Consider the following 72,089-nt stretch of genomic DNA (forward strand, 5'->3'; position numbering starts at 1 on the left):
TGCCCAGGGTTATCTGGCTGAAAAGTGTCTGAGACCACATTTGAACCTAGAACCTACCATCTCTAGGCCTGGCTCTCAATCCACTGAGTCATCCATCTGCCCCTTCTTGCTTTTTTGCAACATGGCTAAATATGGAAATGAGTTTTAGGTGATTGCACATGTATAATTGATATCACATTTTTTGTCTTCATAATGGATCACGGAGGGTGGAAGGGAAAGAGAGAATTTGAAACTCTAAGGTTTATTTTAATATATCAAAATTTTATTATGTAAAGTGATCACTCTATCTATCCATTTAAAAAAAGCTACTTCAGCGAGAGGGGTGAAAATATAGAAATTAATTGGCCCCAAAAGGGCTGGATGCTATGTTAATTGATGGATTTCATTTCACTATGTCAATGTAACAAAGACCAGGAAGTCAATTATTCTGTTGGCATCCCTATGATATTAGCTCTAATAACTGTACTTTTGCCTTCTACCTTGTGATCAATCAATCCCTTTCCTTACAATCTAATTCCAAATTCTTATCTAATTCACTGTGCCCAAGTCCCAACATTGCACTATGCCTGATAGCGAGCATCCTTTGAGATAGGACCCTGCCTAGTCCTTTGAGGATAGAGAGCCTGTTCCTGAATCTGGAACCCTCTAATGGATCATAATATGATAGGGTTTAGAATGAGAAGCAATCTTAATCTAACTATTATGTATTAAAGTGAGAGAATTAAATAGCAGAGAAGATTTTTGTCTTGCCCAAGATCTTTGTTATTAAGTAGCAAAGTCAAAACCTAAATCCAGGTTCTATGACTCCAAATAATATACCATTTACTATATACCATACTGGGTTCTAACCTAAGGTACTTCATCTCTATTGATGTTCATAACCATCCAATGAAACTGAAATGTTGTCTGACTGCCCTACAAAAGGAGATGGATAGCTGGCTGTAGGAAGAAAAGGTCTTTGCTGTTCCTGGATCAGTTGTCAGAGAACTAAACCCCACCACAGTGATCCCATTGAACCCAGAATATAAGCCTCATGATCACAGTTATGGATACATACATAGAGTCAGGGTCTAAATTATATCTTGACAGTTCTAAACAACACAAGAACAGCATCGGCAATAATCACTTTCATGTAGTACTTTTAGTGTGGGATACTCAAGTTTTCTTGACTCTCAGTCTAGTACTTTATTATGCTATATCTCCTTCTGACCTATAATTTCAAAATCCTCCAACCTACCTCCTGGTTCTTTTCTAAACATTCCCACTATCTTCTGGAGGCAGAGTCCTCCAAATTTACACTGCTGGTCCAAACTGACACTGACCTGATCCAATTAAACAATCTCCATGTCTCAATAGCCCCCCAATACTATATGTTCAGTCCCCTTCTGGTGATATAAACAAATGAGTGATGGCTAGCATCCTAAATCCTTGTGCCCACTGTACTGCTAATCTCTTCTTTATGGTCTAAACTGTTCTCCCAAGAAATTCTTTGTAGAGTTTTTCAGCTTTTCTAGGTTTGTTCCTAATTTTTGTCAAAGTAAATTCTGGCCCTGGGTCTCTTCTAGTCTAAGGCTTGTCCCTATGTAATAACCAGAATGGAAGAGAATAATCAAGGATGCATATGAAAGAACAAGTCATGAGACAATAGCAAGCCAGCACTGACATACGAAAGGTCCTAGGAATATAGAATATGTTTGGGGACATGCTGTGAGGTCCTGAGAGAATAATACAGTCCCTTTAAGAAAGAAAAAAGAGGAGATCTGAGGTTAGAAGGCTATGGATATAGAACCAGAAAAAATGCAGAGACAATTGGATATATACCCCCTTTATATTACAGATGATGAAATTCATTCCACAAAAGATGAAAGTGGCTTGCCCAAGGTTATGGAAAGAATAAATGGCAAAATCAGGATTTGAACCAAGGTCCTATGAGTCCAAATATATCATTGTTTTTCAATATATCACACTGTAGGCTCCAACAAGAAAAATCCTTGAGAAAGAAAGAGCTATGACAGAGAAGGATGGTCTCTAGTGAAGAGAATTAATTCTAAGTAGACCAGCACATATACCACACTATTAAGCTAGCCCAGAGCTTGATTTTCTGTTGCCTTAGAGGGGATCTATAGATTGGAAACACTGGAGGTGGTTGCCTGGCAGGTCAATGACTCAGACCCTTAGGAGAAAGGTTAAATCCATGAGATCTGAAATCCAAGAAAGAGAAAGATCCAGAGTTACAGTCTAGGAGAACCAGGATGAGTAATAGTCAAAACAGGGCCTAAGAACAGCAGAACTAATGCTGAACTGTGAGGTAATCCCAGAGCTTCAGCATAGGGCCCAATCAAAGTCTGCATTTACCTACAACCCTCTGACCTCTTTATGATGACAATGAAGCCCTGTGGGCTCTGGAACACCCACACCCAGCAGGCATCATAAGCCATAACAGAGCAATCAGCCTCTGCCCTACAATAAGAAATTTGCCAGCCATTCTCTCTAATGTTGTTCTTGCTGACTCTAACCTTCCAGTCTCTGAAGTTGCCTCCCTGCTTCTTTAGACCTGTGAAATCCATCAGATTCTTCCAGTGTAACTGGACTCCCTGTCATCCTCTCTGGTCCCAAGACTCTAGCTTGGTGCAAGGACAGCCAGGAGCAGAAGGAAGACTTTTATGTTTCTAATCTGTAGCTATTCTGCTATTGAGGTGGAGGGAAGGAGGGAGAGAGGAAGGGCTTTGCCTTAGGGTATACACATTTAGTGGGTGTTGATAGAACTGTATTCCTCTTGGAGAGTACAAACAACTGAGCTTCATGCCTAGTTAGCAAGAATAATTAGTCAAAATACACAGAACCCAAGGGCAGTGTGTAGCAGTAGCTCAACCTCCTTCCTGGCTAGACCCCACCCTTCATTCCTTCCTTTGTTCAAGCTCTGGTCACCCCAACAATGGTTTCCTGATGCCCAGGGTTTCTGAGCACTGGAGCCAGTGTACCAAAATCTACTCAAGAAAATTTTGCTTTTAAAAGATTAATTTGCTGTTGTGCTTTATGCTGCTTACCAGAGACAACATTTATATAATATAGTAAATAAACAGAAAATGCTCAGAGAAAAGGATCAATTCCACAGAGAATAGACACCAATAAGAACATGTCCTCTGGCCACAGTAAACTAGAAGAGGCACTAAATAAGAAGAGAAGAATACAGGTTATCCTTCCACATCATAAAAGTTGGGTGATCACCACCCCTGCCTCCCCATGCCATCTGGAAAATTCTCATAAAATGTTTGGCTCTCTTTTTACCAAAGAAGTCTGATCCCCTCCCCCACTTTTATACAGTGTTTTAAGTGCCTTATTGTAAAATTTGGGACAAGGGTTTGGTCTATAGGCTATGTAGGTTAATGTTAACATTTCTAATCTTTGTGTGTCATCATCTGGCTTCCCTGTTCTTTTCACAAACTTTAACTTGCTACTTATTTTAACTTTAAAAATAAATTATATAGGGGGCAGCTGGGTGGCTCAGTGGATTGAGAGGGCCTAGAGATGGGAGGACCTAGGTTCAAATGTGGCCTCAGACATACTTCCTAGCAAATCACTTAACCCCCATTGCCTAGCCTTTACCACTCTTCTGCCTTGGAACCAATACAAATTAATTTATTAATTAAACTTAAAAAATAAATTATATATATGGCATTAAGAGATAAAATATGTCAATATTATATGATACTGTTATGGGCATGAAGGATACCCTTGGGGTTCCGGAAGGATACCTTTTGCAAGCATGCAAGACTCCAAAACTTAGCTTAAAAACAAAAAAGAGATTTATTAATTTAGAAAGTAATGTTGAGAGGCCAGGAGGATAGCAAGGAGGAACAGCAAGATGGGGAGCAGTTCCTTGGGAGGACAGCATGGATGGAGAGGCTGTCCCCAGATGTCATCAGTTCTGGGGTTTATATACTGTTTAGATGCTATGGTGTGGACATGACCTTGAGTATTAGACCCTCAGGCATTTGGTGGGGTGAGGTGGTCATCTGACTGGGGTCTGCCTGGAGGCATAAAGATTCATTTCTTTGTCCACCTTAAATCTAGAGGACAAAAGAGGGTAAACATCTCAGGACCCTGGGTGGGGTCATTGGGTGTTTCTAGGTTAAGAGTCACAAGGATGCAAGGGCAAAGGAGTTTCCCTGATAATAGTTGGCCTGGGTTTCTGGGGGTACAGTGCCCATGTCAATACTATACATTATTTAATGCATTTCTGGGTTTCTAAACGTTTTTTCTATATCATCTGCTGGTCTTTACATGTCTTTGCAGCTTCCACAAAACTCTACAAAAATTCCCATTTAATTTCATAGTCTGACCCACGATATAGCAAAACTGTACTGAGGTCCAAAATTGTACTCATTATCTTCCCCCTTCCAAAAAAACTCACCTTTCTTCTAAACTTCTTTATTTCTGTTGAAGCCACTGCCATTCTTTCAGTTTTTAGATTCCTAGCTGTTATCCTCATAAAATATATTTTTAACCTTTTTTTCCAGATTAGATGTTGATATGATTTTTAATACTTGTTTTCTGACATTTTGCAATCTATGTTCTTTTCTTCCCTCCCCTCTCACCAAGAAGGCAGGTAATATGACATAGGTTGTCAACATGGAAATATAGAGATCCTCAGTTTATTTAGTTTGAGTGCAAAACCCCTAGGTTTTGACCTTGTCACAGGAGAGGTTTCCCCCTGAGGGAAGGTCCCTCTTCAACAGACAATGGACTTCCTGATGGAACAGCTAATCCCATCCAATATTAAGCATCCTTTTTGCCCCAATCTTTTCTCCCCCTAGGCTAAGGTCCATTACCAAGGTGACCCAGCCCTGGGCTGAGTCTTTCCCTTTTGTGTCCATTGTAGGGCATCAGCCCCTCACTGTTATTCCTGTCTGGAACTCCTCATTTTTCTTTCTTACCATTGTAAAGTCAGTCAACTGTCCCTCTCACTCCAAGCCCCCAGATCATCTAGAGTGGTATATAGGTTCCCCAAATTCTTTTGTTCCTCGGAGCCCATCCTGAGTCGGTGGCACTCCCAGGGGCTAGTGACCAGGGCGTCTTGACCCTGTGTAGTCTTGGGAAACAGCTCTGTTGTCATATTAGTAGCGCTAACCCCTTTTCCCTTGATTAAAGAGTGATTTTGACTATTTAATAGTTCTGTGTTTTTTATAGTTGACAGGCTGTATATATGTTATCATAAAATTGTTTCTATGTTTATGATGTTGTGAAATAAGCCATATTGATTACCCTACAGTTTTCTCTATTCATGGAAGAAATCAAGTGAAGAATGGGATGCATCAATCTGTATTGAGATTCTGTTCCCTTCTATGGCAGTGGATAGTCATTTTCATTTTGTTTCCTTTGGAGTTGTCTTGGATCCTTGCCTTATTGATAAGTTAACACATTCACAGCTGATAGTTAGATATTATCATAAACGCTGTGTAAAATGTTCTGGTTCTGCTCACTTCACTTTGTATCACTTCATATATGCCTTTCCAGGTTTTGGGGGGATTATCTTGTTCATCATTTAATAGTATTCCATAATAAGTACATATCATAATTATTTTAGACCTTCCCGAACTGATAGGCATGTTTTCAGTTTCTGATTCTTTACCACCACAAAAAGAGCTGCTATAAATAATTTTGTACAAGTAGGTCCTTTCTCCTATCTTTGATTTCTCTGAGATATAGACCCTAGCAGTGGTATTACTGGATCACTCATCATATATATCTGAACAGTTCCCAAATCTATCCTTTTCAACTTCAATATATCTCATATCCAGCCCCTTCTCTGAATAACATGGGTATTACCTTAGTTTAGACCCTTATTACTTCATCTGTAGATTGTAAAAAGCCTCCTAATTGGTCTTCCTGCCTTACAACTCAAGGACTCTATCCATCCTCCACACTGATGCTAATTCCCTTTAACACCAATCTGATCAATTTACTATCCTACTCAATCAATTCTAATGGCTTCTCGTTGCTTCCAAAATCAATATCAAGTCTTCTGTTTGACTTTTGAAGCCTTCTACAACCTTGCCAACATCTATCTCTTGGGCTTCATTGTATAATACTCTTCCTCCTGCACTCTGTGCTCTAACCAACTGGTATTTTCTCTATTATTCATTACTATCTCTGTGATTTTTCAATGGTTGTCCTCTATGACCAGTGAACTCTTTCTTCACCTAACCCTCATATAATCCCTCATTTCCTTCAAGACTGGCTCAAGTACCTCCTTCTCGATGAAGCCTTTCATGATCCCCCCAATAGTTAATGTCCTTCCTCTCAAACTACCTTGTATTTAACTACTTTGCATTTTGTGCATTTTAAAATGCCTCTGAACCCTGGGAGAACCCTACATCTCCCAGAACTCTCTACCCCAACTTCCTCAGACACCTCCTACTTCCTTTGTGGGATGTATCTGAGAAGATATATAAGAAGAGAAAAGCAGGGTTTTCCATCCTTTTCCAGAGAATGAGAGGAGAGTCCTTTTCCCCAGAGGCACCTTTTCAAGAGAAGAGCCTTTTGCCCCAAGACCCTTTTACCTGGGGTAGAGATCATTTTTTTTTCCTTCCTTGCCCAAATAAAGCTATCCAACTATCAAAAAAAAAAAAAAAAGGACTTGAATCTAGTGTGAGACTCACGGTTGTAGTGCTTAACATACGTTGAGACACAGGACTCCTTGTGTCACACTCTTTGTGAAATATATATCAAGTACCTAACAATTCGCTATTCTGGTTCAATATTCTATCCCTGAGAAGAAATTGCAAAAGAAGAAACAACAAAAGAAGAAATATATCAGACAAAGGAATAAAAATCTAACTTTTTTACTGTGGTGGTTGACTGTGGTCCTGGCTACTGAGTGTGTGGGTAAATGCATGGTGTTGGACATGGATTACTTTAATTTGGCATTATTCAAAGACCTATTATAATTTTTTGTTTTTTCTTATTTAGAATTTTTTCTTATAAAATTTAGGATTTGATGTTTACAAATTTCATCCAATAGTTATTTGGCTTTTTTGTGCTATATTTTTCTGATGATTTTAATTGGCAGTGATTCATATGCCTCATTACTCAGACATGTTTTCCTGTGTGATTTCAATGTTTCTTGATATCCTTTTCAGGAGGGAATGTGTTTTTTATTTCATATAGAAAAAAAAAAGTTTAAGTTAATTTAGGGAAAGAAATTTGTTGCCTCCTGGAATCCAGATGGAGATGCCCATGGAGACCACATGTTGCTCCAGGAGATCCTGAGAGAAAACCCAGATGCACAAAATTGAACTTTAGGGGAGTTAGAAAATCACTTATTTGGTTAAAAAATTCATTTGTTTTGCTTAAATTGATTTGTTATATATATATATATATATATATATATATATATATATAATATATATATATAATATATATACATTGTTGTGAAGAAGGGGACTGCCCCTGATATTTTTTTTAAATGCCAAGTATTTGGTTTTCTTTTGTTGTAAAAAAAATCGCCATTTCCCCCTTGCATTGATGTATATACCCTTTATTTTGATTGTGATTGTAAGCTTATTTGTGTTTGTTTTGATCCACTGGGGAGATTGGTCTCCCACAGGATCCCTGGGGAAATTGTGTGTTTTAAAATGGCTCTGAACCCTGGGTGACTACATTTTCCAGGACTCTCTACCCCAACTTCCTCAGATACCTACCTGTGGGAAGGTATCTGAGAAGATATAAAAGAAGAGATAAGTACAGGGTTTTGCACCTTTTCTGGAGAACAAGAGGATAGCCCTTTTCCCCAGAGGCATCTTTTCTGAAGAAGAGCCTTTTGCCTCAAGACGCTTTTACCCCCAGGCTGGAGATCAAATTTTCTCTAGCTTTCCCAATCCTTTATTTTCCTGGCCAAATAAACCTATCTAACTATACATAGAGTCTGGCTTGATTTAATTAATTCCCTAGCATAATTATACTAGAAAAAGAAAAGCCTGGTCAATTTCCCTATCGGGCTGGGAGAGATCCAGCTACTTTCCTTCCCTTCCTTTCCCTTCCTTTTCCTTACCTTTCCCCTCCTTTTTCTCTATCAACAATTTAAATATATATTTTTTCTTAATATGCTTATGTAATAGGGACCCTGACCTTAGGATATGTGTAGGTTCACCCTTCCCAGAGAGTTTCACAACAGATTCACAATGTTCCCTGACTAGCTTCTTTCCATTCTTTAAGGCTTGTCCATCCATGAATGACAAGAACTGGCCTTTTGGCAATGGAATCTTCCAGTTGGCTAAGGAGCCAGAACTGAAGTTGCATACAAAATATTCGAGAGATATATTCTCCCTCTGTTCCCTAATAGCTTTTAAGGAAAAAACTTTCTTGATCTTAGTTGAATAAGCATTCAGGGAAGATTTTGAGCAGTCACCTTTTTGAGCTTCAAAAGGTTGGAAGAGTCATCAGAGAACCTTTCAGTAACCAGAGCTTGTAGCAAAAATCCCCCCCCCCCCCCAAAAAAAACCCATAGCAACAGTAACTGAATCCAATGAGGTGCCAGCCCAGAGGAGCAACCTGTTTGACCCAGCTCATCAGTGAATTGGCCTGTAAGCAGACACTATCTGTTGCAAAAAGCTAGCCCTGCTGAGCCAGAGAGAAACTCATCCATCTTGAATGTTATACCTCAAAGTAAAATTGGTAGGGATTCCTGAATGGAAGAAAAGGTCCTCTAGGCCCAGGAGTCATTGGATACACAAGTGTCAAACATGTGGCCCAGGGTGGCCTGTAATGCTTTTGAATATAGCAGAACCAGATTAAATTGTAATTGGAAGTATTTAACAAATGACATTTTAAAATTCAATAAAACATAATGTTAATGTCTATTTTTCTAAATCACTAGGTGAGCAGGGAGGTTACATACAATTTTGTTGTTGTTTGGTCCTATTCAACTTTTTGTGGGAGACACTGGAAGGATTTGCCATTTTCTTCTCCAGCTCATTTTACAGATAAGGGAACCACGGCAAACAGAGTTAAGTGACTTACGAAGAGTCACATGGCTAGCAAGTGTCTGAGGTCACACTTGAACTCGGAAGATTAGTCTTCCTGGCTCCAGGCTGGGCATTTTTGTCCACTGCATCACCTAGCTGCCCCTGACATATTCATAGGAATAACATTTAAAAGGTTGAACTTCAGGTACAGATGACCAATGAATCAACAAACAACCTATTTATCCAAGACACTGCACAGGCTGTGCATTGGTAGCCATCCTCGTACTAGTTGCACTTTAACCTAAGCAGCCATCTAGTTTCTTTCCAGATGCTGTTGTTGTCTTACTTTGTCTCCTGCCCTCCCAGTCAGGGTCAGAGATCTCTGGAGTCATATAGGCTCTTTCCATATATTCAAGGCTTAAAGTTCAGTCATGTGCCACCTCTGTTAACAAAAGCAGCCATTGGCTACTGCCAAACTGAAACTAAATTAGTCACTTGACTCACTTGTTATGGTGGCAGAGTACAGAACAGGATGTTTTTAAGGTTTTTTTTTTCTCATATTATGGACAATTTGGGTAGTCTAGCAAAGCCTATGGAGCCCTTTTTTTTTTCAACATCACGTGTTTTAAATGCATTCAATAAAATGTACAGGGTTACAATTGAAACCAATTATATTTAAATATTTATTGAACTACTGAAAAAAAATACATGTGCCCTAGGTTAAGAATCTGGGAAAGAACATGAGTTTTAGAATTAGAAGATATGGTTTAAGTCCTGTCTCTACACCCAAATTAGAAAGATCACATAAAGTCTTGAAGAGAGGTAAACTAAGTCATTGACCAGAAAAATCTGTTTTTCTCTGGAAAAGTAGAAATCAGAACTGAGCTTTCCCGTGAAGATCAGTCAGCTCAGAATAGTTAGAATCCATGAGAAAATAACTCCCTTAGTGCCGGATAAGCTATACAATGGAATGCCCTGTACCCCCACACCACTGACCAATAAACTTCTAGACAATAAGGTTTGCTTGCTCCATAGACGTTATATCTCATAATGATCATTGTTGGCTTTGTATTTTGCACCCTATAAAAACTGCATTGTAACCAGTCTGGTGCAGCTTTCATTATGAAGGTTCCATAAATATTTGTTCCATGAATTTGAACTTCTGGGTGTCCAGACTCACTTTATAAAGTGCACCACTTCAGCTGGAGCTCCTCAGCAAGATCTCAAGGCCCAGGACCAGGAGGTAAGGACTTCAGAGAGGGCTGCTGTGAGAGAGCATGTATGTGTGTGTGAGCTTGAATGGGGGAGAGATCTCTAGGCTCACAGTATACAGCTGCACCAGAGCCCATGAAGGAGACTTGAACCCTTAAGAGAGATTGGTTAAGAATCTGAGGAGGCGAGTGGTACCTTCTCTGGAGCCCGCCCCTGGTTCTGGTTTTTGAGATCCTGAATAAATTTTGATAAGTATTGGAACCATCTGTTCTAGTAATCTGTTGTGCTCTAGAGCATGGTCTGGTTTTGCCTTAAGGTTATGTCACCCTGGAGTTCTGGTTCTGTTCGAAGAGTATTCTGAGAGTTCCGTTTCACTTCATGGGTTTTATTACTCAGGAGTCCTGGTTTTACTCTCAAGATGATTTTGCTCCAGGGTCCTGTTCTGTTCTGGAAATCTGAATCCAGTAAAGGCTGGTGGGTCACTGGATGCATCATTAAGACCATGGTTCAGTTCCAAGTTGAGACGACAGCTGGAACTTCAGGTCGCCATAAGGCTCAAGTGTATGGGTGCGAAATTAAATGTGTGTCTTGTGTATTTCTGTTGGATCTTTGCCTTTGTGTGGTTTGTTATAATGGGTCAGTCCTCATCATCGGACTCTCAGACCCTGCTAACATGCATACTTAAGAACTTTCAGCTGTTTAAGAAAGCAGTAACTGATTATGGAATTTGAGTTTCCCCTGGTATACTCCGCATCTTGTGTGAGTTGGAGTGGCCCACATTCAGGGTTAAATGGCCTCCAGAGGGAACTTCAAATCTCTCTGTGGCCTAAGTGGTCTGGAGAAAGGTGAATGGATCACCAGGGCATCAGATCCCCTACATAGATATTTGGATTGATTTTGCTTACTGACACCCCAAAGAAATTGAAAAGTTGCCTTTTGGGGCCAAATTACTCTGTTAAAACAGAGGCTTCTCTGCTAGCCACATCACTCTCCAAGGAGAAATGAGCAGACCTCTCTGAGGAGAAAGAGCAAGCCTTCTTCTCCTGAGCTCCAAGAAGACCCTGAGGAGCCATTTCCATTTGTCAATAGGAAACCCATACCCCTGCATCATCTCCACCTTTCCCTGCACATTTCCCACCCTCCTCATCCCCTTCTCTAGACCCTCTGTCTTCACCATCTGTGCCCCTATCAAGCCCTCTATGTCCCTCCTCTCCCAACAGGAGCCCCTCCCATAACTAGACCATCTCATACCTGGCAGGGCACCCCTTATCATTATTCTCAGGATTTAAGTAAGACTAAAGGAAAAACAGCCGTGACCTCCCAACTGCCCTTATGTCAGGCAAGACCTAGATAGGTGAGGATTTACAGCCATTCTTGGTCTATGCCCCTTTTTTCTTCCACAGACCTTTACAACTGGAAATATCAGACTCCCTTGTTTTTGTGTGGCTAGCTGTAAGATTACAAGGAAGGGGGAAAAAGTGTTTAAGGTGCAGTTTCACAAAGGGGAATTTCTTCATAGTGGCTGTTCCCCACTCCCTCCACCTACATTCCAAACCTTCCAAACTCCAGCATGTCAGGCTACATGAGAGAAACTTTGCCTGCTCCAGCAGCAAACATCCAAGCAAATACCTGTTCAGTGATCTTTTCCTCTTTCTTCCTTGGATGGGCCCCAAAGGGAGAGAAAGGGAGAAAAATTCAGAGCAGAAAAGGGAGATTTTACTCCACAATTTGAAGTAATTTTTCAATTAATTTTTTTAAGTTAAGGGTTGATGTATGCAACTTTCAAATGATTTTGATATGGTACAATGTCATTTCATTTATTGTGGTCACTGTCAGTTAAATGTGAAATGTTAGCCAAATTTTATTGAACACAAAAACTCATGGTTAGAGGTTTGTTTTGTTAGATCTTGCAATGCATAATGGTTTCAGTGAATTTGAGAATTGTCTAAAGGTGATTAATAGCCAGCCTGATAAAGAGAAGGAATGTATTGGCTACCTTGTAGATGTAAAAGTCATTCAGAAAAAGTTGTAATATTGTTGAGAAGAACTTACTCCAGAATTGAACTTGGGATTTTTCAAATGAGATGCTATTTTAATGTATGTACTGTCAGAACCAGCAACAAGTGATCATATGACACACAAGAAGTTTTTAAAGTGGTTAATCTGTGCATAGGATTTTATACAGGAATGAAGAATTTGGTCTATTGCAAAAGAAGGGAATTTTTAAAACACCATTATATTTGACTATGAATATCTGAAGGAATTCATGATCTAGAGATCAACATATATTCAGAGTCAGTTTGCTAAAAAGCTATGATGAGTGAATAAAAATATGCATGCATTTGTACTATAAAGTGAATTGTTTTCCACCTGAATAGATTAAGGATATATGATATGCAGACTGTTTGCCCTTAACAAGGAAAATTTGACCAGCCCTGAAGTCAAGAAGGTGTTTTGTTTTTAAGTATGGCACCTTTCCTCTACTTGCAATAACGGTAAAGAGGAGAAGCCAGAAGACATAAGAATAATTGATAAAGTCATACTAGATGTGGATTCTAGTGTGAAATGGATACAATAAATGGAAAATCGGAATAATGTTGATGGAATTTAATCAGGTATGTAGCAAAGTTTTGAGGTAAAAGGAAACTGAACTGGATATTTTATTCTGCTTTAAACAGAGGGTTGAAAGGAGTCAGGGTAAATGCTTTGGACTTCAGTTTGTTTAAATAATGAAAGATTGCTAAAGGATTTAATCAAAATTATTTGAAAGTGTGGAGTTCAAACTAAACTCCAGTGAGAGTAAATTATTAAGAAGGGTTTGATACATTCAAAATTTTAAATTGTGGTAAGCCCACTTGTTAATGAGGGATAAGTGACAAGGTTGTTAAGTAATAAAAACCTAAATCAAGCCAAGTCACCTTAGGATAAATTGCTTACAAGCTATTAACCCCTTCCTCAAACCCAGGAGGGAGAAAGAAGTGCTTATAATTGTTTCACATTGTTACTGGGGGACTAAGATAGCAAAACAATAAATACATATGACCTCAAAGAATTGACAACTACTGTGTGATAGAATTTAAATATGAGTATATTTTAATTATATACTTTAGAAGTTTTAAGGAGATGTTCAAATGAGTAAAAGTTGTCAGCTGTGTCCCACCAAATGGCTTGTTTGAAGCTATAGAATCTTAATGCAAGCATTCCAGGTCCCAAATGATAAAATAAGAAATATGTAATTGATGAGTTACCTCACATGAACTTTGGGAATATAACTTGAGAGACCCCCAGATGTTAGCTGATGTTTTGATTAAATATTGAACTGTACAGAACAGGCAGGATTTTGAAAATGGTATATGTGTGATAAACGCTTGCTCACAATTTTATGACTGTTATGTGAACTGCTGCTAATATGACCTAAAATTTATAACTGATGAGCACTATGTTAAAGATAGTGTTTCAATGATATAATCCTTTAATTAAGGATTCTTTAGAGTTTTTGATTAGCATTTGCAGGGATACCAAATGGAATGTTATTTTTATGATGGTAAAAGCAACTCAGAGAAGGTGAAGAGCTATGTTGTGTTTGAACATGGAAGAAAGAGGGACTTTGCTCTGGAGTCCATAAAGCTTAAATATGCAGACCTGTAGAGAAGGAAGGAGTAGGAGAGATGGGGGGGGGGGGGGTGTGAAAGTGAACAGATAGATGTTCTAATCTTATAATTGGATCCCTGACCTAGGGATAATTTCTAAAATTAATGTATGTAGTGTTGGTAAATCACAAATGATTCTGGAATTTCTCTGGAAAGTTACCCTGAAGAGATTCCTGTATGACCTTGTCTTAGTCCTTCAGATGACCTAGGTCCAAGAGATGATTCAGCCATGATTTATATTCACTCTGGTGCTACTCAATTCAGCACTCCTGTTCCTTATTGCCAAAATATGTAAGAATAACTGAGTGATCAGTCTTTGTTTGAAGATATGAAAATTTGTTTCTGGACTGTTGATAAGCAGAATTTCTCTGAACTGTAATGAGTAAGACTTGTCTTTAAGGAAAAAGAAGGCTTCTGGGATCCAATGATGATGAAGTACACAAAGGACAGAGAACATCCTGGGATGGTTATGGAGACCATATTCAGAGCTCACCTGGGAATGGACCTTTTCTGATCATCTAGGCTGTTAATCCTTCAGTGACACAACAACGGCATGAGCCAGGGACAGCTTTGGCCTGTATGTGAAGCCCCTCACTATGTGTCCCTTGGGACGTGAGGACATATTTTCCTTGTCTGCTTTCTCTTTAGAGACAAGTTCCAATAATCAGCATATAATGCAAATTGTAGGAATAAAAATTTCCATTTCCCCAAACTAACCTATTAGTTTAATAATTGAAAATTATCAAGTTATTAGGGAATATACTTTGAGAACTAGGTAGTTATTATCCTTGATTTACCACAATTAAAGTTTGGATTTTGTGCTTGGAAAAGAAATAACCCAAAGCTTTCTGGATTTCCTTCAGGATCTAGAGTAAAGAAATTCATCTTTGAAATCTTGTTACTCAGGTGGTTATTGCTATGTAAATGTGGGCTTTGCAAAGGAACATTCTTTATCAGAAACATCACATGTCAATTCTGCAAACAAAACTTAAAAATTAAATTTCCTAAAAGGATCAATTCCTGTCAGAGGATGATTTCTGGAGATGAAGTCTGTTGGCTAAGATACCCAAATGTTAATGTTTAATATTAATTTCTATTGTACTAATTCTCTGTCTATATCTGTTGCTCTAGTTTTTGCCCCAGTCTTGGTTTCTACACGTCTGCCTTAGGGACTGACTCTCCCCCTCATGAGCTGTCAGCTGGTCACAGGTTCCAGTCACAGGATGGGTCCTTCAGGTCTCCAAGACTTCAAGACCTGAACACTCACTGCAGACACGTCCCTGGAGATCCTGTGCCCCCTCCTCCCAGGGATTCTATGGCCCTTATCAGCTATGAAGAAGCTACAGAAGCCTGGAACCATCGCCCCTGTTCCCTGAGATATTTGGAGAAGGGGGGGGGGGCAGCATGGGACATTGCACCCCCAGGGTGTAACTGTTTTTCAGGCAGACTATAGGCAGGAAAATTCTTTTGCTTTTACTATATACCCTTACCTGACATTGAGTCGAAGGTTTGACTCCATTACTAGTAGAGGGGGACTTGAGACTGGACAATGAAGCCTCCTGGGAATGGGCTGGAGGGAGCTGGTCAGTGGCAAATACAACACAAGGAACTGATGTTGGTTAAAAATCATTTATATGCTTGTCAATGGGTAGGGATGACCGGTAAATTTCACTGTACAGCATGGGAGTAGGAGACCCTGCCTCCTGGAGCCAGACAAACCCTGAGGTCACACTGCAGAGAAAGGGGCTGGAGGCTTCCTTCATAGCTCCTAGCATTCCCTGATGAAGCTTGTTTTATAGGACAAAACTTTTGGGTCCCAAAGGGTGCTACATTGCCAGTGCAGCTACTGCTCTGCCTTCCAGCCTCTCCCCTTCTCCCTGTGGGGCTCAGGATCTCCACTGATCCCCCAGAGGCCTGGTATTGGCCCCTGCTTAATAAATTACCTTATGTCCTATGTCCACTGGCCTCAAACTTTTGGCCTTGCGGTCTCACCACCCTCCCATGCCCATTGAAGGTGAGGCAAGGGTTTGATTCACCCACACAAAAGAAAAGGAGGGATTGAAGTGAGGTAAACTAAGTCATTGACCAGAAAAATCTGTTTTTCCCTGGGAAAGTAGAAATCAGAACTGAGCTTTCCTGTGAAGGTCAGTCAGCTCAGAATATTAGAATCCAGGAGAAAAATAACTCCCTTCATGACGGACAAGATATACAGTGGAATGCCCTGTGACCCACACCACTGACCAATATAGCTTCTAGACAATAAGGCTGCCTGCTCCATCAAGATTATGTCTCATAATGAATATTGTTGGCTTTGCGTCTTGCACCCTATACAAACTGCATTGTAACTTCAGTCCAGTGCAGCTTTCATTAGGAAGGTTTGCCCTGGTCAGTAATAAATAAATATTGGTTCCATGAACTTGAACTTCTGGGTGTCCAGCCTCACTTTATGAAGTGCCCCACTTCAGTCTTTGGGCTTTGCCATAAAGGAACTGGCCTAAAGGAGCTCTAACTTCACTCCAATTCTGAAGCCTCGGATCTCTCTTTTTCTGCTAGAACATCCTCATTCTCTCCCTGTGAGATAATCCAAACCCTGGATGATAACTCTCAGCTCCTTGACTAATAAATAATGAATCCACTTTTTATAACTTTTTCCGACCCCTTCTTCCCTCCTCTCCAAGTATGTCACAAAGTAAGTTGTTCTCTTTCTCCTCTTTTTCCTTCTTTCCTTTGTCCCATACAAGCCTGAGAGTTCCTATAGGGACAGCACCTTTTAGTTCTTGTACCACATAGTTGATGCAAAACAAATTATACATCATCTACAGGTGATAGATGTCAGTCTCCTTCTTTTTACAGAGAAAGGGGGCCCATAGTCACAAAGCATATGAATATATACATATTTTTCGTTCTTACTTTGTGCAAAGCATTGGTTCCCAGTAAAGTGTTAAGAGTCATGTAGGATTACAGAAGAATTATAGGAAATAGGCATACTTTTTGAAGTGATAAGACTAAAATAAAACAAACAAAAAAAAAGATAAATTATAGATTATGACTACAAATGCAATAGGCTAATAGGGCTACAGATGAGAACCAAAGGTAGCTCAGAAGTCATTGAACTTAACCATCCCTCCTCTCATTTTATAGATGAGAAACCTGAGGCCTAGAGGGAAATGACTTACCCAAGATCACAAAGGTTTAAGGAACAAAGATGAGAGTTGAACCCAGGTCTTCAAGTTCTAAATTCAATTCAGAGAAAAACAATGATGTAAATTGTTAATAATAGGGGTCATTTTCCTGGTGGAAGAGTGATTTCAAATTAAGACTAAAAGCCATGGATCTGTTTTGGATAGGTTGGAAGGAAGGAGGGATAAGTACTATATAAAAGAAATAGCATGAATACAGACATATGTAGCAGGAATTATTTTGACGTGTTGGGGCAATAAATAGATATTCTCAATTGGATATATGTTGAAAGATTTAATAGATATAAAATGGAGAAATGAGTGAGATTATGGAGGACCTTAAAAAGCCAAGTAATAGGCTTGAACCTTGCCTTTTAGACAATGAGTCATTGTACATCCTTGGGCAGACAATTGTCAAGGTGAAAAAAAAATTTTAAGAAGATTCATCTGGAAATGATATGAAGGATGAATTGTGAAGACAAGAGAGACCAAATGAAGGGAGATTAGCTAGAAACCTGCTTCAGTTACGCAGGGGCCAGGTTACTGTATACCTTGGTAGTAGTGAAAATGGAGAGAACGGGTTGAATTCCAGACATTTTGAAATTAAAAATGAAAAAGTGCATATCAGGGATGAAGGAGAAAGAATAATGAAATGTTATTACCAAATTTTTAGCCTAAAATCCTGGAAGAATTCTGGTATCACTAATAGAAAACAAGAATTGGGAAGAGCCACTAGTTTGGCATTGGCAGAAATGAATGGTTCCCACTGGTGACACGATGGATGCAGAAAGCACTTTATTTTTTTTTTATTGTTCCCATCTGATAGACTAGGAAACTGATGATCATTGTATTAAGTGGGTTTCTTACTTTCAGATTCGTTGCTCTTCCAGTGCCACTACACTACCCATCCAATGAGTTCAGTTTAAGATAATGAGTTTATATGATGGTAGAAACATTTGAGTGGAGATTTTTATAAGGTGATTTTAAAAATAGAAGTAGAATCTGGATGACAAGTTAAGATTTTGATTCAGACTTGGGAACTATATATCTATATGTACATATCTATATGTACATATATATATATATATGTACCAAGGTTGAAGATGTAAAAGAGGATATATAGAGAAAACAGAGCAGAAATCTCAGGCAGAAGCTTTGGGAGTCGCCCATAATTATGAGTTGGGAGGACCCAGGAAAGGAGAAAGAGGAGGACAAAGTCTAGTGTCATAGAAGCAAGATGAGGAGAACATTTCAAGGAAGAGATAATTAAGAATGACTGGGGAAAAAATAAGGAAAGTGAAGACTGAGAAGGACTTGATGCTAAGGCATAGGTTCAAATCCTGCTTAGAAACATCATACCTAGGTAACCACAGCAAGTCATTTCGACTTTCTGAATCCATTTTCTTGTATTTAAAATGAGGATCCTAATCCTTGTATCACAGGGTAATTGTAAGGAAACTGCCTTGCAAACCTTATATGTGCTATAATTCTTATGTTTGTGATTAACAGAAGTAATGCCTACCCTTCTTAGAATATCAAAGAAAGGGAGACTGGAAAGGATGAGTTCTGGGGAATTGAGGAAAATAAAGCAGGCTTAGAATAGCAATCATACTAGAAAACTGACAAGAGATATGGACTGGGCAGCCATAAAGATCTAGATACATTTGGGCTATGGGAATTGATAAGTAGCCAGGTGTCCAGGGTTCTATTTATTCTTCCAGGAATATAGATAAAAGCCACCCGGATAAAAGGACAAAGGAAGGTGATGGGGGAAAGGGGAGGGGGTTGAAATGAGCCCTGACTTTGGATTGGCTTAGCAGGCACAGAGTAAAAGTTAAGGGAGGGTTGGCTGTGAGATATCAGACCATGGAATTAAATGTAGTCAGAGGAGGACTAATAAACTGACTGAAGTAGGTTAAAAAAATTAAGGCAGATTCAATAGAAGTGAAAAGTGGGAGAAGAACCAAGTCAGGAAGTTGTAATCAGAGAATCCCAAGTAAACACCCATTGCACCAGAAAGCCTGCCGTGAAGACTGAGGTTCAAATTCTGCCTCTTGACATATATGAGCTGTGTGATTCTAAGCAGGGTCACTTAACCCCTCAATGACTGACCAAACTGCTTTGAAACAGAGTTTCCTCACCAGGAAATTCCCTCTCCCAGTTCCTATCTGTACTAATACTGATTGGCTCATGTGCCCACAATTAAAACGCATAATGCCAACTCTCAAAGTTGTCACAAGAGAGCAAGGTATACAAATACAGAGAGCCATAAAGAAAGAAATATATTCAAATACTAATGCCCAGGAACAGAGACCCAGAGGCACGAGGAGGGAGACAAGTACGGACGCAGAAAGACTTACGGACACATCCTTCAACACAGACCTGGAGAAAACTAGGGAAACTACAAGAAAGAGAAATACAGGGCACGAAGTCAGCCGCGGGCATACAGTGAAACAAAAACACTGACATGCGCATGCACTAAAAAAACGGGATGCATAAACACACCTCGAAACGTTTATCGATATGAACAATCAACCAATAAGCATTTATTAAGTACCTACAATGTGCTAGTGCACCACGTCAAAAGGCCAAAAGGAATCAGCTCCCCCTCCCCCCGCTTGCCCTCAAGGAGCGTTCGATCTGGGCCGCGAACGAGTACGAGTACGAGTACGCAGACAAGAATTTCCAGAGTAAAAGCAAAATATCCAAAGTAAGTGGGAGAGCAAAAGGCTCACTAGCTTGGGCCAAAGAGCAGGAGACACAGAGACAGCTATGGGGAAAGTCACTAAGTGACATCCCCAAACTCTGCTTGCCAGGGAAGCACAGTCCGAAGGAGGCATAGTCTTAGCATGGGAAGGAAGACAGATAAAAGCAGAAGGCTAACATCCGGATATGGAAAGACACATAGATACTAAGTAACAAAACTCCGAGCCAAAGCAACAATACGAATGTATATATCCCAAAGTCCAAAGGCAGAGGCTTTCACACGTCCAGTCATGGAGAGAGACCGACCCAAAAGCCGGGAGTGGCAGACAAAAAGAAGTATAAAGGAACTGCCTCGGCGTTGGGAAAACGTACAGGTAAACGCAGAAAGCCCTAAAGGCACAGGGACACCCAGTCCTAGCGCGACACTAACCCAGAGAAAGAGAAATTCTTTTCCTGCCTTCCTGCTCCTTCCTCCTCTTCCTCCCCCCTCCTCTGCCTCGTCTCCCGGCCCCACCTCGGCGTCACGCCAAGCTTGGTCCTCGATGCCCCAGACCGCCACCCCCACCCCCCTCAATCCTCCCGCAGTCCTGTCTTTCTTTTGCCATCTTCTCCTTTCCCAACTCGATCCATGCTCTTCCCACTTGGCTGCTGCCGTCTCTCTACACAGCCCTGCTTGTTCCCAGCCCCACCAAATCTCTCTTCCTTTCGCTTGCTCTCTAGACAGCCTGCCCCCTGGCTCCCCAGGTTCCTCTTGGGGCCCCAGTCACTTTCCAGGGCTGACGCCCTGCTCCTCACACACCAATGAGGCTTCAACATAGATGGGTACCGTCCCACCTCCAGGAAGGTGTGTCCCGGGTTGCCTCACCTGAAACTTCCTAGGCGCATGAGATCCCTCCCGCTTAGGGAGGGGAGGGGCAGGCTAGGCGGGTGGGGCGGCTGGGGCCTGAGTCGGGGACTGCCGGCAGGAGCTGGGACCCCAGTGGCGTTCTTTCTGCCTAGAAAGCCCGGACCATGTGACACTGACCAGGTGGGTGCTCTCCTCCTCTTCCCCTTGCCCCCGGCTCTGGCTGAGCTCTAGTGAGGCGTCCGGGGAAGTGGGGAACAGGGTGGCGGGGGGAAGGAGGCCCTCCCAGCTGGGTCTCTGGGAGCTGGCTCCGGAAATGGGGGGGCTGGGCAGATAGGCAAAGAACTTTAGGTGTGCTAGTGAGTTCCCTGGGGAAAGGAGAGAAGGAGGACGGAAGGGAAATGCTCCAGTTTGAGAAAATTCCCCCCCAGGGCTCCCAACACCGAAGCGTTGTCCAAACAACAAGCTCTTCTCCCATCTCAGAAATTAGGGCTCCCACCTGGGATCTTGGGCCCCAGAATCCCTTTACCAGAGATCTAACCACCATAATGAGGAAGCCCTAAAACACTCTCCCTAGAAATATTTCCCTCTTTTCCTTAACCAGGCCTGGGGCCTCCTTCCAAATACACACACACACAGGCCGGTACACATACTTAATACATCCATCAGGATGCTTCAGCTAGAAATAAGAGACCCCTCCTTTTCCCCATCTCCCCTCCTCAATTTCAGGTTCTGGGAGCTCCTCCCAAAATGTACTTCCTCCAAAGCCTCATCACCAGAAACACAACACAGCTTGCTGGGTAGCCCACTTCCAAGAAGACACTTGCTGGGGCAATGAGCCTGCCAAGAGTCCAATTCTCAGTCCACACTTGGCCTTGAATTACTACTTCCAGACGAATAACTCCTCCTGCCTTCATGAAAGTGAACTCTGGCCAGGGTTAGGTTGTCCTGTTGTCCCTGACAAATTGAGAGAAGGAAGAGGAGGAGGAGGAGGTGGTGGTGGTAGTGGGAGGAGGATTTTTGTTCCTGTCTTCCTTCCTCCTTTGCTTCCCCCATGGGTGCCTTCTTTTGCACTTTTAAGTTAAGTTTTGTATGAGGTAGGGATGCCTCTTGTAGGACTCTCCCTAGATCATAAGACAATAGATTTAGCACTGAAAAGGATAATTGAGACTACTGAATCCAACACCTCATTTTACTGATAAGGAAACTGAGGCAAGGAGAAATTAAATAACTTGCCTTGAGCCACATAGGTGGTAAATGAATTAGTCAAGAATTGAACCCAGGTCTTCCTGCATCCAAGTCCCCCACTCTATCCATGAATCCACTCTATCCAAACCCTTTGAGTACCCCTTCTTCTGTACCAGCCAGTGTCCCAAACTTCCTGTTATCTTTGTACCTCAGATATGAAGGGACTTCCTGCCCAGGCTTTAACATGCAACAAATTAGTTAAAACGGCCTAAGGACTCCAAATAGAAATAATCCTCTTTAAGCCCAGGGAAGTTTGTGAGAGGGTGCTTGGAGGGAGCAGTTCTGCACTGCAGGTATGAAATGTGTGTGAGGATGAGAGAGGAATGTAGATAGACAATAGATCCTGGCCCAGAAGAGGAATGGATAGGGATGTCCCCAAGATGGGGAAAGATTGGTATTATCAGTGTTTGTGTGTGGATAGGGCTGTGTCAGGTTCTGACTGGGGACCAGGCAGGCTGGTTCAGCAGGATTCATCTTCAAGACTTGGACAGTGTGGAAAATTCAGTATATCTAGGTGTGTGGAGCCACGAGATGTCACTTTGAGGGGTCTTATCCCACCTAATGACACCAGGGTCAGAGAAGAGCCATAAGTGGCACGATTAGGTAAATGTCAACAATGCCATTGACAGTATTTCATGAGACTGGCCAGGGAGCAGTAATACCCCGGGCATATGAAATGTCTTCAGATAAATCAATCTATCAGTGAGGGAGCGTTTATTAAATATAGTCCAGGCATTGGCTAAATACCAGAAATTTAAAAGGGGGGGGTAGGGTGGAGGGGCAAAACTATGCCCTACCCTGAAGCAGTTTACATTCTAATGGAAAAGACAATATGTAAATAGTCTTAGCATCTAGTATTTATTGGTCAATGACCGATGTGACATAGAAAGTATGTATAGAATGAATAAGGATAATTTTATACTGGTTTTTTGGTGTGGGTGGAATATTTTGCAAATTGGGTCCAAGAAGTAGATAGTGAATGAATACTGTGGTATCTGATTTCTATAAGGGTTATCCTTTTGATTTCACTGGGAACTGTGACCATTAATCAATCAATCGATCAGCAACCATTTATAATTAGGCTACATAGGCAGACTTGGGGTATTCTTTTTTGCAGCTGATAAAAGTACCTTCTTTTCTTGGAAGTGGGTGTGGTTCCAGAAAATCTGGGCTGTATAGTTATTGTCTTCCACTAGAGCCCTATTCAAAATACTCTTCTGCATAAAGATATGGCAATGACCAGTTCTGAAAGCCAACATCAGCTAATCCCAATTTCTGGAAGGTCCTATATCAAGTAGAGGAAATCATTCACTTATAAATCCCCCAAATTGGAACCTCTGCCAAACACCATCCTAACTGAGGTCAAAGAGTTTGGCCATCAGGGAATTATACACACACGTAGCTACTAAACTGTGGAAGAGGTATGTACAACCTGTGTTTGTGGAGGAGAATGAAACAGGTCACTAGTCTTCTGAAGTATTGAAGTTTAGGCTGGCCTCTGAGGCATATGGAGACCCTGTCAGGCACTTCCGGTTCTAGATCAAAACAGTGTTGCACATGGCCCCTAAAAGGCAGATGGTAAATGCATGATCAGGTAAATGCATGATCACCCTTGGTGTCTTTGGTGTGTACTTTTGGGTCATATCACATTGGTGTCTTGCAAGTAAAGTCAGAGTCGTCGTATATGACCTAGAGAGAGTAAATGGGGATCCCATCACACATGTTGCAAATAAGGTAGATGCAAGCTTGTCAACACAAAATGTCCCTAGACTGGATACCAGGTGGTTAGCTATAAGGCAGAGAGTAGGTGATATGTTCCTGTTCATCTATGAGAAAGAAACTTTTTTTAAAAATAGAGTCATTTTGGAGGAGGTCTTCTCTATGGCAGGGTTTCTTGGGCTGCAGTCCATAGATCTTCCCCCCTTCCATGGATAGATTTCAGGGGGGCACGGGGGTCGGTGAACTTGTATGGGAAAAATCATTATTTCAACATATTCGGATAAGCATATATATATGTGTGTGAGTGTATGTATCATACATATATGTCATTTTATGCATTTATAAATGTTATTCTAAGAAAGGATCCATAGGTTTTAAAGATTGCAAAAAAGGCTAAGAACCCCAGTTTCATTGTATCTGCAAGATAGCAGGAAATCAAGTCACATTCACTGACTTCATTGGCTTAGGGGTTGTTTCATTCACATTATATGAAAAATGATTGATGTCATGTCATATGATATTTTCTAAGGTAGCCTATTGTTCCTAGAGTCTTCAGTGTTGATGGTATGGTTGCAGTTTTTCTATACCCAGTACCTTTGGGATTGTTGGAATAATTTTCTGGGCATTATAGACGCTATGTCATAATATCCTTGGAAGAGGTAGGAAAAGAGTCACTACACGTTGACTTCAGCTACATAGGGATTATGCTCATCTCTTTGGGATATAAAGAGATCATTTAAGAAAACCAGCTTTAGGGGGCAATCAGGTAGCTCAGCAGATTGATAGCCAAGCCTAGAGATAGGAAGTCCTGGATTCAAATATGACCCCAGACACTTTCCAGCTGTGTGACCCTGGGCAAGTCACTTTATCCCTATAGCTTAGCCCTTATAGCTCTTCTGTTTTGGAGCCAATACACAGTATTGATTCTAAGATGGAAGGTAAAGTTTTTGTTTTTTTGTTTTGTTTTGTTTGTTAAGAAAGAAAAGATAAACCGACTTTAGACTCAGATAACCTGGGTCAACGCTTTGCCTCTGTCACTTGTTGTATGGCCTCAGACAAGTCCTAGAGTCTCAGTTTCCTAGTATGTTAAATGAAGTGTTGGACTAGATGTCTTCTAATAGCTCTAAATCTATAGGATTAATGTCATATACTAACATTGAATGAATGATAGGACCTATACAGCTGTTGGAGCAAATAAACAAGTGGACTGGACAAAAACGAAGGGACATCTAGTATCTTCTGTTGCTGAAAGTTATGACAAATGGACTGGACAAAGCCTACTGGACAGAGAGGGGACTAGATAGTGTTGATTAGTGTAGACTTACATGGATTAAATAAGGACCCAGTCTTACATGTTTCATATAGCATCTGTGGAGTTGATGGGGAATGTGCCATACATACTGTTTTTGAAATGGGTTCACAAAATTACAGAATTTTCCAGTTGGACAGAACCTTGACAGCTTTCTAGTGCAAAGCATAACCCCAAAAGCATGCCCAATAAAATACTGCCCTCCTCCCAATAGAAGTCATCCAACCCCTGGCTTGAAGCCCTCCAATTAAGGGGAAACCCTAATCTCTTAAGGCAGCTCATTCTACTTATAACTTACTGTAATTATTGGGAAATTTGCCCTCACATCAAACCTGAATTTGACTACAATTTTTCCATGCATTGCTTCTAATTCTTCCCCTTAGTACAAGTAGGACTAGATTAATCCCTTTTCCCTGTAACAGTATTTGAGAACTATTTTTTCCTTTACTTGAGTATTCTATCCTCCAGGCTAAATGTCCCCAGTTCCTTCAACCAATTAGTCATTGGAAGTAGCTAGGTAGTACAGTACAGAGTGATGGACTTGGAGTCAAGAATACCTGAGTTTTAATCCTGATGCAGAAACTTACTAGCTATGTGACTCTAGACAAGTCTCACTTAACTTTTCTGCCTCCATTTCCCATCTGCAAAATCGAGATAATATTAGCACCTACCTCCTAGGTGTTTGTGAGCACCGAATGAGAGAGTAATTATAAAGCACTTAGCACAGTGCCTGGAACATGTAAGCACTATATAAATGTTAGCTATTGTTATATGACCCTAGACACATCACTTAAGTGGTCTCCCTCATTTTCCCCATTTGTAAAATTAGGATAATACGTCTCCTACTTCTCAGAGTTCATGTGAGAATAAAATATTTGTTAGACCCTTTGCAAACCTTATAATGCTAGATAAATGCTAGCTATCAGCCGTCAATCAATAAACATTTTAAGTATCTCCTCAGTATTGAGCTTACAAGTTTTTAAAGTGAGATGATTCCTTCCCTTAAGCTCATATTCCAATGACTTTATATTCTGAACTCAAGGCTTCCCATCAGTTTGGTGCCTGCTGCATGCTTTTCAGCCCATACAGGTTTTTCATAAGCTGCTGTGCCCCAATATTAATACACTTGTTGGGGCACAATAATTTATGAAGGATCCTTATAAGCAGTACTACTATTATGCTTATTTCCTAAAGTGATCAGTAAAAATGGAAAGGGACCTATGTGTCCTAAAATATCAAAAGCAGCTCTTTTTGTGGTGGCAAAGAACTGGAAATTGAAGAGATGTCCATCAGTTGGGGAATAGTTGAATAAATTGTGGTATATGATCTTGATAGAATATTACTGAGCCATGAGAAATGAAGAGCAGGTTAATTTAAAAAACATGGAACGATTTACATCACAGAACCCATGAAATTATAAAGAATGAAATGTGGGGCAGTTGGGTGGCTCAGTCCATTGAGAGCTAGACCCAGAGACAGGAGGGTCCTGGATTCAAATGTGACCTCAGACACTTCCTAGCTTTGTGACCCTGGAAAAGTCACTTAACCCCCATTGCCTAGCTCTAACTGCTCTTCTACCTTAGAACCAAACACAGTATTGATTCTAAGATGGAAGGTAAGGGTTATATACAGCAAACAATATATGTATTATTTGAAGAATGTCTTGTGTATGATCACTTCCAGAGAAAGAACTGATAAATAGAAATAAGCAGGACATAGTTTTATGTGTACATATATCTTTTTGTCAAATGATTCCTTCTTTAACAGAGGGAGGAGAGAGAGAGAGTTATGTGGGTATTTTAATGTAGCAAACAAACAAGTAAAATACATTTTAAATTTAATAAATAAATAAACTGTTGTACCCAAGATAGTACATACTTCCTTAGGTGTAGTCTGGCCAGAGCAGAGTAGAAGACTCTTCTCTCCTAATTCTCCATCATCATTCCTTTTTTTTTCATCAGCCCAACATCACATTAGGTTTTTTTTTTAAGCTACTATATCACCCAGATGACTCATATTGAGCTTTCAGTCTCCCCCCCCAAACCACAGATGTTTTTCAGACTTTTAGTACTGTGATACACCGTATCTGTTTTTGTCTACACTTATGTGAATATATGTTTTCTCTTCTGATCAAACAGGACTTTCCCAGGCAAGGATTATGTCCTTTTTTGTCTTTGTATCCCTAATCTAACAATTACCAGCAACTAAAACACCTAGAATATAGTAAACATTTAATAAATGCTTGTTGGTTGATTACCTAATCGGGTAGCAAGAGCCCTATGGGTTGAATAGGATCAATATTTTTAATGTAGCTGTAGGACTGTCAGAGGCAAGGTTCTACTCAGTGTCTCTGAGTTCTTCAGGAATCTGTCTATCTATCTATCTATCTATCTATCTATCTATCTATCTATCTATCTATCTGTCTGTCTGTCTGTCTATCTGTATGACTATCTGTCTATCTGTCTATCTGTATGACTATATGCCTCAGAACCAGGTAAGGGACATGAACTTCCCGATATTCCTAACTGAAACCATGGGTTTATGCAACTATATATACTGAAAGGGAGGATGAGCCCTTGTCATGTACACGGGTGGTCATGTCACGCATAATGCCTCCTGGATAATTAAGGATGTAAACAGCTAATGAATGCCTTGTGGCCCACCGCTAACCTATCTAGGTGAGTTTATGAGTGTCCATATCATTCCTTAAGTCATTCTTCTAACAGGTATTTCACAGGACCCCTGCCTGATGAGTATATGAAGTTATCTGTCTGGAGATTACTCAGGGCTGTTACCCTATCATGTTTGCGTGTGGATGAGTCTGTCATTTTCTTTGTCTGGTTTTTAGTGGATAGGGAGCAGGCAGGCTGGGTGAGAAGAGCTGACTTTCAAATGTGGGCTGTTCTAGGGAGGACATATAGCCACATATTACCTGGTATTTAAAACCCTTTAGTAGTTCTTTCTCTGGTTAATGATGTGCTCAATTGGCTCTGCTGCTTGAAATATCAGGTCTCACGTTCCCTAGGTCCTTTGGTCTAAAGTCTTCCATATAGCTGATAATGACCTTAGGATTCTGAGTTAATGGTATAATAATGAACATTTCTATAGCTCTTAGAGGTCTTGCAATGCATTTTACATAGGTTATCCCGTTTGATCCTCCATTTGAACTCGATACCTACATTTTGGCCTCTGCATAGTATCTTGGACCTCGCCTGAGTTTCTGAGCCTGAATTATATAAGTAACTCCATTACAGCTATCTGTAGGAAGGTTACAAAGCTTCTCTCTGACAGTGTCTCCTGTCTTCAAATTACCTTGTATTTTCTTACCTGATTCCCTAGGAGACCTTAATCATAGACCTCATATTTTTGTCTTTGCTCCTCTGTATTCAGCACAGTGCCTCCTTACACGTAATAGGTGGTTGAAACACATCTGATGAATTGGATTAAATATTATGTGGTGGTATCAGCTGTACCAGACAGTGTCTGTAGTTACATGTGTCTTTCACCCATGATGTCCTTTGGATAGTTAAGTACGTAACCAGCTAATGAAATTCTTGTGGCACACCGCTAACCTATCCAGGTGTGTTTATGAGTGTTCATATCATTCACTTAAGTCATTCTTCTAACAGGTATTAATTGAATACCTAAAATGTACAAAGCCTTGTACTGGGTTACATGGGGGCCATATGGGTGAATAACAGATATCATCACCCTTAAGGACTCTTCAGTCTTATGAGGGAGCTGAAGAGCCTCATCAAAGACACAGGCACACAGATCCACAATGACAAAGTAAATAATAATAAATACTACAAGGAAGAGATGACTAACATACTCCAGGGATTCACAGGAATGATAAATTACTTGTGCCTGGGAAATTTTTAAGGAAAAGAATATTTGGGCTAAGTCTTGAATGGTGGATAGAATTTTGACAGGCATTTAGGAGTGAAAATTCTAACTGGGTGAAATGAATATTGTGAACAGTGATACTGGGGCAAAAGGTTTTTGAGACTACCTAGACAGCATGCCAATTTAAGTGAAGCATCAGAGTGACATGAAAGGGAGGAGTGGACTGGAAAGGTGAATTGAGATCAGATCATAAAAGGCCTTAAGTACCAGGATAATCAGTTGGGGTATTTGGCAATGAGAGATCATTGAAGATTCTTAAGTAATAACATAATTGGAGTGGTGCTTTGGATAAATACTGTTGTACCAGTGTTCAGAATGGATTAGAGGAAGGGAGATATTGGAGATAGGAAGACCACTTAGGAGATTATTATAATAATCTAAACCAGAAGTAAGAGGAGTCTGAACTAGAGGAATAGGGAGAAGAGAGAAGGAACAGGATCTGCCATGGAAAATGGGTAGGAGGTAATTAATATAATGGATGTGAATACATCTATTGTGGTTGGATGATGAAGACATACATTGCTGGATACTTTCAGTTTTGAAAAGTGACCATTCAAGGAACAGAGAACAGATGTCTCCTTTCTTCCTTCCTTATGGCCCCTATGAAAGGCAATATTTCATAGACTGGTTTCAGGATAAGGATAATTTGGATTCAAGTGCCACCTCTGATACCCACTGGCTCTGTTAGCAACTGCCTAAAGCAAGTCAGTTAACATCCCATTGCCATAGGTGATTCTCTAAGATTGTAAATTACAGAAGAGTAGCCTGTCTGCAATGGTAGAGGGAGTTTCCTCTTCTGAATTTCTTTATACAAGTGTAATAACCTCAGATCCAAACCAAAACTCAAGATAGTTAAAAGCAGCATAGACCTCCCCAGCTTTGCCTCTTCTTTTTATTGGGAAATGCTGACCTTTTTTTCTTCTTAGGAATCAGCCCTGATGGAGGCTGAAGAGCCTCCTCATAGAGCATCCACTCCAACTACTACTCTGGAGAATCTCCATGTCTTTCCAACATCCCTTATGAAGAATAGCTGTATCCCTGGTTTGGATCCTGAAGCAGCAGAGACAGACAATCCTGCCTGGGAGTGGACTGAGGATGATGATGATGTCTTTGGGGCTCAACGGAGAGATCTGAGTAGTCAGAAAACAACTGAGGAGACACCACCCACTCTTTCCCAGGAAGATTCTCCAGCTTTGGAGCCTGACAGTGGAGATGTTGTGACTGCAGAATCAAGTGTTTGGAGACCTTCAGGGCTAGCATCCCAGGGCCTAAAAGAAGTACACACACCTTTCCTTCCCACAGAGAGCTCTGTCTTGCCCACCCTGGTTGAGAGCCTGGGCATTGGCTACATCCCTGATGAAATAAGTAGCAATATTGGGTTGAAATATTGGTCAGAATTCCTGAACTCTCTGATGGAAACAGAGAGGTCAGAAGCTAGTAACATACTGGAGAAAGGAATCTTCCTTCCCTCCTCTACTCAGGCTAGGTCTTATTCTCCCCCTGAAGAACCCAGTAGCCTGCTCTGTCATGATGCAAGTAGAACTGTCCAGCAAGAAGGGAAGGCCCAGGATCAAGAAAGGAAGGAAAATGGAGGGCATCAGAGACAAGAGAAGGCCACAGATACAGGGAAATGGTGGAAGCAGAAACAGTGGGAAAGAGAACAAAGGGAACTTGAATGGAATGATGCACTCTCAGGAAAGCAAGCACTGGATGTGGTAACATGTCTTCATGGACCAGTGGGAGAACAAGGACAAGAAGATAAAGGACAGTTTGATTTGGTTGTGGGAAAACAAAAAGGAGAGACATTTAATAGGGAGGTGAAAGATCAGAATCACAGGGAAGGGTACCAAGGAGAAAAGGATGCAGAAAAGCAGGGTCATGGGAAAGTAGAAGAGCAGAAAAATCAAGAAAATGAGTTTTTAGAGGAACAGGGAAAGGTAGATCATTATGATACGGATCAGGTATTAGATGAGAAACAGAAGATAGTGAATGTAGGCAAGGAAAACCAGGGAACTATAGAGAAACAGTCACAGCTAGAGGAGGAAGCTAAGAAAGAACAGGGGAATGTTGCTGAAAAAACAGAGGCAGAAGAAATAATGACTAGTGAGAATGACAAGGTTCAAAAGCATTATGGTCCCTTCCCATTGATATCAGTTGTGCCAGATGCCAATGTTTCATGGAACTCTTTCCCAGAAGACCCTGTTTCCACTGTCACAAGATCTATCACTCAGGAAGGGATAAAAACTGAGTCATCTAGAGTTGAACTCTCCATGTACTCTTCCTGCCCAGACTCTGCTTCAAGACCTAGACAGGGGGCATCAAGATCTTACCAGCCCATACCTCCTCACAATCTGTCTGGGAAATATTCTGAGAAAGAAGCAGATCAAAATGGCTGGGAAGAAGAGTGTGGCCTAGGAGATGGAGCAATGCCTAACTCAGGGAAGAAACCTACACCTCCAAGGCCAATTGCTATAGTTTCTAGGAAAGATACCTCAACTTCTTTCAGTTCTACCAAGAAGGATCCCAACACAACCACTTCTTCATCTTCCTGCCCCCCAACCTTTCCTATAGGAGATTCTTTGCTCCCATCTTATTTGTCAGAATTCCCTAGATCCTTTTCCTTTGAAAAAGAATTCCCTTTTGACCACTGGGACCCTGATTCTCCCTTGAACATTCTCCCTTTACCCTCTTCTGGAGAGACTCCCTTGGCACCACATGGCAACTCTGACTGGGCCAATGCCCTAAATGTCCAAGACTTTTCTGAGGAAACTATCCAGTACTATGGGAGTAACTCTGCTCCAAGTTCTTATAGGGAAGGGCAATCTTACTATCTGGCCCAGAATCCAGCCTCCTTTCAACACTCAGAGTTGGCTCAGAGGGTCCCTGAACCTTCTATTCACAGTGTTGATATACCAGGAAGAGAGGGGCAGGCTAGACTAGAGCCATCTTCTGACCCTTCCTCCTTAAACCAACCTCAGGAATTAAACTCAAATTTACAGAGGCCTGATGCCACCCATAGCAAAAGTCCACCAAAAAAGGAGGCCCTCATCTCAGGAGGACTTACTATCCATGATTTCCCTCCCTCCTCATCCATGGTAGAAATGGGACTACATGAACGACTCCCCCCTCTGCCACTACGGGAGCGTCACAGTCATCCTCCTCTGGTGGTACGACCTAGTATTCATCTTGCCAAGCCTCCTACCCCAAAACGGTATAGCCACCCTCCCATCTTGGCCCGAGTTTCACCAATGCCTGGCTCCCCTGAAGGACCTTCTATCCCTGTTAAGGCAAGACATAACCGACCTCTGCCTTCTACTCCAGTCACAGATACTTCCCACCATATTCAAACTCCTAGGCTGAGGTACAATAAGCCCCTCCCCCCCACCCCAATCATGGTTCAGCCCTACTATCCTCCCACATCTACCACCTTAAGTAAAAAAAACAAACCACTTCCCCCTGTTCCCATTTTGGAACCTGACCCCAAGCCACCTCCACTGCCCCCAAAGGCTAAATGGAGAAACAACAGTATTCAAGGGACACCTGGGAGTACCGGAGATCAATTGAGGTCCAAACCTGGAGGAAACCCAGAAGTCCCTTCTCCTCTCTCTGCTGGACATGCCTCTTGGCCTCCAGCTGTGGACAGACCAACAGATTCCTTGACCTCTCCTGGCAGGAATAAAAGAGAGACATCTTCTCTGGCTTTCAGCAACATGACAAACTTCCTTCTGCTGAGTCCTTCTTCCTCTGCCTCTTCCATGACCCAGGAGCCACAGCATCCCATCCTAGGAGGAGTCCAGGATGAACATGGACAATCAGAAGGGACTAAATCTCTCCCCAAGAAGACTTTGAGCAAAGGAATTCTACAGAGAGAAGGCAGTGGATCCCGGAGGTCAGATCGAGGTCTGACATGGCAGTCAGAGAAACCCAGTCATCCACCTTTGGAAAAAGCATCCAGCTGGCCACACAGGAAAGATCCAGGGAAATTCTTGGAAGGGAGTCGTGGGCACTCAGAGAGTCCTGCTGAGGGACAAAACAAGACCAAAGGATGGAACCGACAAGGCCTACGCAGACCATCTATCTTTCCTGGGGAGGTCCAAGGTGAGTGGTGCAAAGGCTATCATTCTATATATTCGACCAGTCATAGCAAGCTAGATTGAAAGAGGAATGGGGTACTATTTAAAGAAAACACTGTGGGTCCTGTTGAAACTATCTTCACCATAACAACCTGCTGTCCTCAATTGTTCCTCTTATACCTTTTCCTTCATATCCCACGTGCTCTTGACATGGTTTCTTGTTCCCATCCTACACAGCTTTATGTCTCCTCTCTTCTTTTAATAGCCTCCACTGTCACTTTCCTTACTCTCACATGATCATATGCTTCTTCCTTCACCAACGTCCAACCCACAAATTCAGGCCATTAATGTGAAGCCTGGTGATCATATTAATAGCCTAACATTTGTATAGCACTTATTAATGTGTCAGGCACTATGCTAAGTGCTTTACATTATCTCATTTGATCCTCACAACAATCCTGGAGGTAGATGCTATTATTATCTCATTTTTTAGATGAAGAAGTTAAGGGAAATAAGATTACGTTACTTGCCCCCAGTTATACAGCTAGGAAGAATCTGAAGCTGAATTTTAATTTCGTACTTTCTGACTGTAGGACAAAGACTTTTATCCCTTGTGCCACTTAGCTTGTCCTCTGTCACCTTACCAGTCCGTCTCTCCTAGGGAGCTCCCCAGGCTCTAGTCCTAGTCTTGAATCACTCCAATTTTTAGACCTTCAATCTTTCTAGAGTGTACTGCCAGTTGTCATCCTCTTTGACTTAACTGAATCAGAATTCTCTTTTCATTCTTCTCTTCCCCAATTTTTCTACTCTTCTAGTTAATCAAGCTCGCATATTATCAGAAACTCAACCCTTCCTTCAGCTCCCAGCTTTTTTTCAGTAATTTCCAGAGAACAAAGAAAATAACTCATCTCCTTAAATCCCCCAGAGGTGCTTGGGTGAATAGTTTAACCTCAGGGACCTCATGTAGACCAACTCAACACCACATTCCATTTTAGAATTTAGTCTAGTCAGGAAAAACTTCAATTAAGTGCTATCCCCATCAGAATGGTGCTTATATTTGTGTATTGCTCACTAGTTACATACCCAATGTACAAAACACTTCAGTATTTCCTTAATGTGACAGTAATGGTTTTCTTCTTCATTTCTTCAGACATAAATACGTGGCTGCCATCTGTCTCCTTTCTTAATCCTCGGGATCCTATGTTGTCCCTTGAAAAGGAAAGTTTTTATAAGTGGATTTCCCATCACTATCTTCAAAAAGATCTGGATGACTGCTTATTGGGAATAAAAGAATCTCAGAATTGGAAAAGATCTTAGAAGTCATCTAATTCAATCTCTAGCTAAATAGGAATCCCTAATGGATATTTAGGATTCTGCTAATCTGGGGTGTCCCTATTTTTGACAAAGACAGGCTCTACTAACACACACAGAGACACAGGCAGAGAAAATTTACTCATAGATTCACCTACATATAGAGAATGTATATGAATATATATAGTATATATAGGTATGTGTGTATATATATTTACATATATATACATATATGGATATGGACGTATATGGAGAAAGAGAGAGAGAATGAATTAGAGGAAACCCAGTCATTTTCTAACTCAATTCAAGCCTGAGGAAGAACACTTTTTCAAATATCCCCAACTAGTGGTCATTCAGCCATTACTTCAAGACCTCCAAGAACAGTAAATTCACTACTTTAAAATGTTCCAGTTCCATTTTTATATCATTCTAATTGTTAAGTTGTTCTAGAGCTAAAGTGAAATCTGCCTCTCTGGAACTTCTAACCACTGGTCCCACTACTGCCACTGAGGCCAAAATAAACTAGTTTAATGCCATTTCCATGAGAAAACTAACACAGCTGTGATATCCCTCTCTTCTCCCTTTCTCTCAGCTTAATAGCCCAAGTTCCTTCCACTAATCCTTTGTTGCAGGGTTCTTATTCTTCTCACCTTCCTGGTCATCTTCATCTGGATATGTGCCATCTTGTCAATTTTCTTCCTAATACAGTTTGCCCAGAAATAAATGCAACACTTCAGATGAGGTCTGCTCCAGACAAAGTTGTGGAACTGTCTGCACTTCCTCCATTTTGTGAATGCTGTGGCCTTAATAATACAGCCTTTGATTTCTTGAGCTTTTTTGGTGGCTAGAAAGTCAGGGTCCTACATTCTTCTGCAATACCAGTGTTTCCCTGTCTGGGACCTTAAGTTCCATACTGCACTATTGTGAAATTGCCCGCTGGAGTCTACGTAATCTAAATAATTTTCTCCATTTTTATTTCCAGATGGCGAAGCCTCTCCAATGGACAGACCTCTCTGTCCTTCAGACACAACTGTTCTTCAGTGAGTTTTTTTGCAAGTAACCCTCCCCTTCCTAAACATACACATCCTCTTTCCTCGGGGTACTGAAGCTTCTTTCAAATTCTCAATTTATGGATAATTAATGTCCAGATCCTGGAAAAAAAATTCTTCTTTCAAGCCCTCAAAATTTCCATTGTCCCTATCTATCCATTGTCATGGAGAAGGTGTAAATTATGAACACCAAGATTCTAGAGGAATCATTTAAGCAGAAGAAACTCCTTGGACTTATAAGTAGATCTGATCTACCTGACCCTTTCCTCCAAGTCTTGTTCCTCTCAACTGTCTCCCAAAAAATAATCCATTGTATTCATGGGGGCTTCAGAAATATCCTAAAGAGCCCCAGATCCTATTTCAACATTTCTTTAGAGCATATTTATGGTGCCTAATTAGTGAATGTCACTTCCCAAAACTCAACCACCCATTGACCATCTCTACTCCACAGAGAGAAGAAGTCAAGGGAAGGGATGGGTAGTGTTGCCAGGCGCTGCTCCAAGTTCATCAATTCCTGTAAGTACTTTGGTGCAAAGTTGTAAACCCAGGCTGAGATGAGTATCAATGGCAATAAGAATTGAGAGTCAATTTAGGGCCAGTTTAATGAATTCATTCTGAATTTGTTTATTTTTCCCTTTGTTAACCATATTCCATTTTCTCTTCTTGTTTCTTTCTTTCTTCCCTTCTCCAGCTCACCTACTTTACCAGGAATATAGTGATGTGGCTCTAAACAAGGAGATCCAAAGCCAGCAGAGGCTGGATAGCCTAAGCGAGGTGTCTAGCCCTGCTTCCCCCCAACAGCCTCGAAAGTCTCCAGTCATCCCAGACTCTTATCTGCAGCGCCTCTCTATTGCCTCGAGTGCCTCTTTATGGCAGGATATCCCTCGAGTACGCAATAGCACCATGCTACTCTCTATGACTCATGAGAACCAAAAACTGCAAGAGGTAATGGAAAGATGGGACAGGGGACGGGTGGCTTTGGAGATAAAGATCAGTATCAATCCCACCCCTGGCTCTCTTCCCACTTAAATAGGATCCCCATCCATCAGCTTATAGAGACATCCTTTCTGAAGAGTTTTAGACCATGTCTAAGCTATTACCATCTTACCTTTTCTTCTCTTCTATATCATTCATAATCAATCAATCACAAAAAAAATATTTATTAAGCACTTATGTGCCAGGGATTGTGATAAGTACTGAGGATACCAAGAAACACAAGGAGACCCTGCCCTCCAGAAGCTCACATTTGAATGAAGGAGGTGCCATATAAATAAATGCCTATATAAAAGATAAAGACAGAATTGTTGGAAAGAAACTGTAGATGGGACGGCTCTGGCAACTGACGGGGTTTGGGAAAGATCTGCAGAAGGTGGCATTTATGCTGCAGAAGACAGATTTTAAGAGGCTGAGTCTGATCTTAGTTTCTGAATTTGGATTAAAGTGGTGAAGAAACTGAATTCTTTTGCCTGTCTTTTGCCCACACTGCTACTTCCATGTAGGCTAAAGACCCTGTGAATTCAATTCATTAAGTGTTTATTAAGTGCACTTAATAGTGTCCTGGGCTTGGCGCTGGCTAATTAAGTAACATTTTGATCAGTGTACCTTTGTGTGGGACAGAGAAGTATTTAGAACACTGGAGTAGGAGTCAGAAAGACCTGAGTTTCAAGACTAATCTCAGACATTTAATAGCTGTGTGGTCCTGGGCAAGTTATTTGCCCTGTCTTCCTCAGTTTCCTCAACTTTAACCTGTAGGTAACAAGAGCAACTGCAATGAGAGCAATAATAATCTCTCTCAAGGTATTTATGAAGATTAAATGATATAATCTGCACAAAGCACATGGGCAGATCATAGGTATTTAATAAATCACTGTTTCTTTCTTCCTTTCTTGTGTCCATTAGGGTGGCCTCTGCCTCTTGGGTGGGTAAATGTAATATAAAAGTCTTGAGAAAAGAGTAGCCTTTCTGTGGAGAAGATTTTGCTTTGGGTTCTCACCTTGACGATGTGGGGGCCTTTTAACTTTTCAAACTATCTTTGTTTCTCTGGTAGTAGACTTATGTGGAAGGCTATTGATCTTCTTTAAATTGTACGTGTTTGAAATCAATCTTAGAGGAAGGAAATAGACCAAGTAAGATCAGGAGTAAAGGAACTTCCATAGAATTTGAATGGTAGAGGCCACTTTCTTATTCAGTCCCCGTATTTTCCCCCTTTCAGTTGATGTTTTTCTTCAGCTTTCTTCCTTTCTACTTAGTCCCCTCCCATGTTTCCTCAGGCCAAATTTGAACTTATCATGTCAGAAGCTTCCTACCTGCGAAGTCTTCATGTGGCTGTAGACCATTTCCAGCTTTCACCACAGCTCCGGGCTACGTTGTCTAACCAGGAACACCAGTGGCTCTTCTCTCGTCTACAAGATGTGCGGGATGTCAGCACCACGTGAGATTTCCCTCTTCCAGAATCACTTTCCTTTGTCTCCTTTGCACAAATGATTAGCAAAATTAATATCCTTTCCTGTTAACAGCCTTTTTTCCCTACCCAGACCTTAGTAAGAATTTGAGGCTTCAATAAGAGATCACATTTATATAACTCTTTAAGGTTTACAAAGAAAGGGGAAGCTAGGTAGTACAGTAGAAGAATGTCAGGCCTGGAGTTGGGGGGACCTGGGTTCAAATATGACCTCAGACATTTCTGAGCTATGTAACCTTGGGCAAGTCACTTATCCCTAATTGCCTAGCCCTTACTATTCTTTTGCCTTAGAATCCATACTTAATGCAAAATAAGGGTTTTTTAAAAGAGGTTTCAAATAAATATAATACAGAATCTATAATTCCTACAGATAAGGAAACTGAATTAAGTGATTTGTTCAGGCTTATACTGCTGGTGTCAGAGCCATCATTTAAACACAGATGTCTTTTCCCAGTGTACCATGCTGCCTCTCAAAGATCATGTTTCCTTCAGAGATAGAGAGAGAGAAGGGAAGAGGCAATTTTAAATACTTTTAAATACTGGGATGATCTCCCAGATATCTGAGAGACTCTAAGAGATGGAATTAAGTACTTGGTAGAGAAGTCAGTAGCTGACGGAATAGCAGAGTTGGGGAAAATACTCTTGATTATTCTGTTCAGACTCAAATTTCTCACAACATCTGGTGGGGGGACCACAGGTTTCTCTCGGACCTAGAAGAGAACTTCGAGCACAACATCTTTACCTTCCATGTTTGTGATGTGGTCCTGACCCATGCACCTGCCTTCCGGCGTGTCTACCTACCTTACGTCACCAACCAGACTTACCAGGAGCGCACTTTCCAAACTCTGCTGTGAGACTACTTTCTCTGCCTCATCTTAGCATAGTTCCTTTTTACAACCCTATTGAACCTTCCAATCCCCCAATTAATTATACCTACTTATTATGAGTAGTGTACCTTATGCTTACTTTGAGACCTTGAACTTCCACAAGTTCCAAAATATTCCAAAATATGCATGTCTGTGCCCCTGCTTCCCCACCTTCTAGATCTCCATGCCCCCGTCCATTCTTTCCACATCATGCCTTAGCTGCTTTAAGCAGAGTCCATACCTTCTCCATGGTTCTCATTTCTCTAACTATACCCTTTCTCTTCTACCTAAATTTCTGTGTTAATGATAGGAGCAGCAACAACAATTTCCGGGAGGTCCTGGAAAAGCTTGAGAGTGACCCTATCTGCCAGCGTCTTTCCCTAAAGTCCTTTCTGATACTGCCCTTCCAGCGTATTACCCGTCTCAAACTGTTGCTCCAGGTAATTTGGGTTCCCTCTTCCCCCTTACCCCATCTCAGTATCCTCCAGGCCTGAAGATCCAACCTCATGTACTTTGTCTCCATAACGAGACTCTCTCAGTGTGCCAATCACTTATCTCAAGCCATTCCAGACTCCTGAGTGATATAAATCATCTTACTTTTGCCTATATCTTAACCCATGCCCTGCCTTTCGTCCTCTCCCTACTATAATGTCCCTTCCTATTTCCCTTGCCTTTTTAATTGTCCTTCCTCCACATTTCTGGAATTCCTTTGCCACAGAATATTCTTAAGAGAACACAGCCTGGCTCCCCAGAAGAAGCAGAGGCCACAGAAGCACATCATGTTTTAGAAGAGGTAAGTAGTTCCTAAATTTGCATTCTACCCTTTCCCACTAATCTGGTTGTCTTGATGACTGAAGAGTGGGAAGCTAATAGCCCTTAAGTCCAGTCTCTCCCGACTGAGGAAACTGGCTACTCAATATGTCTACTTGAATCTCTTCCTTGCCCATAGAGAACTCTTATCTAGTCCAGTCCTATGAATCCAAAGCAACAAGGATGAATGTCCTCTTAAACGACAGTCTAGTTCTCTCTGCCCTACATTCACTCTACTCTCATTCCATGAAGCCTCCTCTCCTCTTTTTTCTTCTTTCTCTTTTTGCCTCTCCCTCTCATTCTATGTCTTTGTTTCTCTGTTGTTGTCTATGTTTGTGTCTCTGTCACACAAACACACACACACAAACGCACCCATGCACACTTTACTCTCCTCCAATTCTACCCAGTCAACAGGTCTTTCCTCTACCACAGATATCCTGTACCAAGAGAATGTGCCCTCATCTCTTCTAGGCATCTTTTCCTTCTGTCTTAAAGAATATAGGAGCCTGGAGGCTCAATTTCAACTCTTCAATGAAGAGTAAGGATGCTGTATTTCTCCAGATTCTGGAACAAAGGATTTTCTTAGCCATATGATCAAAGGCCAAAACCTCTAATATCTGTATTCTTCCTGTTTCCCTGTCTTCCCTATATTTCAGCTTATCCGAGACTGCAATAACAATGTCCAACGAATGCGACGGACAGAAGAACTGATCTACCTAAGTCAGAAGATTGAGTTTGAATGCAGAGTGAGCCCCCTCCCATCTCCCACTGCAACCTCCAATTTCCAACCTCTTACCCCCAACCCTGAATCTGTCTGGCCCTATAGTTCCCAAATGAACTTTTAAGTATCGTTGTACTGTACCTTTGACTTTAGGTTTAGTCTTTTGTTAAGTTGGCCTAACCCATTAACCCTGAGAATCTGTTAACATTTTATCCTTCCACAATTCTGTATTTAGTGTTCTCATTCTTAGAATCCTATCTAATCACCAGTGCATGATGGAATTCATAAAGTAACCTCTGTTTATAAAACCTGACCCAAGACACATATCCCACATTCAAACTCAATTCAGGGCATGCCTTACGCCCTTCATCTCCCATCTTTCTTGCTTCAGTATCATACATTCAGTATCAAGTGGAACTTCAGAAATATCTGAGTTCAGATTTTGTCTAATATTTACTAGCTGTGTGACTCTGGGCAAGTCACTTAATTTTTATTAATGTTAGTTTGTTTATCTGTAAAACAGGATAATAATAGGACCTATCATGCAAGATTAGGAAAATCAAATGAGAATATAATATATAGAGGTCTTTGCAAACTTTAAAATGTCATATAAATGATAGTTTTTATTATTATGATAATTATCAGTATTATTATCAGGAACCCCCTAGCCCAAACACCATTACATTTCAGATGCCCTCTCCATCTAGATCTTACCCAGAACAGATATTTTTGTTCCCCAATCCTAAATCTTGAATGAAGCCTTCACCTCTGTATTTCTCACTTCTAATTTCTAAATATGATTTGTGTTCTTCTCCAGAACTTTCTCCTCAATCCTTAGTTATAACACAAGATAAACTGGCTCCCAGAACAGTTTCCAATGAATATCCTTTTGGTATTGAAATTCCTTAACTTCTATTCCTTCAATTCTTAGTAATTCCTAGGTTCCCATTTTTGCTAATCAGATCCCTAACTTCTCTTTAGACAAGGGTTACCAGACTGGGAAATTTAGTTGTCTTTTCAATCTTTCCCCAATCCCAAACATGGAAGAATTCTGCCTTCAACACCCCCCCAAAAAAAAAAAAGTTTGTACAGTGCTATCTTTAGTTGGAGAAGATAAAAAGAAGGTATAAGAAAGACCCCAGGTGTGTGTGAGTGGAGAATGAAGGATGGAAATAGCTTAGAAAATAAGGATCAGAGTGGAGGAAAGAGAATGGAAGAATTTAGTTGTGGTCCTATCTGTGACATTGCCCTCTCTCTTTTCTCCCTCTCCATAGTTTTTCCCGCTGATCTCACAGTCACGGTGGTTGGTGAAGAGTGGGGAGCTAACAGCCCTTGAGTCCAATGTGTTACCTGGACTTAGAAGGAAACTGGCCACTCGACCTGTCCACTTGCATCTCTTCAATGACTTCCTGCTGCTGTCCCGACCTCGAGAGTCAGTGACTGGATGGGGAGGCAGGGAGGGAATCTTGGGGGGAGGTGCAGAATTGACAGTGTTAGTCTGGCTGGTGGGGGGTGGGGAAAGGTGGAAGGATGGGATATATTCGAGGAGGGATCCTTTTCATACACCTCTTGACAACTCATAGTGTCATAGAAAGGCACTGTCAGGAAAGAGGGAGGAGACCCAGGGATTGATTAAGCTTCTGGGATGGAGTCAGAATTTAGAGCGTGAAATTCAGTAATTGACCTGGAACTCAGAATGGTGATTCAATTATTTGCATCCCCTGGTGGCTCTAAGTATAGCTCAGTGATTTAATGCCCAAGATTGGAGTGGGTGTTCAGTCCAATTAGCAGCATTTTGGGTCAATCTTGGTCTCAAAGGTTTTTAAACTGCATTACTTTTAGACCCTTGAGGCTCTCGGATTCTATTTGTTGGAGTGAGCATAACCCAGAGGACTGACTTAGTACATTAAAAGTTAATGTTACTTTATCTAGCTAAGTGGCACAATAAATAGAGTGCTATACTTATCTTCCCAAGTTCAAATCTGATTTCACACACTTACTTGCTCTATGACCCTGGACAAGTCACTTAACCCTGTTGCCTCAGTTTTCTTATATATAAAATGAGGTGGAGAAAGAAAAAAATGGCAAACCAATTCAATACCTTTGCCAAGAAAACCCCAAATGAGGTTACCAAGAATCAGACATGAAGGAAACTATTGAACAACAACCTCAACTTAGCCCTCACTGTGGCCAGGCAATCCGACAACTGCCTGATCAGTTCACTCTCCCACTCAAAAGAAAGGCTTTTCAAAACCTTTTCATCACTCTTCAACTTTCCATAACTCCTGCTTCCCACACCCTATGCTCTCATCTTAGAATGTTGCTTTATATTTCACCAAAAAAACAGGCCACTCATAGAGAGCTCCCTCTTCTCCATTTCCTCATCTCACAATTAGATACCTTATTCCAATAACTCCTCCTTCACTTCTGTTTCACATGAAGAAGTGGCTCTTCTTGCCTAAGACAAGCTCCCTCTGTATTCACAAGTGATCCCTTTCTATCCTCTCCTCTCTAGGAGATGGCCTCCTTTCATTATCACTGCTCACTCACTAGTCTTCAATTACTCCATGTCTATTGTCTGCTTCCCTATTGCCGTCAAACATGCCCATGGCTTCTCTGTGTTCAGAAAAGCCTCACTTGATCTGCCCATCCTCTTTAATTATCAGCTTCTATCTCTCCTCCCTTTTATACTAAACTCCTTAAGAAAGACATATACAGTAGGTATCTTCTGCATTCTTTATTCTTGATCTCCTCTTAATTCTTTGCAACTTTAACTATTTGCTATGAGTACAACTTAACTCTTTGTTCTGAATAAAATTCCTACAATATGTACCCATCCTAACTGTCCAGCTGCTCCTTCTCAGTCTTCTTTGCTGGATCCTCATCCAATTCATGCCTTCTATCCACAGGTGTCCCTTAGCGTTCTGCCCTGGGCCCTCTTCTCCCTCTGGAATATTTTACTTGGCAATCTCATCAACTCCTATGCATTCAATTATCATCTTTCTGCAGATGACTCTCACATCTTTTTGTCTAAGCTTAATCTCTCTCCAAGCCTCCAGTCTCATGTCTCCAACTGCCTGTTAAACTGCTAGAACTAAGTGGCCCAGTGACATCTTAAGCTCAGTCCCATAAGTGAACTCATTACCTTAAACCCTCACCTCTTCCTAACTTGTTCATTCCTATTGAGAATACCACCATCTTCATAGTCACCCTGTCTCAAAACATAGGTGTCATCTTCAACTTCCTCTTTTCTCTCACTTTCCATATCCAATTAGTGGTCAAGTACCATTATTTCTACCTTCAAAACATCTCATTTATACCCTTCCCATTTTCTCTGACTCTGGATCCCAGCTGTAGTCCTGGACCTTTGTCCTTCTGGGCATTCCAGGCCTTGAAGGTGCCCATACCTGGCTCTCTGTGCCCATCTGCCTTTTGTATCTGACTGCAGTGATTCAGAATTCCCTGCTCTTTGTCCTCATGGCAGCTGACCCAGCCTTTCAGGCCCCTATGTACCAGCTACTAGGCATGCTGGCTGTGGCTGACCTGGTGCTTTCCACAGCCACAGTGCCCAAAGCCCTGAGTGTGCTTTGGGGCTTCTCTGGAGAGATTTCCTTTGGGGTCTGCCTGGCTCAACTCTTCTTTTCCCATGTGGCCTTCGTGGCAGAGTCCTCAGTATTGCTGACCATGGCATTGGAACACTCTTTGGCTATCTGCTGGCTGCTTCACTATGGCACTCTCCTCACTCCCCAAGTGGTGAGGGCCACAGGAGTGGTTGCTGTAGTTCGGGGAATGTGTGTCATGGTGCCACCTATAGCATTGCTTCAGAAGTTGTCTTACTGTGGGAGGAGAGCAATGCCACACAATGACTGTGAGCACATGGGTGTAGCACGACTGCCCTGTGGAGATCCGCAAGTCAACATCTGGTATGGTCTGGCCACCACACTGCTACCACCAGCCCTAGATGCTGGGCTCATTACACTGTCCTATGCTTTCATCCTCCACGCCATCTTCCACCTGCTATCCAGGGGCACTCGCCACAAAGCCCTCAGCACTTGTGGGGCCCATGCTGGGGTCATCTTCCTCTTGTATGTGTCTGTTCTCTTTCCTTCCTTATCCTCCACTTTGGTAGACACAGTGGCTTCCTCTTTTAACTCCAATTCTTTCTACTAGGTATCCCCCAAATGTGGAATGCTGTCCTTCCTCATCTTCACCTTCTAGTTTTCCTGGCTTCTTTCAAGTCTCAGCTAAAGAAGACCTTCTGCAGAAATACTTACATGATATCCCTTAATGCTAGTGCCTTCCCTCTGAGACTACCTCAATGTTTTATGTATATAATTTGTGCATGGTTGTCTGCATATTGTCTACTTCATTCGACTACGAAAAACTTGAAAGTAGAGATTCTTTTTAGGTTTTTATTTTTTGTTTGTTTTGTCTTGCTTTATATTCCCAGTTCTTAGCTGAGGATATAAAGCAGTCGCCACATATTAGATGCCTAGTAAATGGTAACTGACTGACTGACATACTGACTTGGGTTTCTCATACTTTGGCCCAAATCTTGGTTAAAGTCTGAACCATCTTTTGGGGATCAAGATTGATCCAGAGCTAATACAGATACCTCAGATTTAACTTCTCAGATCATTTGACCAATGAAGTATGATTCCCTAGGAAAATCCCAGGCCAAACTAATCCTGACTCAGAGTCCTAGGCAGGAATTTGTTAAGTCAAATGACTGCCTTTCTGTGACTCATACAAGAATCTGCAGGTGGGGGAAGCTTTGTAGGAGAGGGATTGAGAATTGTAAATGAGAAAAAATGAAGTCTGTGGAATAGGGATGACACCCTTTATTTCTCTATAGGGGCAACCGCTTCCTGGTATTTGACCATTCCCCTTTTTCATCTATACGGGGTGAGAAGTGTGAAATGAAGCTACACGGGCCACACAAGAACTTCTTCCGCCTCTTTCTCCGGAACAATGCACATGGCACCGGGGCCGAGTACCTCTTTCGTACAGAGACTCAGTAAGATGAGGATCAGTTCTGGGAGGGAATGAAAGAGGGCATTAGTAGGAAGTGGGATGAAGCAGGAGGAGACCTAAGGAACACTCACATAGCTACTTAGCTCATTCTGGGCTCTAGGACTAGAGTCTATAGAGAGACCCAACCCCAATCTTTAAGAGTTAATGACCAAAAAGGGACAAGAAAACCATATGTGAGTCTTGATTAATCATCATCCCTAAAAGGGATTAGATCATTTTTTGCTCTTTGAACCTTAATGGAAGGGAGGTCTAGGAGTCAGTAGTTGAAAGATAGAAGTGATTATAGGGAATAAAAATATAATCATAATAGCTCAGAGGCATATGCTTCAAGGTCTACACAATGTTGTTCATATTTTATTTGATATCATTTGGGAAAAGAATAGAAGTTAATTTTCCCAAGATTGGAGACTGAAAGTAGAAGCCAAGAAAATGCTCATTCTTTTTTGGGCCAGTAAATCTATGTGAATATGCTCTCCTAGAATATAAAACACAAAATATACCTACTTCCCCTCCCCTCCCCCTTCCCTGCTCCTAGACTTCTTCACTTTCTTCCTTCTTCCCCAGATCTCTAATTTGGAAGGAGTTATTCATAATTTGGAGAAAAACTGAAAAATTCACCTTTTAAAAAAATTTATATGGCTGTTTTGTTTTTATATCACCTTCGTTTCTCACTGTAACCCTACTCTCCTTCCCATAAAGCCTTTCCTTATGACAAAGAACAAAAAATGGGGAAGAAGCTCAGTTAAACATACCAACATATTAAAAAATTATAAGGTCATCTGAAGTATTCCACAATGACAGTCCCCCTCATCTGCAAAGAAGAAGAAAAGGGAGTGCCTTCTGATCTCTTGGGGAGGGACAGGGAACTTGGTCCTTATAACTTCACTTAATTGCTTTTCTATTGTTTTGTCCATTTAAGGTATTAGATTGTGTACATTGCTTTTGAATTCTGCTTATGCTTTATTTTGTATCAGTTCATATAAATGTTTCCATACTCCTCTGTTTTTATCATAGTAATTATCTTTTTATAGCACAGTAATATTCAGTTACAGTCATGTATCACAACTTGTTTCAATATTCTTCAGTAAGAGAACATCTTCATTGTTTCCACCTTTTCTGTGCTACAAGAAGTGCTATGAATATTTCCGTGTAGACGAGACCTTACTTTTCAGCACAACAAAATCTCTGGATTGAAGGTTATAACATTTCTCGTACTTTCTATAATTCCAACAATGTTGATTTCTAGCATGGCTGAATGAATTCAGCCTCCACCAACGTGTGGTAAAGTACCTTTTTTTTTTTTTGCAACCCTTCAAACTTTTATTACTACTTTTTTTGTCAATTTCCTGAATGTGAAGTGAAAGATGAAGGTCATTTTGATTTGTATTTTATTAGTAATTTGAAGCATTCCTTTAATGGTTGCTAAAAATTTGCAATTTTTCTTGCAAAATTTCTGATTAGATAATAATAACATTGGTTTGCATCCCCAAGCATTTACGAATTTATCTATAGAGACTTTCCATAAGTTGGTAGAGGAGTATGACAAACATTTTATTCATTCTGCAATCATCGAAAAGTGTAATAGAGGCTCTTTCACTAGAATATTTATGGTAAGGGAAGTGCTGGAATGATGACACTAGGAAATAAGGTTAGAGGAGAAACTGGGATTTTCACTCCTTCCTCCTCACCCACTTCCTGTGTCTTTCTGTTGATTTTAACAGCTCTTCAGAGAAGGTAAGTTAACAGCAACCTTTCAATAGATTAATTTCACAATATAATACTGTCAAAAGGGGATTTATCTTAAAGGAAGAAAGGGAGTAGGGATAGGGTAGAGGGAATTTATGGTTTCTCTAATCTATTATAAAGTTCAATATATGGAAGTAAGGTTGATTTGTCCTTGAGGGGAAATTGTTAATAACTTGAAAAGGATCTTCAGAGCTATGCCCCAATCTTTTCCAAGGTTAAATTATTGGTGAGGGATTCAGAGCAGTGGTCTGCTGGCTCCTTTCTCCCAGTTCAAGAGAGCAGAAGTGAAGTTTCAGCTGCTGACTTTCTTAACTGACTCTCTGACCAAATTCTTCTCTGGAATCTTCCCTTCTCTCCTTGATCGACAGCCTTCAAGCTTCCATTCCTTGCATCTGCTTGCAAGTCTCTCTGTTGTATTAATCATTTTCTCACAATAGTTGTTATGTGTTGAACATTTCAAGGTCTCCAACAATAAACAAGACATCATTTTTCTAAGACAAGATGGGCACAAAAAAATTCTAATATGTACTCTACGGGAATAAGTGAGAGTCCATCCAGTTGGATTGATTATCAGGGGATATTTTTAGAAGGAGAATGTACCTAAAGAGAGTCTTGATAGGTTGAATTTTGACAGCAGATGTGGAGGGAGTCAGACATTCCAAGTGGGCAAAAGAGTTTGAATAAAATCATAGAGGTATAAAAGTAGAAATGTATCCAAAGATCAGAAAATGTTGTAAGCAGGAGGACCAGATATATTTATGCTATTAGCTAGAGAAATATGTAATTGACAAAGTTCATAGCCCATACGTATAATTGAAAGTTGACTGTATTCCCACATTTTCAAATAGAGTTATTCCAACTGGAGAGAGTAATCATAAAGAAAGATTGGAAGGAAGGTAGATGGAGCAATCAGGAGCTGACACATTGCATTATGACCCAAGTACTTTACTGACTTCTAACTGCTTGGAGCATTTTATATAGAAGTCAGTCTAAACCTCGTAACTAGATAGTCTTTACATCCTCCCAGTGCCCCTTTACCCATTCTTTCCCTACTTTTCTCCTTCCTCATCTTAATCCTGTCATGTTCCAGATGGAGTTGTGACCCAGCTTTCTTTTTCCAGGAGTGAAAAGCTTCGTTGGATCTCAGCTTTAACTATGCCAAGAGAGGAGTTAGACCTCTTGGAATGTCAGGGTAAGATTAAATGGGGCAGGTAAAACCTGGGGAAAAATAGAGGGACGGAGAGAGAAAGAAATGGGGATAGGACCAAAACTTTGACTCATCTCCAAGATGAACTGTGGTTGTGGAGTGAGGGAAGAGGGAGATTAAAAGAAATAGCTAGGTCAAGGGGATTGGGACAGTAGAGAGTTTCAAGATTCCTGGAGACCAGGCAAAGCCTGGTGACAGAAAGTAAGAGAGAAAAAGGTCCGCCATTTCAACTGCTTCCAGCTACAGCTCATTTAAAAGATTAAAGAGAAACCACAGTCAGAACTGAGTCTGAGACATGACTGAGTACTGTTCTCCTTCCTGTTTGGCATCATTTCTTGATTGGGAGGAAGGAAGGGGGCATGCTACTGGTGGTTGGGCAGTGACTCAGAGAAGGAGCCTCAGGGGAAAGGCTAACCCATCTTTGGTCATCTCTGTTACAATCACCTTTTCTTTACCTCATATACACTTTCTCTGTTCTCTAGACTACCCACAAGTTCAGTGTCTCCGTTCCTATAAACCTAGAGAGAATGATGAGTTGGCACTGGAGAAAGCAGATGTGGTGATGGTGACTCAGCAAAGCAGTGATGGTAAGAAGAATGGGTATGAAGGAGGCAGATAAGGGACCGAGGGAGAGGATTATTCATAGAGAAGGCTCACTAAAAGCTAAAGGGGTTATAATAAATATCATGCCAATGGAGAGTTGTTTTTTCTTTATTCCTGAGAACTAAGTATCATTAAACAATATTGTACTCCAGCTGGGAGAGTGGGTAGGGAAGGGTAGGAATGGTTTGCCTTGCTGGGTGGCCTCCATTTCAGGAAACCCTGTGGTTGAGAAAAATTCTATGTCTGAGACTAAAGGAGAGGCCATCAAGGTTTTGGTCCAGGTGATTCCTCTCCCTAGTTACCCACATTATCATCCTCCCTTTCTCCCTTTCTCCCACCAGGTTGGCTGGAAGGTGTAAGGTTGTCAGATGGGGAGAGGGGCTGGTTCCCTTTGTCGCATGTGGAGTTTATCACCAACTCTGATGTTCGAAAGCGGAACCTATCAGAAGCACTTAGAGTCAAGACTGCCAAATTACAGCTGGTTGGACGCCAAAGATAACTACTACTCAGGGGCATTCCTTTGGGCACATGGACATGATACTTCTGCAGAAGGGAGCTGTCACCTGAAGCTCTCTGTAATTGTAACAGAACCTCTCTGACAGTCTGAAAAAAAACCCATCAAGACTGGACATAAGCTTCAGACCTTCCACTCATTGCCCATTGGTGTGTGTGTGGCACACGTCCGTGCGTGCGCACACACACACACACATACACGTGCGCAGTATGCAGAAGATAAGGATATTGGGCAAAGGAATTTTGGGTGGGGCCTGGACTCTGGGAGCCATTTCTCTAAATGAAATCTAACCTATTTGAGCTACACTGGAAGCCTGAGTCAAGCAGCAAATCTCTGAAACTTACTATTTTGCTTACTCCCAGGTTCATAATTTGGAACTGGAATTTCAGATACCTTGTTCCAAACTCCATCACTTCTTCAACAACTTTTTCTTTGAGAACCAGCATTATTGAGGAGATTAAGGTGCCTCTAGGGAAGGTGTACGTGGCTATGAAAATGTGAGGGGGGATTCTCTCACTCTAATAAACTTGGCACTTCTTTGAAATTTTTCTTTCCAGACTCCTTAGCATTTAGCATTCTTCATAACATAGTTGAGCTTTAGGAAGGAATCCAGGCTCAGCTGAGTTGGGTGCCATGAAGGGCTGTAAGTAAGCAGTGGGTGTAGATTGTTGTGGCAGCTGTTGGTTCTTGCCTTGCTGCCACTCCTCCAGGGATTTGGGGAGATTCTCTTTTAGCTACGGCCTCAGGAATGTAGCTGTTTCTTGATTCCATGCCTCTTCCTGTAATTAGTTATGCCAGCAACATACTCATAGAGGCCCATTTTCTTGAGTGCCCCAGTAACTATATTATGGACAGTGAGGGTTATATGTGATAATATAACAGAATTTCTGAGTGGGATGGAAATTCAGTGGTCCTATGGTTTGCTCTTCCATGAAAGATTAATTACCTTTATAGGATGAATAGATCAAAAGTATTTATTAAATGCTTACATGCCAAGCACTGTGCTGAGAGCTAAGGATTCAACATGAGAGCTCTTATACAGCTCGCATTCTAATGGGGGGGGGGGAATTAACATTTATAAGGGAAGAGTGGCCAAGAAAGGAAATAATGGTAAATGGAACAATAGGGCAATCCAGTGACTCATCCCTCCTAGAAGCAATGATAGTATTGATTTGATTATAGTTCTGGAGCTAGAAGTGGTGGAGAGTGGGTAATGGAGATGGTACCATAGAGCTGCTGAGAGGAAGATGGCCCTGGTGAAGATGGAGACATGATCCCAAGGTGTTGAACTGAGTTACTTAGGTCCTCTCAGATTTCTAGAGTTCTGGTTTGAAGGATAGTGCAGTTATCATAGCAGGAAATAAAATGTCCTGACAAGTACCATCCTGGCTCCTCTTGAAGACTGAATGACATTAAATTTTGTTGTTTTGATTATCAGTTAGTCATTTTTCAGTGTGTCCCTCTCTTTGTGACCCCCTTTAGGGTTTTCTTAGCAAAGATACTGGAGTGGTTTGCCATTTCCTTCTCCAGCTTATTTTACAGATGAGGAAACTTGGGCAAACAGGCTGCAAACAGTTAAGTGACTTGTCCAGGGTCACAGTTAATAAGTTTTAGAGGCCAGACTTGAATTCAGGAAGATAAGTCATCTTGAGTCCATGACTGGCTCTATTCACTGTACCACCCTGCTTAATATTATTTATTTAACACTTACCCGTCTGTCTTAGAATCAGTACTGTGTTTTAGTTCCAAGGCAGAAGGGCTAGGCAATGAGAGTTAAGTGATTTGCCCAATGTCACACAGACGGGAAGTGTCTAGATGCCAGATTTGAATCCAGGACCTCTCATCTCTAGGTTTGATTCTCAACCCATTGAGTCAGCTAACTGTCCCCTAAATACTATTTATCAGAGTAGGTCATTTTATAGGATATGGATTTATGTTTGGTGTTTTAGCAAACATGTTCCATATTCATCTACTCTATAATACTCATTGCTTTATATACATTTTAAATACATTTCTCTAATATTTCCAACAGACACATCAGTATAAAGAGAGCACTGGATCAAAAGGAAATCTGGGTTCTAGTCCTAACTCTAATTCTATGTGTCCACAGACTTTTTTTAAATCATCTTTGTGCCTCAGTTTGCTCAAATGTAAATGAAAAGTGTCCAGTAGGAAGAATGAGGCACTGGAGGGAATGGAGACAGAAAAGGTAGTAGGGAGCAAACATCATGTGCCATGTGGGGAGGTTCACTGGAGATGCTTGTACTAGAAACTGGAGGACTAAATGAGGAGTAAGAGGTTGATTGTACTGGCTTTTCTAGAGGGCAAAGAAGTGGGAAGAGTGGGAGCTAAAGCTTACTCTGATATTTAGAAGTCAATGGGGACAGAGCTGATGTATTATTATTATTTCAACCCTTGCCTTTTTTCTTAAAATCAATACCATGTATTAGTGCCAAGGCAGAAGAGTGGTAGTGGTAGGCAACTGGGTTTAAGTGACTTGCCCAGGGTCACACAAGCTGGGGCCAAATCTGAACCCCAGGGCTCTATCCACTGAGCCACTTAGCTGCCCCCTTGATGTATTCTTCATCATAGTTCAAAAGAATTGGAAAGAAACTCAGAAGTCATCTGTAGTCCAAATTCCTAATTTTCTGATAACAAAATAGAGGCCAAAGAAAATTAAATTTCTTGCCCACACAGGTCACAGAAGCAATAAGCAAAATAGTCAAGAGCTTTGCCCAGCTCCTCTGACTCCAGAGCCTGTGCTCTATTTCCACTGTACCAGGTTGCCTCCTTATCAGACCAGCCATTCCTAGTAATAATTAAGTGTGGAGAGAGTTTGTGATTGCAAGCACAGCTGTCATTTTCCTCTAGGAGGAGATGCAGTGGCAATCTCCTAGTACTGTAGCCTAGGACTTTCTCCTTTTACCTCTTTATTGTGTTATTTGGATGTGGCCATGTTCTTGGTTGACTGGGAGCCATGTTTTATGTTGTCCAAGAATGTGTCCCAGGATGGGAGGAATAAAAATAAATGAAGCTCATTTCCAAGATGCCTCTCTTAACTGCCTACCTGAGTTATATCAGCTGACTTATTTTTAATTCTGTTTTTAAAGAAGAAATTCTCTGTTTTCCCCAGCAGCAGATATGGGGACACAATTGTAATGGAATTCATGTATGTATTTATGTATATTCTTAAATATATATTTAAACCCTTAATGACAACTCTAAGTCAGAAGGACAAGGGCTGGGCAAACAGGGTTAAGAGACTTGCCCAGAGTTACACAACTAGAAAGTGTATGAGGCCAGATTTGAACCCATGTCCTCACAACTCCAGGCCTGGTGCTCTATCTCCTAGCTGCCCCAGGAATAGAATATAAGCTTAACAACCTCTAAGGGCACTGGTAGCTCTACACCTCTAGGATTCTCTGGGGCCCTTGTAGTTTGTATTTGCCAAATGAAGAGTCACAGTCTTTTTAAACAAGCAGTATTTTTGCCCTTCTCTTGTTATCAATATTGTGAGGCATGGTTCCCAGGACAAATGTCATTTTACAAGGATAGGGATGGGGCTGGATTTGTCATTTCATTGACATAAGGAACATCTGGGGAGGGAAATCCCCAGATAGACACAATTGGCACCTTTTCTACAATTTAATGTCTCAGCGCTGCCTAGAGGCAATGAAAGATTAAGTAACTTACTGGAGTCACATAGCCAATAAATATAACAGAAAAAGAATTTAAACCCAAATCTTCCTGGTTTCAAAACTAGTTCTCTATCCACAATGACACACTACCTCTGTTTCATTGTTGTCTAGTATTATTTTATCATTAACATTATTTTCTAATATTATTTTCAACATGGTGCTACAGGGCAGCACAGTATTTTGAAGAGTTCTCAATTCAGTCAGAGGGCTTGAATTTGAATTTTGGCTATATGCTGCCTGAATGACTTTGGACAAGTCAATTCACCTCTATGGGCTCTAGTTCTTCAACCATAAAATAAGAGGTTAAAGAAGCTGGTCTGTAAGATCCTCTCCAACTCTAAATTTATGAAAATGATCTTATTTCTAAGACTTTAAATATCATAATCTATCTACAAACCATGTTTCACATTTAAGCTCAGATCTCAAGTGTAGGACCATCTCTGTTTTGGAGTGTTTGTTTTGTCTGATCAATTGGTTTCCTTCTAACCAAGTGGAAATAGTTGGACCCAGAGCTGGGTCTTTTTTTCAGAAGTGAGGAAATTAATTGGGGAGTTCAAAGGAATCCCACTTTTTTCTTAAATCAAGCTTTATTAATAATGGCAATAACCATGAGAATCCTGAATTTTCTTTCAAAAGAGACTAGTCTAGAGATCAAAAAGGAGATTTATCTTAATATTTATGAACCAAACTTCCTAGTATACTCTAAAGGAGAATAGAGACTTAAAATATAAGTTCCTGCTAAGCAGACTGGCAAAGAATCTCACTTGGATGTTTGTGTCTCTTTGGCTAGTCCTAAATAATTTCTAATAACAAATTTGTTGAGAAACCTCATTACAGCTATTGATTAAATTGGCATTCATTTCAGAATCTCTGTATTCGAAGGAACCTCAGAGATCACCTCATCCAAACCATTTCTGAATAAGAATTTCCCTGACAAATGATCTATCAGTCTTTGCTTAGTGATATTGAGTTAGGGAAAACTGCTCTGTGTCAAGGCAATCCATTCTACTTTGGGACAGAAATTAGGAAGTTTCTCCTGACATCAAGGTAAAATCTCTCTCCCTGCAGCTTTCATCTATTGTTCCTCATTCTGCCATCTGGAAACAAACAGAATAAGTCAAACAATTCATTTGAGAATCCTGAGCTGCTTTGACATAACAGCCTTTTAGAAAGGGACATAGATTCTTGTCCTGGCTTTGGTACTAACTCAGACCCTTAGTAATAACATCATGGCATCATAGATATAAATCTGGGATGACTATAATAGCTAGAAAGTGTTCAAGTCATTTAATCTCTTGGCCTCAATTTCCTCATAGGCAAAATGCAGGATTGGACTATATCAGGAAGCTCTTAACCTTTTTTTGGTGTCATGGACCCCTTTGGCCTCCATGAATTCCTCAGAATAATATCTTTAAATAAAAGGAAATGCCAAATTTCAATGAAAGGTTAGATGTATTTTTTTTCTATCAAAGATCACAGCCTCTCTGAGTTCTATCTCTAGGACTCTTGGTGGTTCATGGACTCCAGATTTAGAAACTCTAAGCAATTCTCAAATAACATGATCTTGAAGCATTTTACCATTTTTGCTGACCTACTCCAGATGCTTTCCAGATTTTCAATGTCCATCCTCAAGAGTGTTACCCAGAATTGAACACAATCCTCCTCTTATGGCCAGAGGGCAGATAATGCCATAGTTGTGGGCATGATCTCTTAAAGCATTCTAAGATCATATTAACTTTTTTTGACTGCCATGTGATTTTTCAGATGAACTGCTGTCTTTCCATACCTCTACCATCTTGTACTTATGAAGTAGGCCCTGAAATTCAAATATATGACTTTATATTTATTCCCGTTGAATTTAACATTATTCTTTTTAGTGTAGTATTGGATCCTAACCATGTTGTTAAATGTGTTAGTAAGCTTTCTCAAATTTCTATTATCTGTGAATTTGAAAAGCATACCAGCTAATCCTTCATTTGAGTCATTGGATAGAAATATTAAAGAGCACAGCCCTAATCATTGATTTCTGGGGCACTTCATTGGGTATCTCTTCCCAAGTTGACCTTAAACAGTTAAAGACTCTTCTTGGGTCCAGCTATTCAAACAGATCCAAATCCTTATAATTGCCATACTATATACCTCACATTTCTACTTTTTTCCCCTAAGAACAAAATGAAAAACTTTGTCAAATGTTTTGCTATAATCAAGGTAAACTGAGGACAGCTAGATAGCATAGGAGAACCTAGACTTAAATCTGGCCTCAGATATTTCCTAGCTGTGTGACTCACAGTCACTTAAGCCTGTCACTTAAGCCAGTCACTGAGCAAGTCACTTAAGCCTGATTGCCTAGTCCTTGCCCTTTTTCTATATTAGGACTAATACTAAGACAGGAAGTAAGAATTTGAAAAAATAAAATAAAAGGAAACTATATACAGCATTCCCCTGCTTGACCAGTCTAGTTAACTGTCAAAAAGAGCAATGAGATTAGTCTAGCGTGCCTTGTTTTTGAAGCCAAGTTGTTTATTTCTGATCACCATTTTCATTTTAAAATATTGACTAAATATCCCTTGAAATTTCATATTTCAGAATTTTTCAAGATAACAAATCAAGCTAATGGGCCTATTGTTAGTAGTCCCAGTTTTTTCCCTTTTTGAAAAAATTAAAGCATCTCTACTTCTCCCACTCACTAGTACCTCTCATGTTCACCACAGTCTTTCAAAGAGTGGCTTGAGAGAGGCTAAACAATCACATCTACTAATCTTTTCAGAACTGAACCTGATGACTTGAACTGAAGGAAAGCAAGGTAACCGTATCATTTTCCTTTCTAAAAAAATAGACCCCCAAATGAGTTGTGCAACTCAGTAGGACTTTAGCATGTTCTCATTCAATTAGGCTAGTTTTACCATTCTGGAAGATAAAATTCTGCTATTTGAGGCTTTCTGCCAGCTGAATTTTAGATCATGGCTGATTTTTTGCTCCCCTTCTTCCCATCTGACTTTCTCTTCCAGTCAAGTTTTAGTGAGTACTATCTCTCTTCCAAAGCTGCTACAGTTCTCTAGTAAGTGAAGAAAAGATCTGAATAAATTCCGTTACATTCTCATTGCTTCCTTTGTGGGTTAAGAGAATCTAATCCTTAATACTTGGCTTAGGAATTCACTTCAACAAGTATTTATTAATTATTAAGTGCTTACTCTTTGCAAAGCACTTTGTTAGACACTAGGATCACAAAATTTAGAAACAACATGCTTCTTAACCTCAAAGTGTTTAGAAACTGGTAAAGCAATAGGAAAAAAAACCCCTGTAATATGTTTGAATATGTTCAGGGTGAGCAAAAGATCAAAATACATACCTCAAAGATTTGGCGAGAAGGGCTTACTTCTATCCAAGGGGATCAGGGAAGTCTTTTTGTATTTATTTTCCCAATTACATGTAATAATAATTTTCAACATACATTTTCCAAAATAATAAGAACCAAATTGCTTTTGTCCCAGAGATGGTAAACAATTTGATCTGGATATATATATGTATTAGCATGCAAAACATACTTCCATATTGGTCATCATTGTAATAATATTCATATAAAACCAAAACCCCAAAATAAAACTATACATAAACCAATGTGGAAGGTAGTATACTTTGATCTGCATCTGACTCCAACACTTCTTTCTCAGATGAATAGCATTCTCTGTCATAAGTCCTTCAGAATTGTCCTAGATCATTGTATTTCTGAGAGTAGCTAAGTTTTTCACAGTTGATCATTCCACAATATTGCTGTTACTCTGTATAATGTGCTCCTGGTTCTGCTTATTTCATTCTGCAAGTGTTCATGTAAGTCTTTACAGCTTTTTCTGAAATCATCCGGCTTATCATTTCTTATAGCACAATAGCATTCCCTCAGCAATATATGCCACAGCTTGTTCAGCCACTCCCCAGTTGATGGGCATCCTTTCAGATTTCCAATTCCTTGCCACCACAAAAAGACCTGCTATGAACATTTTTGCATAAGTAGTTATTTTCCCCTTTTTAATGATCTCTTTGGTATTCAGACCCAGTAATGGTATTACAGCCTGTTAGGCATCATAGGGAAGTCTTTCAAAAGGAGTTGTCAATGGAGTTGGGACTTGAAGGAAGGAAATAATTTCCACATGCAGAAACATGGAGGAAAATCTATTGCAGGCATGAGAGATGGTATACCCAAAAAAGAGGCAAGAGAAAATAAGATGTGACCAGAGAATGACTAATAGAAAATATGAAGAGAAGCAAAATAAAATATATCTGGAAAGGTAGAGTGGAGCTAGATTCCAGGTCATGAATGCCAGATTCAGTTGTTATTGATGATGATGATGATGAAATAGGGAGTCAATGAAAGTTTTTGAGTAGGGGAAAGATGTAATAAGACCTCTGTTCATGAATTTTACTTTGTAAGTAATGTAAAAGGTAGTATAGAGAAGGGAGAAGCTGGAGTTAGTGAGATCACTTAGACCAGCATTGGCAAAGGTTTTCAAGTTCTCATGCCCAGATTACAATTTTAAGCTGCCTGTGAGCACTGACTTCCTACTCCCATTACCCCAAAGAGTGAAGGGAGGATGTGCTAGGCTTTGGGTGGCTGGACAGAGGAATGGAGCATACAAAAAAAGTCCTTAGATGCTGGGAAGAGGGGGAACAGAGCAGCTCCCTGAATGCCAGCTCTGTGTGCATCCTAATACTTCATCAATGCTGACTTAGATTATTACAGTATTACAAGAAGCTATGGGAAAGTGTACTAGGGTGGTGGACATGTAAATAAAAGATGGGGACAGATTTGATTGAAATTTTAGAGGAAGAACTGACAGAACATGGCAACTAAGCAAATGTGTTAAGGGAAGGGAAGAGGTGAAAAGGACTCTATGGTTTCTTCCTGAGTCACTTGGAAAATATTTATACTATTAAAAGAAACATTTGGAATGGAAATAAATTCTACTTTATCTCTATTTCATGGAATGGCTAAAAGAAAGGAATGAAAGAAGCCAAATCCTAGTAAGTTCCAAATTACATCTGTCATTTTTGACTTTGAAAATGATACCCATCATCTTCTCTTTCTTTCCTTTAGTATACCACCATAGTATAGCAGTTTGTGTCAGAAAAACCAAAGGAAGAATTCCTCTGTAACAGAAACAGATGAGGGTGATTTGAAAAGGAGCAACAAAACCAGGAAATGATTCTGCTGCTGAAAGTTGCTTTTGCAAAAGAAGATGTATAGTAATTGTCAAGTGTTGGCCTTGCAAACTTCTCTTTCAGATATTTCCCTTATCTGATTTAAATGGACATTATATTTTATGAATTTGAAAACTCACAAATGAGTAATATTAAACATTTTTATTAGTGTCCCCATGATTTTACCACACATTTGTAACCTTCCATCTGGCCTACTTTCAGTTATCTTTATTATAAAAAGATTAAAAGTAGAAACAAAAAATGAAAAGAAAAGAAGAGAAACAGGGAAGAGGAAATGATGAGCTCAATTCAGAATATGTTGAGTTTGATATGGCAGGATATCAAGTGCTGATATCTAGTAAAGAATTAGAAATGTAAGATTTTATTTCACCATGACAAAGTTTACAGGGACATGTAGTTAATACTGAACAATGATTGGGACCATGACAGTCAATGTGATCAGCAAGGAAAAGAGTAAAGAGAGATTGAGAGAGAAAGTCTCATTCTTCATCAATAGGCCTTTATGGATTAGAAATAGTTTTTTTTTAAAATTAGGAGTGTATATTTTTTAAATCTTTAGAAATTTTTCCCATGGTTACACAATTCATGTTGTCTCTCCCCCTCCTGGAGTTGACAAGCAATTCCACTGGATTATAAATGTATTATCACTCAAAATCTGTTTTATTAGGAATATATTCTGATAAAAAAATCATCACCCATGTACTTTCACAATACAGTTGGCTTTTTAATTGGGTTGTAACAGATTGTTCAAAACCTAAAATCTACTCTGGGAAATTTATAGCATTTTTCTTTAAGTCCCTTTACATGGACTTAAAATCTATGAATTTAAGTTATATACTGAAATTAATTTGTCCCTTCTCCCAATCATACAGTTATTTGCTTAGTTTGGGTTATCAATTAAGAGATGTCATTCTTAACTTCCTTTTCTGTAACATTCCTAATGACAATAAGTGAGACTGGCTCCAGCAATCATACTTTGGGCTAAGCACCCACTTATTTATAACCAGAAATGTTCTTACTTTTCCCTATCATTTATTTTTTATTGCTAAGTCATTTCCGAGGCTGTGATCCATGACAGAATGGTTTCTTTGTGCCAATAGTACTTTGGAAATTTGTCAAAGTTTTCTAAAAATCTGGATTCTGAATAATAGAATCAGAGAGTTTGAATGAATCAAACTCAGCCTGTATCTGAAAAGGAATCCTCACTATAACATACCTGCTTAAATGCAACAAGAGGAAGCATCCTAGCTTTGGGATCTGAGAATCTGAATTTCAATACGATCTCTAATGCGTCCTACCTGTGTGACTTTGGACAAGTCACATAAACATTCTTGGGACTCAGTTTTTTCCAGCAGTAAAGTGACAGGGGTCAGGTGACCTCTCGAGTATTCTCTAGCCCTAGATTTATAATCTTTCTACCAAGACCGCCAATGAGGGGGACCACATTATCTCCACATTCAACACATTCCAATTTGGGACAGTTCTAATTATTAAGAAATGGTTCTAAATCCATTAAATCCACATGTTTCCCTTTGTCTATTTTTGCACTTATCTTTGAAGGGGACTCATAGCGTTAGTCAAGAATGATTCAGCCTTGGATGTTGCCTTTTCTCCAATAGCCTGGTTTCAGCAATCTTATCCAGTATTACAGATTTTGCCAATTCACAGAAAAGTGACTCTCCAATCTTCAGTTCAGAGAGTTCTTTCTAGAAATCTTATAAATGGTCAAATTGGCAATACACAGTCCTCTGGCACAGTAGCCACTTGTAATAGTAAATTACAGCTTTTGAACACCTGCCAATTTCCCCCACCATTCAAGTTTCCCAAATTCTAAGGCCAGGGAGGTGCAGTCCCTAAGATTATCCTGCAACAATGCTCCCGCAGTTATGGGGAGTCAGGCTGACGGTTGGAATTAAGGGCAAATAGTCACATGACTACTGTGCAATATAGTGTTCCCATTGGATGGCATTATTCTCTTCAAGAAATCAAAGGGTTAAAGACCAATGGATATGAAAGCATATGGAATCAATGACCTCTGACCTATTTGACTAGGTATAAGACATTCTGTGTATTTTCAAGCCTTACATCTAGGACCAGTTTCTTTCAAAAGGCATTGTGGGATTGCTAATCTCCATAATACCTTCCTTGATGAAGACTAAAGCAAAGAATTCTTTCAGCATGGGAAATTTTGCAGGAACTCAAGAGAGAAAGATCTCAGGAAGGGACAAGTGAGTGAGTGAGTGAGTGAGTGATTTAGTGTATGCTCTATCTGGGAAGTAAGAGAAGGGGGAGGCAAAGGTTTTCTTGCTCCATGAAAGTATTACAAATTGTGCTTTTTCCTGGTGGTTGGGGGTGGAGGACTGATCTCTGATCCCTGTTGCTTTAATGAGTGAGTCATAACGCTAGAAGGCAGAGTTAAGTGGGGGAAGGGACCAACTCCAGACTTAGCAGAGTTCTCTGGAAGTCTGAATAAGTTCAGAAATGTTTCCTTTGTTTACTGGAAAGTTGTAAAGAGGCAATTAAGCAGCAGTAGATCAGGCAGAAGCCCGGAAATGCAGTGAGAGCTTTCATTGATTGCACAACATTCTGTGTGTGTCTGTGTGTGTCTGTGTGTCTGTGTGTGTGTATGTGAGTGCACATAGCTGGCCCTAGAATGGCGTCCTCTTGTGGGCGTGTATTCCAAATTGCTCCTGGACTTCAAAAAACAAGTTTACATTTTCAGGTAGGGAGTTTGAACACAGAGATGGGCTTCTAGAACTTTTTTTTTTTTTTAAAATAAAAGACCACCTATTACAGATGAAACCCTTAGACTGTCTAAGAGAAACAAAAGGAAAAAATCAGGCAGGTGGCTAACACAGTAAAAAAGGTCCTGAACCAGGAGCCCAGAAGACCTGAGTTCAAATCTAGCCTCAAAATCTAATAGAGGTGATTCTGGGCAAATTATAACCTCAACATGCTTCAGTTTCTTTATCTGTAAAATGGATTAATAACACCTACCTTCCAATGATGTTGTCAGCATAAGAGGAGATCATTGTAAAAATACTTTGCACACCTTGTTACATATGTAACACAGACTACTCTGCCCCTTCTGCCTCCCTCAAGGTTTTCTGATACCATTAGGGTGTTTGGGATATCTAGGTTCTGTGTATATGGCTCCACCCCTCACTGAAGGTATCCCCATGTAAAGGTAGTGTTGCCCTTGAACCCTAGTGTCATTATCCACTAATAGACTAGCTTTTACAAAGGAATATAGAAATCATAAGGCATAATAAATATATAGATTTACTCTTCCAACATGTAGAATTATAATCTTCCTCCTTTGTATTACCTCAGTTTCTGGGGATAGGAAAGGGATGGGTTTCAAAACAGCTCAGAGGGGCAGGAAGGTGACTCACTAGATTGAGAGCCAGGCCTAGAAACTGGAAGTCCTGGGTTCAGATCTGGCCTCAGATACTTCCAAGCTGTGTGACCCTGGGCTAGTCACTTAACACCCATTACCTAGCCCATACCACTCTTCTCAGGGTTAAAAAACTAACCCAGATCAGTTCCTATATATCATACTGCCAGTTCCAAATCTAACTAAACCTCCCTAGGACTCAATTTTAGGCACTCTGGTTTCTCAAGATTTCTATGGTGGCTGACTGCAATACCCAGCCTGCAATTCTTTCTCCAACATTGTCGTAGCTAGAACTCTTAGAGGACAAACAACATACAACAGAAACATACACATCCATCCAGGCCATGTTCTGGAGGGGATGGTGAGAGCAGTTGTTAAAAGAGAAGTTGCTGGAGAAGGAAATCTTTCCCCTGAATTAGTCCAAGATATCCTCAATGTAGCTATATTGAGATAGTCACTCTGAACACAGGAGACAAAAGTTGCCTAAAAGAACTCAGCAAAAAGAATGAGTAGGGAAGGGCAACTAGGTAGCACAGTAGATAGAGCATGGGCCTAGAGTCAGGAAAACCTATGCTCAATTTGACCTCAGCTGTTTACTAGCTGTGTGACCTTAGGCAAGTCATTTAATTCTGTTTGCCTCTGTTTCCTTATTTGTAAAATGAGCAGGAGAAGGAAATAGCAAACCACTCCAATATCTTTGCCAAAACAAAACAAAACAAACAAACAAACAAACAAAAAACAACCTTCTGGGGTCATAAATAATCAGATACAACTGAGTAACAATGGAAAGAGCAGATGATTCAGTCTCACAAGTTTTAGATTGTGGCAGTCAGTCACAGGAGGCTACCCCTACCTATGTGGTAAGGGATGCCAGAGGCTCTCTCACTCTCTCTCTCTCTCTCTCTCTCTCTCTCTCTCTCTCTCTCTCTCTCTCTCTCTCTCTCTGTGTATATATATACACACACATATATATATATATATATGTATATATATATCTGTCTATCTGTTTTTCTGTCTATCCATCCATTTACCTATCCCTCCATCTATCTATCTATCTATCTTTCTATATGTTTCTATAGATATAGATACCGATATAGATCCTGACTATAGTATAAAGCACCTTGAGGGCAAGAATTACTTCCTTATTGCCCTTCATCCCCGGTGCCCACCACAGTAACTAGAACATAGTAGCAACTTAGTAAATGTTAGCTGATTAATTAATAAAAATAGATGAGATCTAAGATCGCTCTCAAATCTAAACTGATGGTCTTAGGATTCTAGACAAGTTTATTTTTTGAGAAAGGAGTAAAATGTTATGAAAGGAAGAGGGAGGTTCAGAGGAAACTTGTCTTGTTAGGCTATATTCATGATATTGAGGCACAATGGATAAAGCACTTGGAACTGGAGCCAGAAAGACCCGAGTTCAAATTCTGCCTTAATAGATCATTATTGTATGACCCTGGATTAGTCACTTAACCTGTCTACCTCCCTTTTCTCACCTGAAATAGAGATGACAATAGCACCTACTTCCCAGGGTTGTTAAAAAGATAAGATTTTATTTGTTAAGCACTTCACAGACCAAACCTTAGCACTATTTAAATGCTAGCTATGATAATGATGATGATGATGTTATCCTCAGAAATATTAATCATATTTTATGCATATTAACCCATTTGAGTTTTATAACACCATGATGCGTCAGCAACTACAGCTAGTATCTCCGCTATATGGGGGAAATTGAGCTTTAAAAAGTTTTGCAGCAATTAAGTCCAAGGCAGGTTTCAAATCCATGTTTTCCTGACTTTGCCTAGCATTCCTTCTACTAAATTGCCCTATTTGCCTCAGAAGGTTCAGCTTCACCATTAATGAATGGCTCCTTCGGATGACCTGGACTACCCCTGTGTTGTTAAGGAGTGGTTCTAGGGAGGAGGTTTGAGATGTATTAAGCAATGGCGGAACTCTGGGAATAGCTGGAACATAACTATACAGAAAGCAGAGGCCTCTCGTAAATATGCTGCTCTGACTAATTCCCAGGTTGTAATAAAGGGTTTTTTTAACTAAACATTACTGGAAAACCTGAAGTGCAAAGAAAATACAAGGCAGATATCAACAAACACTTTGTTAAAAGGCCATGAAGGCATTGCTGAGAGTATCTAGCTTGTCAAATGTAAGATCAAAGAGGGGAAAGAAGGGACTGTAAACTCCAGGCAGAATATGTAAATACTACCTCTGCAAGAAGCATACTATGCATAATATATTGGGTGAACTGGAATGCTTGGCAGAAATCAAGGACCTTATTATAGAATTTGTGTCTCAACCATTAGGTGGACAAAGGATAACTAAAAGATTCTGGTGCTTCTTAATTATAAAGACTATTGCCAGGAGCAGCTGGGTGGCTCAGTGGATTGAGAGCCAGGCCTAGAGATGGGAGGTCCTAGGTTCAAATCTAGCCTCAGACACTTCCCAGCTGTGTGACCCTGGGCAAGTCACTTGACCTCCATTGCCTAGCCCTTACCACTCTTCTGCCCTAGAACCAACACACAGTATTGATTCTAAGATGGAAGGTAGGGGTTTAAAAAGAAAAAGACTTGGAAAAAGTAACAGAGGTGAAAGGAGAGGAAAGGAAAACATTGTGAGCATTATAAGCACCAAATGACGACATAAACAGTCATAGATCAGAAACAGATGAAAAATCAGAACACAAAGTGCTCTGGAATTTACATGGGTGGAAATTCCATAGTTAGATAATAAAATTATAACAGGTATGGCAACCTGACCAGGATAATGAGGCTGCCCTCAACATGCTAAATGAGATTGGAGAGGCTAGAAAATTAGATGAGGTATCAGTTCTCTCTCTGGACCTGTTTATGTGAATAACACCTACTCTGAGCAAAGCATTCTATGAGCCACTGAGGATACAAAAATGAAACAATTTCAAAACTATTGTAAGCTGATAAATGCCAGCAGTTTATTTCTCCTAAAGGGATATAGTGTACTGTACCCAGATAAGTGAGTACAAATTATAGACAAAGTAACAACAGGATGATTTCTAGAGGAAGAGAGTATTAAAAATAATAAACAGATATATAAAAAAACATCAAATGGCAGAATCAGGAAGCCTTTCGGAGGAGATGGAAACTGAACTACGTTCTAAAGGAAATTTGAATTCAAGCAACCCCATTTCCATTCCTTAAGCCTCAGTTTTATCATCTTTAAATGAAAGATTTTGGTTCAAGTTTCTCTAAGTTCCTTTCATCTGGAAGCTTCCATAAGCCTAGGCTTCTCTCAACCTCAGCTACCCTTAGCCTCTTCTCCCTCTTCTCCCATGTCACATCAGCAAGTTCTGCATATTCTTATCTTGTATTGTCACTTGCTCTTGTCCCTTCCTTACAGTTTTTATTCCTGCCAAGTCCAATCCAATCCAGCCCATTTTTACCTCATAAGCTCTTCCCTCTTCTTTTCAAACAATCCCACATATTTGGCAGAGAAATCTTTCTGAAATGTTGCTTTATATTATCACCGAACATGGTTCCCTGTTGTCTACAGAATAAAGTCTAAACTGCATACCAAGAATTTGTGTCCTCTATTAGCTGGACCAATCTCCCTTTCAGTTTCCTCTCATGATTCTCTCCAACAAGAAAAAGAACTCTCATCTCCAGTCAGAGTACTATTATCATTGTACACATTCTTGTCTCCTGCCTGTAATATTTTCCCACCTCCTCTCTGCTTGCAGTGTGGTTTGTCATTTCCTTTTCCAACTCATTTAACACATGTGGAAAATAAGATAAACCGGGATAAGTGACTTGTTCAGGGTCACACAGCTAGCTAGTGGGACTCTACTTTATGCCTTGCATGTATACTAGGTACCTGATAAATAAATAGATGCTTGTTGAATTGTAGTATATGTATGAAAGTTGGAGAGTGACAGGGTTCAGATTAAGGTAAAGAAAGCTTTTTAATAATTAGAGCTTTCCCAGAATACAATGAAATGTTTTAGGATGTAGCAAATCCCCTATCTGTAGAGGATTTAAGCCAGAGCTAGGTGACTCTTATTAGAGGATCATGTAGAACAGATTCCCATTTAAGTATGGCTTGAACCAGATGATATTGGAGGTTCCTTCCAGCTCATAGAATCTGTGACTGAAGCTCCTCAAGTTTTTGGTGTACTATCTTGGACTATTCATGGGGAGAAGACAAAGAGATATGGATCAGACAGCAACACAGCCATACAAGTTCATAACTGGTTGGAGGGTCAGAATCAAAGAGCAGTTTTTAATGATTCAATATCAATAAATAACAATTACGTACCTACAATGTGCCAGGCATTGTGCTAAGTGCTGGGGTATACACAAAGACAAAATACAGTCCCTGACCTCAAGGAGCTTACAATTTAATGGGAAAGGCAATATGTAAACAAATATAAAAGAATGCTATCCACATCCAGAGAAAGAACTGTGGGAGCAGAAATGCAGAAGAAAAAAAGATGATCACTCACATGGTTTTATGGGGATGTGATTGGGGTTTTGATGTTAAAAGATCATTCTACTACAAATATGAATAACATTGAAATGGGTTTTGAAAAATGGTAGATGTATAATCCAGTGGAACTGCTTGTTGACTTCGGGAGGGGGGAGAACAGAGGGGAGGGAGAGAAAACAAATCATGTAACCATGGAAAAATATTCTAAATAAATAAAAAAAATCTAATACAAAGCAAGCTATATAGAGCTTGCAATGTGATAAAGGTCCCCAGTGGAATACCCCTAGGAGCTGGTTTTAGCCCTGATTATCCTGGATTAAAGGCATAGATGATATGCTCATCAAATCTACAGACAACACAAAGTAGAAGGTAATGCTAACAAAGTGAATGACAGAATTCAAAAGGATCTTAAAAGGCTAGGGCATTGTGTTCAGCTGGTGGGCTGCATTTGACGCCTAGTTTTTTAAGGACTAGATGACCTTGCGACTCTCAGATTCTATGATTATTTGATTCTATAATCCTTTGATATCCCAGAAGGAGCCCTCTCCCAATCTGGACTCGCCACTTGTGGCTTCTCTACAGAGCTTAGATGCCATTGATTCGATTTCTCCACTTCACTGCCATTGTCCTGTTTCTTTTAAGTTTGCTTATGATCCTGTGGTCTGTGGCATCTCCACTGACAAAAAATCATTTGCTTTTCATCAGTTGAATTGTAGCTGCTCAGTGGCTTCTTCTTGGCAAAACAAAAGTTGTAACTCTTTAGGTAGATAACTTGTAGCCTACATAATATATTGGTTCTTTTTTGAATCATAGCCAGAGACACCCCAGGCAGTCCAGCAAGAGTCCATCAGTTCAAATCCGGATTGTTTACTTCTCTCTTAGTGGCAAATCCTTCGGTCCTGTTTAGGTTGGGGTGAATAGGCAGTATGTGATAGTAGGAAGAGAATTGGTCTTTGCATCAAAAGACCTGAGTTCAAAGCCAAAATCGAATGCATAACAACCTGTATAAATTTAGACAAGAGCTCTCTGAGTCTCAGTTTCCTCATATATAAAACGATGAGGCTGGACTAGATGACCTTGAACAATTCCTTTTATCTCTGAGTCTATTATGCTATATCCTTGGTGGCTAGCAGGAGAGCCAAGCATGTTACATTCATACTTTACCTAGCAAGATTGGAAGGGGCAGGGTGGAATTGGCTGTCTTTGTCTTGCATTTTCTGAAGCTATACTGTTACCCAACAAAACGTGTCCCCACCCCCAACTTCTTTGCCTCATTACCTCTTTATGAGGTGCTACCATAGGCACACCCTTTGTGGGATATTCCCTGTTAGTTATGGCTTCAAGAATAATTCTCCATCATTCTTGTAGTTACAGTAAATTGTCTTGTTAGCAATACTTGGGCTTGTCTTTGTGAGAGGATCAATAAATACTTTATGACAGAGAGCAAAGTTTATGTCCAGGCAGACTAGTTGCAAGTTACATAATACAAGTCATCTCTTTAATATTCATATGGTAAAGTCCTTCTCTTTAACACTGTTTTTAACATGGAAATTTTTAGGTTTGCCTTTTTTCAAATGACACTTCTTCTTTTCACCTTAATTTCACAAGGCGCCAACCCTATAATCTTCAATTTCTTGGTTTGGGGAGTGTAAAATTTAAAATGAATATACAATAACTTCAAATATTATATTTTAAAGGATTTATTAATGATCACTAGAAGTAACAAAATAAAAAGGTAGCAAAATAAAACCACATGCCCATGGCTAATCTACCTGTTCAAACAGCCTATTCCACCACAGTCACTGACAGGAAGCAAAAAGAGCTAGCCATGTAAGACCACTCTATTTATTCCCTGTCTGTATCAGCATGTAATGACAGGAAGTCAGTGGGCTCCTGGGAAATGTAGTTCAAAGGTACAAGATTTCCAATTACACAGGAGCAAGGAGGAAATAGAATTTTTTTTTCTTCTTTCTTTTTCCTAAATCTTGCCCAGGTCAAAAGGCTGTTATATGGAGGAGGGACTTGCTTGGCATGATATCTAGATAGAAGGCACTCAGTATCATTTTTGATACTTCATATCTCATCTTTATTGCACAAACTAGCAAGAATCTCATACTTCATTTCCTAATGTTCACCTCACATTTATCCTAAACATTAACTCTAGGGCAAGAGGCACGTGGAGTCTTTATTTACTAACTTATAAGCAAATGTGCAAATTTATCAACCCTATCACTAGAATGTAAAATCCTTAATTCTAAGGGTAATATAATTTTTCAACATTGGATTCTGACTTCTTGGCATTTTATACATGACAGACACTTAATAAATGTTTTTTAATTGAATCTGGCTTCATGATGACCTTTAGGATTGTATTCAAATATTCTTATTTATTTCTAAGTGATGGATTGGTTTCGGGAAATGCCTGACTCCTTAACACTTGATTATCATGATGTAATAGAAATGGGGTATGCCTTACACTCCAGTCTTTTCAGGTACACCCTGGCCAAGTTCAAGGTTATAGTTTTATTACTTTTAGCCAAAGATGAAGGTTGAAAGTTTAAAAGACCAAAGATTTACAAAGCCTGTTGGAAACTGGGCAAAATGAGTAACAGAATGGTTTATTAAGTTCACACTGTCTGATTCTTTTTAAAAGGGGCATAAAATATTTATTATATGGATTCTGGTTTTCTTTTTCAAGGGGGGCAGGCAGGAGGGAGAGGAGTTGTTGTTGTTGATGATGATGAAGAGTGAAAGAATTAAAAAATAAATAAGATGGAACAGAAAAGTTCAACTGAAGAGAAAATATCCACCTCCCCCCCCCCCCCCCCCGCATGGAATTCTAAGAGGAATTCATCATGTGGGTCTTAATATGGGGGATATTAGGTTATAGCAGACAGTATCTTCAACTGTGGTTTTGAAAACAAATCCAGGAATGTTAGTCAAATATATGTTTCTTAAATTAGTCTTCAAAGTTGAGGGCATAGCCTACATCTTAACTTGGGGAAGGCATTTCTGTGGGGAGCTAAGATAATATAGCAGAGGCGCATAGCTGACTTAATACAGGGATAGAGCTTAAAGCTTAGAAACGTAGAGGAATGTAGAGTTAATAGGTATTTTACTCTGCCTCTTTCAAGTAGCTACAGACTTTTGGCATGTATTGGGCCATAGTCAGTTCACAGCTGAATTCTCCTCTGAGTGCCTGAAATGCCATTCTGTTGAAATGAAATTCTGTTATGTTGATTCAAGAGGGGTATGACTGTCTCAGATTCTAGATGTAGAAGGAGGTAACAGAGAATAGTGTTATGAAAAGAGCTCCATGTCTGGATGATCAAAATACCCGGGTTTAAAAGGCTGGTTCTGCTTCTTACAACCTCTATGACCTTGGGCAAACCACGTAGTATCTGGGAGCCTCAGTTTCCTTGTGTGTAAAATAAAAGAGGTTAGCTGGATACTGCCTAAGGTTTTTCTTCTAGTTCTAAATTTAAGATGGTGTCCTGACCTCATGAAGCTACATCTGGTATATACCTTATAATCTGACCTCCCGTGATGTTGATGTTGTCTCCTTTTTCAAGTACTTTACATTTATTTGTATGTGGACATGTGTGACAGAAGAGAAAGATGACCAGGGCTCAAATCCCATCTCTGTTATGACCTACCCCTGTGACCTTGGGCAAATTACTTAAACTCTTGGGGTTTGGTTTCAATGAGAAGATTGGATTAGATGGCTTCTAAATTTCTTTCAATTGAAATCTATGATATTTGGTTATATTTTTCTGCTCCTCTCTCCCCAGTAGACTGTGAGATCCTTAAAATCAGGAACTGTTTTTTTTTGCTGCCTCTGTGTATGTATGTATGCTCCCACTGTTTGGCACAGTGCCTGGCACATAGTAGGCACTTGATAAATGATATTGACAGGGCAGCTAAATGGTTCAGTGGATTGAGAGTCAGGACTAGGGATTAGAGGACCTGGGTTCAAATTGGACCTCAGACACTTCCTAGCAATGTGACCCTGGGCAACTCAGCCCCTATCACCTAGCCTTTAATGCTCTTCTGCCTTCGAACTAACATTTAGTATTGATTCTAAGACAGAAAGTAAGGTTTTTGTTTCATTGTTTGCTTAATGTTATTGACTGATTGAAATGTAAGCTTTTGTGAGGGAAGGTTCTTAGAAAATTTTAATCTTTGTAACTCAGGGGCTTAGCATAGTGCCTTGTGAATAACAGGACATGTGAATTTCCTCCTAAATTCCTTCCTATCTGCTTCAGCAAAATAATGCACTAACTGCCTCTCTCTGATTACATTCCTATCCTATCTCTGGCTTAACCCTCCAGTTCTCCATACTTTAGCCAGAGATCAGTTGGCATCCACTGTAGTTGGATTCCAATGAAGCCCTCTGCTGCCCTCTGCTGTTTATGATAAAACCCACAAGCTCTTGCCCTTACCCTGTGAATAAGTCTCAAAAAGGAGAAATTAAAAGGCTAATGACATGGAATGCAATGGAATCGTTCATATAATCTTTCACTGTGGAATGTCTTGACTTGTCTGAATGTACCTGAAAGACATAACATAGGCAGTTTTTGTTTGCTTGTTTGTTTGAATGAATTTGGGCTTTCAAGACCAGATGAGATTTCTGGGAAACAATATGAGCTGACAAGTAATGAATAATTGTAATTATGGACTAATGATGATTAGAATCGTGAAATAAAATCGGTTGCTTATTCATCGACATAGAGTACAACCACAGAAATTTACCAGTCATGTGAATCTAGGTTGCATTTTATAGGGGAAAGTTTGCAATATTTGGAATCAGACAACCTAGCTTCAAATCCTGGCTCTATCATTATCTATCTGACATGAGAAAGTTATTCAGAATCTCTTGGCTCCATTTTCCTCAGCTGGAAAATAAAAGTATTGGGCTTAAGGAAGATTGAAGTCTCCTCCAGCTCTAAATCTATGACCCAGTGAGCCTGAAATATTCAGGTTTCTCTGTGTAAAATGAGGGTGCTGAACATAAGAGCTCCTGAATGCTTTTAGACAAGGGGTTCTTAATGTGGGTGTATGTGAACATTTTTTTAGCATTTCAAAAGTATTTTATTTTCTATTTTTTTAAATGTACTTTTAAAGTATTTTTCCATGGTTACATGATCCATGTTTTTTTTCTTCCCCTTTTTCCTCCCCTATCCCAGAGCCAAGAAGCAACTCCACTGGGTTATATATGTATTATCACTCAATACCTATTTCTGTATTATTATAAACTTGTTTTTGAAAAATATTTTCATAATTATTTCCCTATACTTGGTTATCTTGGTTGTCATTGTTCAACCCATTCAGCTCATCATGAGCTGGGATTTTTCTAGCAAAGATATTTGATTCAGTAGTTTGTCATTTCCTTCTCCAGTTCATTTTACAGATGAGGAAACTGAGGAAATGAGGAAAACAGGGTTAAATGACTTACCCAGGGCTTTATAGCTAATCAGGGTCTGAGATCAGATTTGAACTAAGGAAGATGAGTCTTCCTGATTCCAGGCCTGACATTCCATTCATTTCACCACTGGTTGACCTTATAAAGATTTACTTTGTGATCCTGTATGTTTTGGTTTTTTGTACTAAAACCATTTTTTTTTCTGAGAAAGGGTCAATAGTCTTCACCAGATTGCCACAGGGGTCCAAGACAACACAAAAAGGTTAAGAACGCTTGTTATAGATCTATGATCCTACTGATGTCCCTCAGACCCTTCCCTAGGAATTATCTGCTAAGTATTTAAGATAACCAATATTATTTATGGCTCCAGACTCATGAGTTTTATATAGGCAGTTTCTGACATTAAAGAATTTTTGTTTTTTGAAAAATTTTCCTGGTCTCTTAGATGCATTCCATCCCTTGCCAAGAGTCCATCATTTCTGTAGTTTAAACTAGTTCAAAAATCCAAATCCTATTGTCAGAATTGTCTGCACTTAACCTCTGCTTTAGTTTCCCCCCTTTAAAATAGTCATATTAGGGGGCAGCTGGATGGCTCAGTAGGTTGATAGCCAGGCCTAGAGATGGGAGATCCTAGGTTCAAAGCCTTGTGTGACCCTGGGCAAATCTCTTGATCCTCATTGCCTAGCCCTTACCACTCCTCTGGCTTGGAACCAATACACAGTATTGATTCCAAGAGGGAAGAGAA

General features: G+C 40.2%; 1 protein-coding gene across 2 annotated transcripts; it reads left to right on the forward strand.

Moving 5' to 3' along the window:
* The first annotated feature begins 19,224 nt into the window (after positions 1-19,224).
* Positions 19,225-52,179, forward strand: ARHGEF5 (Rho guanine nucleotide exchange factor 5). Of its 2 annotated transcripts, none has more exons than XM_007504506.3 (15): positions 19,225-20,087; positions 29,666-32,837; positions 35,106-35,163; positions 35,624-35,688; positions 35,864-36,117; positions 37,443-37,603; positions 38,331-38,483; positions 38,810-38,939; positions 39,218-39,292; positions 39,966-40,055; positions 41,305-41,462; positions 44,886-45,047; positions 47,932-48,002; positions 48,500-48,604; positions 48,962-52,179. In XM_007504506.3, exons 1-15 carry the CDS (start codon positions 19,956-19,958, stop codon positions 49,117-49,119), a joined length of 4,944 nt encoding a protein of 1,647 aa, XP_007504568.1. In that variant the 5' UTR covers positions 19,225-19,955; the 3' UTR covers positions 49,120-52,179. The 2 variants fall into 2 exon arrangements, with proteins under 2 accessions (XP_007504568.1, XP_007504567.1); XM_007504505.3 differs by lacking the exon at positions 19,225-20,087 and adding an exon at positions 20,286-20,740.
* Positions 52,180-72,089: the final 19,910 nt, after the last annotated feature.

Source organism: Monodelphis domestica, chromosome 5, assembly GCF_027887165.1.
Source record: "Monodelphis domestica isolate mMonDom1 chromosome 5, mMonDom1.pri, whole genome shotgun sequence".
Classification (NCBI taxonomy): domain Eukaryota; kingdom Metazoa; phylum Chordata; class Mammalia; order Didelphimorphia; family Didelphidae; genus Monodelphis; species Monodelphis domestica.

Bases quoted from the DNA above. Each gene is read 5' to 3' on its own strand.
- ARHGEF5 (XM_007504505.3), top strand. From the start codon at position 20,597: ATGAGATCCCTCCCGCTTAGGGAGGGGAGGGGCAGGCTAGGCGGGTGG. The intron at 36,118-37,442 runs GTAATGGAAAGA...ATGTTTCCTCAG, and splicing joins AGAACCAAAAACTGCAAGAG to GCCAAATTTGAACTTATCAT. The intron at 45,048-47,931 runs GTAAGATGAGGA...TTCTTTTTCCAG, and splicing joins CTCTTTCGTACAGAGACTCA to GAGTGAAAAGCTTCGTTGGA.